The following is a 60,948-nucleotide window of genomic DNA, read 5'->3' as shown; positions in this document are numbered from 1 at the left end:
GAAAAGTGCATTTTATATACAGCTATATAGATCAGACCTAAATGAGGGACAAATGAGGAGGAAAGAGGGACGGAGGGACATTGCTCCGAATCAGGGACAGTTGGAAGCGTTGGTGCCATACAACATCCATAGACATATCTAATTTAACCACTTGCCGACCAGTCACTGGGACTGTACTGCAGCAAAGTGGCTCGTTCCCGTCCAGCGACGTAGACCTACGACGCTGGACTCCTCCCCTTGTGGGCGGCGCACGCGTGCCGCCGGAGGCTCGCTCCCACTGTATTCAGTCACAGCGGGAGTGGGGCCAGGGGAGGAGCAGCGGCGATCACCGCCGCTCTTCCCCGATCGTCGGGGAATCGAGTTTGGAGATCCGCCCATCTGTGTAAACAAAGCGGGGGGATCTCCTAAGTGACAAACAGTGACAGATTGCAGGGTTCAGCATAGCTGAACTTGCGATCTGTCCCTGTGTCACTCAGTCACCTCCCCCCCCCCCACATGTTAGTAAGCACCAGGCATACATTAACCCCTCCCTCTCCAATAAAATTAACCCCTTCCCTGCCAGTGTCATTTTTACAGTAACAAAGCATATATATAGCACTGATTACTGCAGTAATGTCACTGGTACCCCCAAAAGTGTAAAAAATGTCAGTCAAGGGTCCGATCTGTCCGCCACAATGTCGCAGTCCCGCAAAAAAAATCGCAGATCGCCGCCATTACTCGTTAAAAAAAAAACACCAAAAATGACAAAAATCTTTCCCTTAGTTAGTAAACGCAATAACTTTTGCGCAAACCAATCAAAATACGCTTATTGTGATTTTTTTTACCAAACATAGGTAGCAGAAAACAAATTGGCCAAAAATTTTACAAAGATTTGATTTTTACATTTTTTTTGGGGGGGGGGGAATTTCATATAAAAAAATGTGAAAAATATTGTTATTTTTGCAAAATTTACGCTCTTTTTTTGTTTATAGCGCAAAAAGTAAAAATCGCACAGGTGATCAAATACCACCAAAAGAAAGCTCTGTTTGTGGGAAAAAAAGGACGTCAATTTTGTTTGGGTACAGCGTCGCAGGACCGCGCAATTGTCAGTTAAAGTCGCACAGTGCCGAATCGCAAAAAGTGGCCTGGACGTAAGACAGCAAAATCCTCCGGTGGTAAAGTGGTTAATCCCACAATGTCCCCCCCCATATTTCCATGATACTATCCGAGCTCCTATTCCTCTCAGCCAATCACAGTGGGGGTGAATTCATCAGAACAGGAGCAGATTTCTCTCTTCCACTGTTTTTTTAATCATCGAACATGAACGAAAGAATTTGGTTGGTTGCCATGCACGGATGTTCCAGGTTTGATAACATTCTATCACACAATCCGGGCACTTCTGATAGGACAGGTCTGCCTGGGGGGATGACAACAACCAACCGGGAGAGAAGAGGCGGGGTCCAGGAATGACACACTGACCGGCTCCTCCCACTCTCCTCCTCCCTGGGTGACATCCCGGAAGTCCGAACAGCCAGCTGAGGCCTACCGAGGGCGGGAGGTTGTGAGAAGAGGACATGGAGCGGAGGAAGGCCGGAGACCAGCGGGGGGAGAGCGCCATCCCCCGGCCGGCCACCCCCTTCATAGACTTCCCGGTGAGTCCTCATCTCCCTCCTCCCTGTGTGTAATATCACCGAGCCCGGACACCGCCCGTATATACCTCACCCTCCTCCTATACACATACACCCCTTCCCTGTATACATACACCCCACTATACTATATACCTCACCCTCCTCCTATATACATATACCTCACTATACTATATACCTCACCCTCCTCCTATACACATACACCCCTTCCCTGTATACATACACCCCACTATACTATATACCTCACCCTCCTCCTATATACATATACCTCACTATACTATATACCTCACCCTCCTCCTATATACATATACCTCACTATACTATATACCTCACCCTCCTCCTATATACATATACCTCACTATACTATATACCTCACCCTCCTCCTATATACATATACCTCACTATACTATATACCTCACCCTCCTCCTGTATACATACACCTCACTATACTATATACCTCACCCTCCTCCTATATACATACACCTCACTATACTATATACCTCACCCTCCTCCTATATACATACACCCCACTATACTATATACCTCACCCTCCTCCTATATACATATACCTCACTATACTATATACCTCACCCTCCTCCTATATACATATACCTCACTATACTATATACCTCACCCTCCTCCTATATACATATACCTCACTATACTATATACCTCACCCTCCTCCTATATACATATACCTCACTATACTATATACCTCACCCTCCTCCTATATACATATACCTCACTATACTATATACCTCTCCCTCCTCCTATATACATACACCTCACTATACTATATACCTCACCCTCCTCCTATATACCTCACCCTCCTCATGTATACATACACCTCACTATACTATATACCTCACCCTCCTCCTATATACATATACCTCACTATACTATATACCTCACCCTCCTCCTATATACATATACCTCACTATACTATATACCTCACCCTCCTCTTATATACATATACCTCACTATACTATATACCTCACCCTCCTCCTGTATACATACACCTCACTATACTATATACCTCACCCTCCTCCTATATACATACACCTCACTATACTATATACCTCACCCTCCTCCTATATACATACACCTCACTATACTATATACCTCACCCTCCTCCTATATACATACACCCCACTATACTATATACCTCACCCTCCTCCTATATACATATACCTCACTATACTATATACCTCTCCCTCCTATATCTCACCCTCCTCCTCCATACCTCACACTGATCCTATATATACATACACCGCACACATTGATCATACATATATATATATATATATATATATATATATATATATATACACACTGATCCTTTGTATACACCTCCCCCTGTATACGGAGTCTGTACACTGCCTGTGTATACCCTCTAGCTGTCCATTGATATTCCCCGCTGCCTGTGTATAGTCCCCTCACCTGTCTGTATATACTCTAGTGTATATACCACTCCGCTTCCCCACTGCCCTTATTGTCTTTATATACCACCCCCCTTTTACTGCCAGTATGCAGTATTTCACAAAAGTAAGTACACCTCTCAAATTTTTCTAAAAATGTTATTTATTTTCATGTGACAACACTGAAGAAATGACACTTTGCTACAATGTAAAGTAGTGAGTGTACAGCTTGTATAACAGTGTACATTTGCTGTCCCCTCAAAATAACTCAACACACAGCCATTAATGTCTAAACCGCTGGCAACAAAAGTGAGTACACCCCTATGAGCTCTTTCACACGGAGCGGAGCGGACCGCATTGCGATCCGCTCCGGCACTTTTTATTTTTATTTTTTCACGGAGTGGATGACACTTGTGTCATCCAGTCCGTATGTCCGCATATCATCCCATCCGTTTGCGGATGATATACGGACATAATGTAAGTCTATGGGGATTGCGGATGACACCGCTGACATCCGATTTTGCATTCTTTCCATTTTTTGAACAGAGGAAAAATAGGGTTCTGTTCAGTTCCAAAACAGATGTCAGTGGATGGTATTCCGCTGACATCCGCAATGCCATTGACTTACATTATGTCCGCAAATCATCCGCAAAAAAATAGGATGATTTGCGGACATACAGAGCGCCCGTGTGAAAGGGCCCAAAGTCAAAATGTCCAAATTGCGCCCAATTAGCCGTTTTCCCTCCCCGGTGTCATGTGACTCGTTAGTGTTACAAGGTCTCAGGTGTGAATGGGGAGCAGGTGTGTTAAATTTGGTGTTATCGCTCTCACTCTCTCATACTGGTCACTGGAAGTTCAACATGGTACCTCATGGCAAAGAACTGAAAGGATCTGAAAAAAAATTGTTGCTCTACATAGAGATGGCCTAGGCTATAAGAAGATTGCCAAGACCCTGAAACTGAGCTGCAGCACGGTGGCCAAGACCATACAGCGGTATAACAGGACAGGTTCCACTCAGAACAGGCCTCACCATGGTCGACCAAAGAAGTTGAGTGCACGTGCTCAGCATCATATCCAGGGGTTGTCTTTGGGAAATAGAAGTATGAGTGCTGCCAGCATTGCTGCAGAGGTTGAAGGGGTGCGGGGTCGGCCTGTCAGTGCTCAGACCATACGCTACACACTGCATCAAATTGGTCTGCATGGCTGTCGTCCCAGAAGGAAGCCTCTTCTAAAGATGATGCACAAGAAAGCCTGCAAACAGTTTGCTGAAGACAAGCAGACTAAGGACATGGAGTACTGGAACCATGTCCTGTGGTCTGATGAGACCAAGATAAACTTATTTGGTTCAGATGGTGTCAAGCGTGTGTGGCAGCAACCAGGTGAGGAGTACAAAGACAAGTGTGTCTTGCCTACAGTCAAGCATGGTGGTGGGAGTGTCATGGTCTGGGGCTCCATGAGTGCTGCCATCATTGGGGAGCTACAGTTCATTGAGGGAACCATGAATGCCAACATGTACTGTGACATACTGAAGCAGAACATGATCCCCTTCCTTCAGAGACTGGGCCGCAGGGCAGTATTCCAACATAATGACTCCAAACAGACTTGCTAAAGAAGCTGAGGGTAAAGGTGATGGACTGGCCAAGCATGTCTCCATACCTAAACCCTATTAAGCATCTGTGGGGCATCCTCAAACAGAAGGTGGAGGAGCGCAAGGTCTCTAACATCCACCAGCTCTGTGATGTTGTCATGGAGGAGTGGAAGAGGACTCCAGTGGCAACCTGTGAAGCTCTGGTGAACTCCATGCCCAAGAGGGTTACGGCAGTGCTTGAAAATAATGGTGGCCACACAAAATATTGATACTTTGGGCCCAATTTGGACATTTTCACTTAGGGGTGTACTCACTTTTGTTGCCAGCAGTTTAGACATTAATGGCTGTGTGTTGAGCTATTTTGACGGGACAGCAAATTTACACTGTTATACAAGCTTGTGACAAAATTACTTACTTGGGTTGTTTGTTTATCCTGCATTCGGTGGATCTTGGTACCGAATACCAGTTTCCCCTTCAGCCAGGAGAGCGATATATGGCGTGGCTTTCCCAAAGACCCAGATGATCCAATGCTTCTCCTGAAACCGGTCGACCGTTCACCTTTTTGGGTCGGTTTGGAGACATTCAGAACTCACTGACCGTGACCACTGAACTTAAGGAACTATTGTGGGCATCTGCCTTGTGGTCAATCGAATATTTACCTCGGCAGCGTTTCTGCTGAATACATGGGATTGGAGCGCTGGTTGGAAGGATTGAACGCTCCATAACCAGCTATTTGGGCATATAACATGTATGGGGGTTCTGAAATACTTAGGATGTGTTATTACATATTTTCATGCTCTCTGTATTTTCTGCCGAGTGGTGGTGACTCTTATGTGGGCGTGTCATGGGAGTTCCCGTGGGCGTATCTCATGTACCTTCACTTGCATAAAAGTCGGCAACATTCTTGTTGTACCCTTTTAGTTTTGACTGATGTTTGGGTATGCGATTGCTGCGTTGCTTTATTCTTCTATGCTCGCTAGGATTTCGGGAACGATCGACTCAGGGCTCCAGTCGAAAAGGACTATAGTCGCAGAGTCCCTAGCTGGTTCAGAAGTGTCTGAAACAACAGGTATTTGGGATGCCAGCGTTCTTTACAAAGCTGTACACTCACTACATTGTTGTAAGTGTCATTTCCTCAGTGTTGTCACATAAGATATAATAAAATATTTTAAAATGTGAGGGGTGTACTCACTCTTGTGAGATACTGTGTATTAGGGCTGCACGATATTGGGGAAAAAAGAACATTGCGATATTTCGTTTTCAACGATAAATATCACAATATTTCTCTTTGTTTAATGCAGAAGATGGATTAGGCAGAGTTGGGACTCACAGTTGTGGTAGGAGGTAGAAAAACACAGCCCGACGTGACATCTGTCCCACACGTTGCCTCTGCCACCCTGGAGCTAGTTCTCTTGACGGAGCGGTGAGCGCGGCACAGCGAACCAATCACGTGGTAGCGGCACAGGGAACCAATCATGTGGTAGCGGCACAGGGAACCAATCATGTGGTAGCGGCACATGGAACCAATCAGATGTGCAGGCTGCTTACGGCGCGCTGCTCACCGCTGAATGCGTGGGACGGCTGCCAGCACTGTGAGTCCTCCTCCGAGTCCCGACTTCTCCCTGCCTAATGGTAAATATCGCGTCTTCGGCGATATGAATATCGCCCGCAGAACGATAGTCGATATCATATCTACTATCTACTTACTCACTGGCCACTTAGGTACACCTTGCTAGTAGCGGGTTGGACCACCTTTTGCCGCCTTTCTTTGTGGCATAGATTCTACAAGGTGTTAAACATTCCTCAGAGATTTTGGTCTGTAGTGACATGATAGCTGATTTGTCGGCTGCACATCCATGATGGGAATCTCCCGTTCCACCACATCCCAAAGGTGCTCTATTGGATGAGATGTGGTGAGTGTGGAGGCCATTGGAGGACAGTGACCTCATCGTCATGGTGAAGAAACCAGTGGTGAGATGATTGGAGCTTTGTGATATGGTGCATTATCCTGCTGGAAGGAGCCATCAGAAGATGGGGACACTGTAGTCATAAAGGGATGGACATGGTCAGCAACAATACTCAGGTAGGCCGTGTGGTTTAAACGATGCTCAGTTGGTACTAAGGGGCCCAAAATGTGCCAAGAAAATATCCCCCACACCATTACACCCCCACCACCAGCCTGAACCGGTGATACAAGGCAGGATGGATCCATGCTTTCATGTTGTTTTACACCAAATTCTGACCCTCCCATCTGAATGTTGCAGCTGAAATCCAGACTCCTCAGATCAGGCAACGTTTTCCAATCTTCTATTTTCCAATTTTGGTGATCCTGTGCGAATTGTAGCCTCAGTTTCCTTTTCTTAGCTGACAGGAGTGGAACCCAGTGTGATCTGCTGCTGCTGTAGCCCATCTGCTTCAAGGTTTGAGGTGTTGTGCCTTCAGAGCTGGTATCCTGCATACCTTGGATGTAACGAATGCTTATTTAAGATTTGCATATTAATACAGAGGAGTCGGCAGTACAAAAAACGGAGGAGTCGGAACATTTATCTACTGACTCCACATCCCTGATTTGAGTTACTATTGCCTTTCCTCTGGAACCAGTCTGCCCATTCTCCTCTGATGTCACCAAGGCATTTTCCTCCATACAACTGCCGCTCATTGGATATTTTCTCTTTTTCCCACCATTCTCTGTAAACCCGAGAGATGGTTGTGCGTGAAAATCCCAGTAGGTCAGCAGTTTTTGATATAGACCAGCCCGTCTGGCACCAACAACCATGCCACGTTTAGTGTCACTTAGATTCCCTTTCTTCCTCCATTCTGATGCTCAGGTTGAACTTAGTCTTCACCATGTCTAGATGTCTAAATGCATGGAGTTGCTGCCATGTGATTGGCTGATTAGCAATTTGTTACCACTTCCTGTATATAACCCCCACATATCTAAATGCATAGAATTCCCTCAGCAGTCTTTGTTGCTTGGGTGGTCGGTGTTTGTCTCACATTTTGATCTGTGTCTATAGCCGTGACCTTTCCTGATTTTTCCTGCAGTTTTTACCTGGACACCCCCAGCTGACCGAGAGAGTAAGAAAGCGGCTGTACTATGGCTGGGAAGCCGAGTGCCCCATGGAGAACCTGTCCAGCCCTGTGGCCGGTGAGTACCATCTGTATACCTGTACTTAGTGTCAGCAAAGATTGAAAGGACAACTCCTCCCAGCTGAATTAGACATGTATGGGGGAGACAGATATTTGAAACTTCTAGAAGGGTCCAGCAGAGGCTGCAGCAATATAATGGAGAGGAGGTTAGGAGAGATGGGGGGCCAACTCCAGGCAGATAAGACAAAAAAAGGACTACAGCTCTGTAATTATACATCAAGTGGCTTTTTTAATACAAGCCGTGTACCTGACCTGCTATCAGCCTATAACAGGGGTGTCAAACTCAATTTCATCGTGGGCCGCATCAGCATTATGGTTGCCCTCAAAGGGCCGGTTATTATTATTACTATTATTATACAGGATTTATATAGCGCCAACAGTATGTGCAGCACTTTACAATATGATTATATCTGTAAGATTGGATGTCCAGAGCACCCTATGCCCCCTTACACCCTTACATGAGATGTCAAGAGGCCCCCCCCCATCATCAAAAGTAGAGTCACCCACCCTTCCTTACATAAAGATGCACCTCTTACCTTGTGCTGCTGCCAGGAAGAAGATGCGGATGGATCTGGGAAGAAGAGAGTGCAGGGTCTGGAGGAGAACCAGAGTCTGCTGAATGCTGAGACTAGTGGAGGCAGAGGCAAGGTGGTGGTGTGGCTACACACAGAGGTGCAGGATCTGTAGAAGGATTTCTGCCTACCTCTCTGCTGCGGACTGCTGGGAAGGGGGGGGGGGGGGCAAAGACGAGCCTTTCTGAAGCTGCACAGAGGAGTGCAGGACCTGGCAAAGGAGTTCTGTCCTCTCTGCTTCTGCCTACTTAGACAAGGTGGGGGCAGAGACAAGGGGGGTGCTGCAGGAGAGGTGCAAGGGCCACATGAAATGGCCTGGGGGGCCGCATTCGTGTTTGACGCCTGTGGCCTATAACATTCCTTGTACAGCAGGGCCAGAGTGTAATAGGAAGAAGCAGCACAAGAAGCCAATCAGATCATGTGCTGATAGAAGTATAAAGCAGAGTGACAGAGATGAGCTCATCGGTCAGCTGCTTCTCGCATAGGCTCAGAGGAAAGGGCCAGGATGACCTAGGATCGGAGGGAGTGGGTTGAATGATGCTGGTCATAAGACTATCTACATCAACTGGGAGAAATAAAGTACGGTGAGGAAATTCTGTGGATTGAAGGAGAATAGTCTAGTCTAGTCTAGCACAGGGATTCCCAAACTATATGGCCCTGCAGTTGTTCAGGAACTACAATTCCCATCATGCCTAGTCATGTCTGTGAATGTCAGTTTCACAATGCCTCATGGGATGTGTAGTTCTGCAACAGCTGCAGGGCCGTAGTTTGGGAATCCCTGGCTTGCAAAAACTGCTTTTGTGATTTTATCTTATAATGGGCTATTCTTATTTTTGGCTGGAGTTCTGCTTTAATATATTGAGACTGATGAAAAGGAAAAATGCAAATCGTGACCCTTTGCAGGTGAAAGGATGCAGCTGAGATCTCACTGGCTGCAACTGCAGAGGAGGAAATGAAAACTTTCCTTATTTTCTATTGGGGACATCACCGCTTTGTCCTTGTTGTAGTGACTCATACATGAAGCAATTTCCCGGGGTTTTGTTCTTCTTTTTAAAGCAGTAAATGTCTCATTCATCTAGGAAATAAATTCAATCAACTTGAGGGATTTAAAAGTTAAATGGCTTACTTCTCCAGTGAGGCTCTACTTTTAATCATTAACCGGTTGCCGACCGCCGCACGACTATATACTGCGGCGGTCAGCCCCGGCCAGGCAGAGTGACGTACCGGTACGTCACTCGCCTGTCACTGACTTGTGAGCCAATTGCGGGCGGGCGCGCGCCCGCCCCGGCTCGTTCACTGACAAGTCAGTGCGTGTGACCGGCGGACCCGATCGCTCCGGTGAAGGGAGAAAGGCGGACGGCTTATGTAAACAAGCCGCCTGTCATTCTCCCCTGTGTAAAAATGAAGATCAGACGGTTCTACTATGTAGAACCGTTGATCTCTGTTTTTACACCAATAGCCATGTCCCTTTACAGTTAGAAACACGCCCCTAGGACACACTTAACCCCTCCCTCTCCAATACAGTTAGCCCCTTCCCTGCCAGTGTCATTTTTGCAGTAACAGTGCATATGTATATAGTAATGTCACTGGTAACCCCAAAAGTGTCAAAAATGTCAGTCAAGGGTCCGATTTGTCCGCCGCAATGTCGCAGTACCGCAAAAAAAATCGCAGATCGCCGCCATTACGCGTTAAAAAAAAAAACACCAAAAATGACAATCTTTCCCTTTGTTAGTAAACGTGATAACTTTTGTGCAAACCAATAAAAATACGCTTTTTTTTTTTTTTTTTTTTTTTTTTACCAAACATATGTAGCATAAAACAAATTTGGCCGAAAATGTTAAAAAATTTAGATTTTTAATTTTTTTTTTTGGGGAATTTCATATAAAAAAATGTGAAAAATATTGTTATTTTTGCAAAATTGTCGCTCTTTTTTTGTTTATAGCGCATGATCAAAAAATCGCACAGGTGATCAAATACCACCAAAAGAAAGCTCTGTTTGTGGGAAAAAAAGGATGGCAAATTCGTTTAGATACAGCGTCGCACGACCGCGCAATTGTCCGTTAAAGTCACGCAGTAAAAAATCGCAAAAAACCCCCTGGTCTTTTAGCATCCAAATCCTCCGGGGCTTAAGTGGTTAAGTAGTTCTGTAGCCGTGTAGTTAAAGTACAACTAAAGAAAAAGATTTATTTTCCCCATTTTAGATAGAGCAAGTGAGGGATATAACCTGTTAGAGTTTTTTGCCATCTGTGTACTATTGGGGAGATTTCCCTTCACTTCCTATTTCATCATAGCCAAAACAAGAAGTGAGAGGGAATCTCTGGTTGTCACCGCAACTAGTGTCCCTTCTGGAAGATTTCCCTTTGATTACCTGTCAGGTTTTTCCTCTAATCTTCTTCCAGGAAAGCACCTGGAGAAAAGGGTAGCTCCACCCACTTTCCTGGGAAACACTACAGCTAAGATCTTTAAAAGCAGGATGACTTAGTTTGTTTCCTCCGCCATGATGGGAGCAGTGCGTGGGAACCGTGGTATGGCGCTAGGCTCTCTAGGTGGAGGGGAACTGTTGTGCCTGGTTTTTGCCTATTTTTCATGGCCCATCCCTGCAGCCTTCCCCCCCCCCCCCACCCAACTGTTCTTCCCCTTTCCGGGTTTGGCAAGAGTAATGACGGGCTGCAGGATCTTGAGCTTTCCAAAGGTGAAGGGGCCTGCTGATTCTGGTGGTGTTCCCAGAGCTCTCCACTTGCTCAAGTACCTTTTTTTTTTTTTTGCCACCTGTGTGCGGGAGATTTCACTTCCTGTCCCATACCCAAAACAGGAAGTGAGAGGAAATCCCTCCAAAGTGAGAGAATCCCTTGTTTTCACCAGAACTAGTGTCCCCATTGGAAGATTTCCTTTATTCCTGTTCTGGAGACTACCTTTAATCTGGGATTTTTTTACTTTCACCTTCAATGATGATGGTAAACAGGACAAATGGAGAGGGTGAATCTCCTTAAGGGCACAGACAGCAATAAAAACTGACCGGTTCTAATACCTCTGCACCCTATTCAAAACTAAAAAAAAAAAAAAAAAAGTTTGCCTTTAGTAATACTTTAAAATGGACTCTCCCACCCGACCCTCTTTAAGTGGTTGTAAAGACTGAAGGTTTATTATTACCTTCATGCATTGTATGCATGAAGATAAAAAAACTTTTCAGTGTGCAACTCCCCTTAATATTTACCTGAGCCAGATCCCGTGATGTGCATGAGAGCAGCTGCTTTCCCAGGTATTTTCCTCCTCATTGGCTAAGATGCATCCGCAGGAGCCATTGGCTCTTGATGCTGTCAATCACAGCCTGGAAGGACAGTTGGGGGTGGGGCTGCGCCATTCTCTTTGTGTCTTATGGAGAGCAGGGCTTGGGAGTGAGCACACACAAGTGCCCCCATAGCTAGCGATTTGCTGTGGGGGCATTTAGCAAAGGGGATGGGCTAGGATCGCCATTGCGGAACCCACGAAGAGGAGGATCGGGGCTGCTCTGTGTAAACCCATTACACATAGTAGGTAGGACATGTTTGTTTAAAAAAAAAAAAAGTTTGCTTTTACAATTACTTTATTTACCTGAAAACAGCCATGCGATCTTTAGGGGAAATGCAAGAACTTTAGTATATCTACTGGGCTCTCTACTATGCATTGCAGACACTGTGGTCAGTCCCCCCCCACCCCTTGCAGATGGGAAACCATGCCAAAAAATATTCTCCTTAGGCTGTATTGTGCATGCATAGTATGAGCTGTGGATCAGTTAATGAACAATCACAACCTGTTCAACAGCTTGTAGAGTGCAAGTGTGAGATTTTCCTGGAGGCACTGGTGACGTGGCCATGTGAGGGGACACGAGTAAGAGCTGGGACACCATCACCACAAAACGTATCAAAGTCTTTGTGCACTGGGAGGTTTTAGGTTTGTGAGGGAAAATTCACTTTAGCAAGATTAAAAAAAATCAATGAGCTAGAACTAGACAAAAAAGGAATGCTTTTTAGAGCAGACTTGAAGTAATTTCACCCAGAACTACAAGCCAGCACTATGCAACCTGCATGCGACTATATAGTTAGCTGAAAGCTACATAGCCGAGGAACGAATGAAGTGGCGTAATGTGCCACGGCACAACATGGGGATAATGGCCATGCTAAATAACATTTAAAGAGTTTAATATGGTGCACCATGCCAACTTCTGCAAGATAGCAATGTGCTTTTGGTAGTGATAAGGAGGGTACAGGGCGCTAACATTTATAGCAATAATGATCCTATGAACAGCACTGACATAATGCACAAATGGCTACCCTGACAATGTATGGGTGACAATGGTCAGTTATGTAATATAGAAGGCAGCAATCATCCAGCGGTTACAATATGCAGGCAGCAGATCGGCAACTTTTGCACCACACAGCTAGGAAATAGCTGCTTGTGGTGATATCTGGGCAATAATATTCAGATAACAAATGGACAGTTGTGACACTATGGGGTTGTTTTACTAAAACTGGAGTGCAACATCTGGTGCAGCTCTGTATAGAAACCAATCGGCTTCAGATTTTTTTTTTTTTTTTTTTTTGTCAAAAGCTTAATTGAACAAGCTGAAGTTAGAAGCTGATTGGCTACCATGCACAGCTGCACCAGATTTTGCACTCTCCAGATTTAGTAAATCAGCCCTTAGCCCTCTTTCACATCGGTGTGATTTGACATGCCAAATCGCAGCCTATTGCTGGCAGCGGGCGGCACTGTCCCAATCGGTGCGATGCAGACTTTGCTGTGCAGCACTGATTTCCAAAAGTAGTTCTTGCACTACTTTTGGCAACTTTGGGGGTGACTTCAATAGACCTCCGTGCATGATCCCGCACAGATGTCATTCAAATCGCCCCCAAACTTGCACTGAAACCCGGGTTTGAAATCTAATCATGTCTTAATTTTTTTTTTACAAGGTTGTCTCAGAATATCTGTCAGTATATCTGACATGGTTTTTCTTCCTGCTTTCTCTGCTTTGCCTGGGGCCTAGTTTTAAAATGAAAATATTAAAAATAAACTAGTACACTATAGCCTTTTTTTTTTTTTTTTTTTCTTCTACTTTCTGATGCTGCTTTATTATTCCTTAGGGCAGGAATGTCAAACTCCCATTTCATCACGGGCTACATCCTCAGCCCCCCCCCCCCCCCCCCCCCCCCCCCCCCCCAGCACTCACATCTCTCCTCACTGAGCTCTGCAGTGTCTTCACCTCTCCACCCATTTTTTATTCTGACAGCTCAGACACGCTTTGTAAATTCACCACTTTGGATGTAGAGAAGACTGCATATAAAGAGATACACCTTATGTAGGAGGATTTATTTTATCTGTGTATCACCTGAGGCCAGTCACTTCACTGGATATATATATAAAGGTTTACAACCACTTGAAAGATATGTTGAGCTTTATTTTACAAATCATTCTATTGACTGTGACGTGAAGGAATTAATACTGGAAAATGATACATTGGTATGACAATTTATTTATGACTGTTGGAGGATGTCATGCAATTTCCTGTTATACCAAACAGATTGTATAAGAGATGGTGTCATGAGATTACTACAAACATCAAGGACTTTGCAGCAAAATAATTCATGCCAGACTCTTATACTATAGATTATATTATATTTTATATTCTAATATATCATTATATATATGATGACGACGACGACATGCTCACTGGAGTCATTCTGGGACAGTTGCAATGTGCCAGAAATGCACGCCTAGCTGCGCACAGGCAGGTGTTTGTTATTGCAGAAGAGACTTTGCATGTCTCTTCTCGACTAAATAGTTGTCTGCTTGTCATAGGTTTTAAGTGGAACTAATCTGTTAGGTTTCTATCTCTTTCCCCATAGGGGGGGATTTTTCTCTCCCATCCAAGAAATGTTAGATATGGTCATTACTGTCGGAGAACACAATAAATAAAACATATAAATGGTTCTAACCCTTCCCCACTGTACTAAAAATGTTCAGGGAGTGTGGAAAATCTCTCCAATAGAAACACAAATAGTAAGCCTTATCTGTTGAGTGTATGTGTTTTTACCTGTTTCTTTCTAGGGTTGAGTTTCACCCTTTGTAGTTACTTATTTTTTTTTTTCTTCTTATTTTTGTTCTCTCGCTATGCAAGACATCGCCGTGGAGTTGCTACAGAAAGCTGCTCCCAGCCCCATTCGTCGCCTGCAGAAGAAGTATGCCGTTCATGTATCTAGGTAAGAATTGCATATGCTTAACCGCCTCCATACCGGGCCCTTCCTGCCCAGGCCAATTTTTCCGCTTTCAGCGCTGTCACACTTTGAATGACAATTGCACATTCATGCAACACTGTGTCCATATGACCTTTATGATTTTATTTTTCACGCAAATTGAGTATTCTTTTGGCGGTATTTAATCACCACTGGGTGTTTTTGCTAAATGAAAAAGACAAACTTTAAAACAAAAAACATGTTTTTCTTCCTTTCTTATAATATTTTTGCAATTCTTTCTTCATAAATTTAGGCCAAAATCCTATTCTACATTTCTTGGGTGATAACCCAAATCGGTGTATATTATTTAGTCTTTAGGAAAGTTGGAGTCCACAAACTATGGTATTTATATCTGAAAATCAATAAGCCCTGATATGCCGACGGCCTATCATTTCTTGAGGCCCAAAAACACCAGGACAGTACAAATGCCCCCCGAATGATCCCTTTTTGAAAAGTAGACAGTCCCAAGGTATTTAGTAAAAGGCATGGCAAGTTTTTTTTTTTTTCCACTTTTTTGGAAAATGAAGAAATATAATTAATTTTTTCTTTTTTTGCATATTGTTACCAGTGCAGTACAGCATTATACAACAGGTGTGGCAGTGTAATGACGGACACTGGTGACGGCGTGTGAAAAAAAAAAAAACATTGTACTATGCGAAAGCAACCAGGATTTTTTTTTTTTACACATTATGATTGTTTATGCCAGTGAATTTCACTGGTATAAGCAACCAGTTTTACTAAATGAAACGGTTTTGTTGTAATTGGCTGTGATTGGTCACAGCCAGTCACATGGTACAGATATGCTGTGATTCGACCTGTCTGTACCATGTGATCACTGTGACCAATCACAGCTAGCAACACAATTGAACACAATGGATGGCATGAAAGGAAGCCATCCATTGTTTACAATTGGCGTGATCTGTGGTCACAGCGATCACATGGTACTGGCATCGGGCTGGTAGACTGATCAGTCATTGACTATTAGTTGGACACAGCCGATGACAGCGCCTCAGTGAGGCCCAACTTGGGATGAACAAGTATAGTGTCCACGCGGAACGATGAAAGTCCCACCTGGCTGTCATTTTGCTATTGGCCGGATGGGAACTGGTAAATATTGCCAATGCTTTACTGGGGTGTAATCTACCCTTCAAGCTACCATGCACAGATGATATTTTCTCTTGACAGGTTTTCTCCTAAAGGCTTAGTGCACTTTAAGGGCCTGTTCACACTTGTCCACACACACTAAAGCAGGGCTCGACAATCCCCGGGCGCCAGGTCGCATTTGCGACTAGAATTAGCGACCTGGCGCCTGGGGGTGCCCTGCAGAAGGTGTCCTGTCATTTTTGCCCGGACTTCCGCGCACGGAGTGCACGGACTTCCGGGCCGTCCGAAAATTGAGGCCCCGGCTTTTCGGCCTACTTGAGATGACAGGCTTCCAATGGGGAACTGGCGCCCTCTTGTGGAGGCCGGGAGTAATGACTGTTGTAATGACTGTTTCCACTGCCTTTTTGTTCTCCATTCATTCATTACCATCTCCCTGTCTCCTAACTTTTTTAGCTGGCTCCTAGATTTCAGGAAAATTTGTCAAGCCCTGCACTAAAGCACACAAAGCATTTTGCAAGCAGTAGTTTGATTTGGACTGCAGAGAGGTGTGGCAGGGGAGGTATGATTAACGTTTTATCGCATCAAACAGCTCCCTTTTTTACTTAATTTTTTTTGTGTGTGACCGTGAACTTCACAAAGTTACACTTCATTCGTGTCAGCCACTTGCGCTTGCAGTGCAGTGACATGCAGGGCCAAGTGTGATATTAGGTGAACACCATCTGAAGTGACAACTCTGAGTCTGCTGGGGCTACTGACTCCAACAACAGTCTTAGGACTTTTAGAGGTCTACTCAAAGGAAGGCTTTTACAGGTAAATAACATGCATAAAATATTGTAAATGCACATGTACACTTTTGTGATGAATGTTGCTGAAATGAATATCTGGTGACAGGTCCCTTTAAATCCTTGACAGACATTATTGACCATGCTCCTGATAGCTGACTCTGTGTGTTGTAGGGAAGCTTGTATCTCCCCCTGCTCCATGATGCTGGCTTTGGTTTACATAGAAAGACTTCGCCACAGGAACCCGGAGTATTTGCAGCAAATTTCGTCATCTGATCTGTTTCTCATATCCATGGTGAGTAGTGAGGCCCAGTCATGTGATCTTTGTCCTCCAGCTTTTCTCTTCACTGAAGATTGAAAAGCTAACCTGCTTTTCCTGTTTGCTTGCCGCAGCTGGAAATGCCTTGCAGGTGATACACGTGACCAAGTGTGTGATGGCAGCTGTTAAAAAGAATAAAAACAATATTCATCTGGAATTGAGCAGATTGCTATGTGCTGAGTAGGAGGCTTTTTGTTTAGTTTCCCCCCCCCCCCCCCCTCTTCAGCCTAGTATATTGTGGCTGGGGGGGGGGGGGGAAGTGTTCCTGGCTAAATACGCGTTGATGGATGGAAACATTTTTGATTTACCCTTCAGCCAGTAGACGTCCCCCATAATGTAATGCAAGCGGTGGCCACACTATTTTTTTTTTTTTATTTATATTTTAATGAATGTGGAACTTTAATTAATTAATTTGCATTTTAATTAGGCCCATGGTGCAAATGCATTGTAGATATTTTTGTTCTTAGCATTTTCAATAATCCAGGCAAAGCTGTATTACCTCATATGACTATTATATGACCTGGTAAATATGATTGAATACGCCTTAGGGCTCTTTCACGCGGCCGCTCCGATTTTGTTTATTTTTTTTCCACTGCGGCACTTTTTTTTTTTTTTTTTTCACGGACACGGATGACACTTGCGTCATCCGCTCCGTATGTTCGCATATCATCCCATCCGTTTGCGAATGATATACGGACATAATGTATGTCTATGGGCATTGCGGATGATACCGCTGACATCCGATTTTGCTTCCTTTCCGTTTTTTAAATGGAAGAAAAATAGGGTTCTGTTCCGTTCCAAAAAAAACGGAACAGAACTGAAAGGACAAATCGGATGTCAGCGGATGGTCATCCGCTGACATCCACAATCCCATTGACATGCATTATGTCCATATTTCATCCGCAAAAAAATGGGATGAAATACAGACATGCGGGGAGCGCCCGTGTGAAAGAGCCCTTAGCCCTTTACATATTGTAAAAAATAGTGAGGTAACATCACAACAAAACTTTGCATTAAAGCGTAACTACACGGCATCTGAGCACCCCAAACCAAAGATGCTATTTAATTAATTTTTAATATTCAAAGCAAACTCCTCCATGCTTTATTTTGCTAACGTTTCACTTTGAAAAAGTCCCCTCTAGCATTTCTGGCTGCAGCCATCTTGAGAAAGGGCAGATGATTCATGTAGCATTTACTTCCTGGAATCCATCTGTCCTTGGCACAGGCATGTGGGCGGGAGGGTGTGCTTAGCTGAGCAAGCCCCTCCTGCAGACTCCTGAGATGCCTAGGCCAGTAACTGGAGAATTTTGAAAAGATTAAAACAAGTAAATGATATACTTTCCTATCTATTTAGTAATGCTAGCAGCATAAGGATTAAAAATAAATCGATGCGGATTGAGAGTGTGAGGTTCCATTTTAAATAACCTACATAATTCTGATAGATATATGTGTGTATGTATGTGTGTGTGTATATATATATATATATATATATATATATATATATATATATATATATATAATATTGTACTCTACCGATGGTGATCTCCTAGTTGCGCTACCCCAGGATGTGCATTATGGGTATCATAGGAAGCACGTTCGAGACTTTATATTTTTTTATTGCATTCCTTATTCAGGGGGGGACAGGCTGCTATATGAAGGGTAAGAAATAGGACTGTGACATAATAGTAGGAGGGGAGAAAACGGGATTATGGGTTGGATGCTGGGGTGGTGAATGGGTGAGGATGGGGAGGAAAGAGGCAATGGTTAGGTTTTAGGGTAAACGGTCAGAGGAGAGCGAGTTGAGGGTAGTCCTTGTGCTTAGGCGACTGTCTTTTGAGAATGTTTTCATGGTGCGGTTGTCTATTGCAGTGGTCCTCAACCCTGGTCCTCAGGGCCCACTAACAGGCCAGGTTTGCAAGATGACTGAAATACATCCCAGGTGATATCATTTGCTGCTCAGTGATTGCAGTGCTCTGGTCTGCATCTCCCCAAGGTAATACTTAAAATCTGGCCTGTTAGTGGGCCCTGAGGACCAGAGTTGAGGACCACTGGTCTATTGGATAAAATGAACAACAAAGTTAAATAGCCAAGCTCCGCTATGTAAGTAGTGAGTGATACTTGCTTGAGAGTGTGAACTGGTGCGAGGAGAACCAGCTTTTCCTGTGGCATTCCTTGTGGTGCTGCAGTGAAGAGGTCAGTGCTGTATGCGTGACAGCTCATCGTTCAGTGAATACGGCTCACGGTTATCATATGACATGTCTGGTTACAGATGGTTGCCAGTAAGTATCTGTACGATGAAGGCGAAGAGGAAGAGGTTTTTAACGACGAGTGGGCAGCAGCTGGGAAACTGGATGTCCAGGTGGTGAACACTTTGGAGATGAACTTTCTCCGGGCTATCGTAAGTTGCTTCTTGTACTCCTGATATTCTTCATCTTGCTTTGTTACAGTAGAGTTGAAAGATGATGTCTGTGAAGGATCTCATTTATCCAGGTCATCAATGTAGTTGGTAGTAGCTATTGAGCTCTGTAACCAGGTTTTTGTTCAATAGAGAAGCTATGGAAAGGCAGGAAAGAGCAAAAAGGACACAAGTGCTGCCTAATGGTAGCATGCAAAAATAGAAGATAATGCTTTTTAATAGTTTGTGTTTACCTGAATGAAAGAGAATTTTATTTTTATGCAGTACATATTGGGTACAAAGCAAGCCTGTCAACATAAAAAAACACATTAACAATCGTATTTGCATCTAGTACTTTAAAGCAGGTCTCCCCTCCTTTAAAGTGGTTCTAAAGGCAGAAGTTTTTTTATCTTCATGCATTCTGTGTGCAGCAGCCCCCATAATTACCTAAGCCCCATCTCAATCCAGTGATAATACACGAGAGCCACGAAGTCCAGGGACTCTCTCTCATTGGCTGAGACAGTCAGTGAGCCAATGAGAGAGAGCAGCGGCTCGGGTGCCCCCATAGCAGCTTCTTGGCTTTGGGGACACTTGGCAGGGGGGAGGCGCCAGGAGCGCCGGCGGGGGACCCAAGAAGAGGCGGTTCTGTGCTCAAAGTCGCCCCGACTTCGGGCGACTAATGAAGTCGCCCGTGCACCGTGACTTCGGCGCGGCTTGCAACGACTTCACATAATGGAAGTCAATGCAAGTCGCTCCGACTTTGCAAAAAAAGGTGCAGGACCCTTTTTCTAAGTCGGAGCGACTTGAGTCGCTCCGATTAGAACGGTTCCATTGCACAGCATGGAGCGCTACTTGTCAGGCGACCAAGTCGCCTGACAAGTCGGATCAGTGTGAACCGGCACTAAAGGAGGGATATAACCCGTCAGACTTTTTTTTCGCCATCCTATCTCCCTTCACTTCCTGTCCCGTAGCCAAAAGAGAAATGAGAGGAAATCCCTGCAAATTTAGGAGAATTCATTGGGGGGGGCCCCCAGGTCACCAACACTAGTGCATTTGTGTTTGTTTTTTTTTTTTTTTTTTTTAGCTTTCAAGGCTAATGTTAAACAAAACAAATGCCCGTTCACACTGGGGCGATCCGACTTGCCGGGGCGACCTCACAGGTCGCGGCGAGCAGCTCGCACCGTGACCTCGGAGCGGCCGGCATGGACTTCATAAAATTGAAGTCAATGCAGGTCGCTCCAGGTCGCCCCAAAGTATTACAGGACCCTTTTTCTAAGTCGGAGCGACTTGTGTCGCTCCTATTAGAACGGGTCCACAGCTTCTCTATGGCAGGCGACCTGTCAGGCGACCAGGTCGCCTGACAGGTTGCCCCAGTGTGAATGGGGTCTGAATCTCCTTAATGGGAACACAGCAATAAAAATATGATAGGGGTCCCAGTCCCTCTTCACTCTATGCAACACTGAAGGCAAAACTTTTATTTATTTTTTTTTTTTTAATTCTTTGGTTTTCTATGTGCGCAGTGGGAGAATGTATCCCACAATGTGGTGTGTGATCTGCATCGCCTACTGCATGGCTGTGGCTTTGCCACATTAAGTTTGGAGGGGGATGCTTAACACTGCTGCCTTTAAAATTTACCTTGGATATTATAAAATTTCATATTTTAATTCCTAAACCAATAATGGCTGGTTCTTTAATGGTTACATTTGTAACCCTTTTCAGCGTTAAATGCTTTCGTCACTTAGTATTTTCAGCCATTTGTGTGATGGTAGGAAACTGCCTAATGTTTTGTATTAAACAATAAATTAGAAAATGTATAACATTGTTTTAGCATGAGTGTATGTAAAAACTTTCTTTGTATGGAAATACAGGACTGGGGACTCTACACCCATCCAGGGGAATTCTTTGAAGTGCTGCGGTGGCTGGAGGGAAGGTGGGTATCTTATTCTCTTATCAATGCGGAACTCTAGACAAAGTTTTTATTGCTGTGCTGTTTGTATTGCCCAGGCTGTTCCCTGCTTTCTGTGTCTTGGTTTTCCCTCGTGTTTGTGTTAAAGGACTAATGGCCGTACACGCGATCTGAAAATCAGACGAAAAATACTGCTTTAGAAGCGATCGTACGATAATCGGATCGTTGGTACAGGGCTTTCGAGAGCCGATCACGACAGTTCATCCGATATTATCTGATCAGACAAGCATGAAAAGGTTTCTCATATACCAGATCGTGCGATTTTCGTTTTAATCAGCACAGCTGTTGTCCGAAAATAAATTACAAATATACTACAACACATTACTTCTGAATTTTTATCCTGTCGTACAAGAATTTTCGTAGTTTTAGTAACTTCTCCATTTTTTTCGATATGACATTAGCATGCAAAAACAAACGATCTGTCATCCGATTTTCAGATCGTGTGTACGGGCCATAAAGCTAGGAATATTTACCTCTGCTCCCAACAGTCTATCGTCCTTAGCCAGGATTTTCTCCCCGGCTTCTTTTGGGTGCTAGTCTTAAGACATCTTGATTGGCTGGTATGGGATGATATCACGCCCGTGCATGTGTGGGAGTCATTCATCCCAGCACATCCACATATATCGGCGCCGTGCTGGAACGTGTACATTCTGCAGTAGATTGCAAACAGGAAGGTGAGTTTATTTTAATGCCGAAGAGACCTTGTATGTCTCTCCTGCAATAAAGAGCCTTCCGTTTTTTTTTTTTACACTTCCCTTTTTTACATTTTTTATTTTTTTTTTGTTTTATTGCTTTTTATCGCTTTTTTTATTTTTGCTGTCACAAGGAATGTAAACATCCCTTGTCACAGCCATAGGCAGTGACACAGGTACTCTTTATGGAGAAATCCCTCCTCTGCACTTAAAAGCATTCAAAACGCCAAGTTTGGCTGTTTTTTGCATACACTTTTTTATTATTTTTATGGCTTGATCAGTTTAAGTGATCTGGGCGGCTCTGCAACCACCTAATCGCTTTTATTGGCAGGTCCCTGTGCTTGATTATTGCTTTGGAGGGTAGGGGAGACATTGGGATCTAATAAAGCCCCTTGATGTCTCCATAAGGAGTACCTGTTAAAATGCCCATGCTGTCACAAATGAAATCTACAGAAATGCAAATTTACACACGTCCTGCAGGCATATATGAAAACTGTGATGGCACTACACGTGTGAAGTATTGCCAAAAAACATGAGCATACAAGAGCGATCATTCACAATTAAAGCGTTTGTTACCCTAAAAAAAAAAAAAAAAAAAAAAAAAGATCCTGTTCCCTTAAAGCATTTTTAACAACACCGTGCTTGTGCTGTGTTATTTGGCCCCATGTAACACCTAAAAAACAAACCTGGCTGATCCTGCCAGTTTCTATCCTCCCCCCCCCCCCCCCCCCCCCCCTCCCTGTACACTGACCACGGTGTATCATGGCCACTGAGCCCTGACTTAGGCTAAGTTCACATGTAGGCGTTTTGGGGCGTTTTTCTCCTCTAGGATCAGCTCAAAAAACGCCCAACAAGACAAATCCTATTCATTTCCATGGCCCCTGTTCACATCTGAGCGTCTTGACGTTTTAAGCAAAACGCCCAGCGCTCAAAAGTACATAAGCTTCTTTTCGGGCAGATTACAGGCGTTTATTTTTTTCCATTGGTCACTTGTTAACATAAAAACGCCTGTAAATGGCAACGCCAAGATGTGAAAGTAGTCTTAGTCAGCGTACGTGTCTGTCATCTGCAGCCCTGCATTGTCCTAAGCCCTCCTCCCTCCCTGCCTGTCTGTCTGTTGGCTCACTGGCGCCGCTCTGCTCCCCCCTCCCTGCTGCTAAAAAAAAAAAACTGATCCTTACATCATCCCCTCTGTTAGATTACAATCTGTATCCTAGTGCCTGTGCTTTATTAAAGCCGATTTCTACTTGTTTTCACATCGCTGCTCAGCCGTCACGTGACTCCCGGCTCTCTCCTCCTTCCCCCAGCTGACGTCAGGTTTCGGCTCCACCCGCTGGAGATGTCAGACGGGGAGAGAAGAGAGCCGGGAGTCATGTGAGCGCCAATAGGCGCTGTGAAACCGGGTAGAAATCTGCTTTTTTTTTTTTTTAATGCACAGGCACTAGGATACAGTTTGTAATCTAACATAGGGGATGGTGTAAACATAACATAGTGGCTTAACAACCACTTTAACTCTACACTGATGACCTGTAAAGGCATTTAAAGTGTCACCTATAAGTTTAGGTTTTGTAGTTTGTCGCCTTTTCACGGGGTGTGCAGTTTTGAGTCTTAACATGTTGGGTATCTATGTACTCAACACAACCCCATTTATAGTCTATCAAAAAGTGTGTTGTATCGTGTTTGTGTGCACCAATAATTATTTCAGTGTATTTTTTCTTAAAATGTGTGTTTAAATGGCTGCGCAACTATCATGTGGCACAAAAAATGGAAAAAAAGCGGCCACCATTTTATTTTCTAGGGCCTCTGCTTTTACAAACTTTATAATGTGCGGGTATTCTAAGTAATTTTCTTGCAAAAGCTGATTTTTGTGTGCCCAGGACAGGAAGTGGTTAAAGAAACAATGCACCTTCATAAGAATAGTGCTAAATATTATGCAACAAGTAAAATTTTGTTTAATTTGGGCTGTAAGTAAAAGCCTGTTTGCTTATCTTGTAATTCTTTTACCTTGTAAGCATTTATGAAAGCCATAATGCTGTCCGGTTACACAACTTCTGAGCACTTTATACTATGGGAAGTGTAATCTGGTTTCTTTGTCTCACCCTTCCAGGGTTGCAGAGCAGCAAGGTATGAAGCGGGGCTGGTTCACTTACACAGACCTCTCAGTTCTCCTGGAACAGGACCTGTGGCAGAAAGTCTTCAATGATCTCTGCCAGCAAGTCACCAAGGTGAGGAATGTTTCAAACATACTAGTGCCGTGTTCTACAATGCATATCACACAACGCAAATTATCGTATACACAAAAAAAACATGGGACTTTTGTATAGAGTCTATAAGTCAATATTTAACTAAAAAACACATAAGGCAGCGCTAACAGGTAAAACAACTATATATGCAGTGCTAAAAAGAGATATATAAAAATTCATATAACTGTGATCAAAATATTAAAATACTAAAATACATATAAAAGTGCATTTGTGATCACTAAAAATCAAAGTGCAGAAATAGGTTACATCACGTGTCCATAATACAACCATATACAAAGTGCAAAATATATAATAAGGTGCAGTCCAAAGAAGGTTTCTTCCAAAAAAACTAAAGTGCTGGAAAGGTGCTCAAATCCATATCCATAAAGTGCATGCATGCACTTTTATATGTATTTTAGGATTTTAATATTTTGATCAGTTATATGAATTTTTATATATCTCTTTTTAGCACTGCATATATAGTTGTTTTACCTGTTAGCGCTGCCTTATGTTTTTTAGTTTTTTTTCTGGTATTTTACCTAGTGAGCAGCAGCTTCAGGATTTAATATACATTTTTTTATTTTTTCACTTATTTATACATCACAGCGAGGGTATTAATTTATTGATTTTACATATAAGTCAATATTTGCTTGTGATATGAAGTGAACCACTTTTCAAAATAAGTCTCCAGTGCTGAACGTGCTTCTTGTTCCACTAATATTCCATCACTCAGTGCAGAAACCTCCTGCATGCAATATGTGGAGCTTTCACCGGATGTGCTCACATGAGGTATATGACTGGACAATCAAGTATGGTCAAAACCTGCTTCTGTCCCACCACTGAGGACTCAAATTGGTCTTTCTAGATCCTAGGATAACTCAGATTCCCCAGGCTGACTTCATACTGTGATGTTACTCCTTGTTATGCCTCCATTCAGCCGTATATACATTTAAAAAGAAAATCGCCTTACATACTGCTTTATCGTTTTTAAAATTGGTTTGCCATTAAAAAAAAAAAAAAAAAAGCCAAATAAAACACATTATCTAGGTGCTTACAGTGCACCAAACTTTAACAGCAGGTGTGATGAATCCAATAGCCAATTTCAAAACCGTACTCCGGGATATTAGTTACCACATTGCCTCAATCTCCTAACATTGTGATGTCATCAAGCCCCCCCCCCCACTGAATTATTATTATTATTATTATTATATAGCGCCGACAGTTTACGCAGCGCTTTACAACTTGAGGGCAGACAGTACAAATACAATACACTTCAATACAGTAGGAATCAGAGGACCCTGCTCGTTAGAGTTTACAATCTAAGAGAATTATTACACGCATGCATTTATATGAGGGTGTAGGAGGTAAAACACAGTAGTTTGAGTATACACATAGCAGCTCGTAAGATTACATCCATTTTAAGTGAGTAATGTGTTGGATTATTGTTTGTTCATAGTGTTGAGAGGACAGGTTTTCAGTTTGTAAGAGACCTGAAACTGGGATTAGAGGTTAACTTTACAGTGGGGCAATGAACCTAAATAGCTATAGCCATAGCTACTCTGTAATGGTATCACATCTTTGCCAAACTCCAACAGTCCCCAGGCTTGCCGGCCTCTCCTGGGAGTCTGAGACCACCAAAATCTGCCTGAAGATGGAGAGCGGAGGTAAATTGAGGAACTATTCTGCAGTCTGCCTTCGTGTACAGGTAACCTGGTAATGATCATCCAGGAACAGTTCAGTTAGGAATTGAAATTCAGAACGCAGGGATCCCAGCTGACTGGGACAAAGCAAATGACCAGTCTGGCTCAGTCAAGGGATACATTAAGGATCTAATAGAACTCTGTGTCCCTAAAGGGAACCGACCATCTGTAGTATGCTATCGCATCTCCATCCTATTGCCCTCTTGCAATAGTAAGTTAAAATAATGAGTGGTGCGCTATATCAATATATTGGGTGTATATTCCAAACAATTAATACATAAATACAACCTCAAATCTAAACAAAATATATATCAGTGCAGAAATGTATATGGTGTGAGAAGTCCCAAGACACAACTGTGTCAATAGTAGGACCACCGACAGTGGTGTATTGGTGACAGGTGATAGTTAATTCAATTGGTGAGTTGAAATTCCCTCCACCTGCTGGAATTCCTCCTTACCAGACGGAATAGAATAAGTGCTTTTCTATGGTGAAAATAAACGATCCTGGTGCTCAAACCAAACGAAGTGCTCCCCACCGTGCATTCACTAGAGCCCGTCAGGCCTCTTACCAGATAAATAGGGTTATCATGCACTGCTCACTGCTCTCAGATCCAACCGATGTTGGCAGCCACAATGGATGTAGAAGTCATATACCACTCCACTGTTCACAGTCGGGTAGATTTCTATGTCCAGACAGTGCTCATGGCCACTTGTTATAGGTGATTAAGAGGATCGTTTCGCTCCTGTCACGCAGGGTGTCCTCCGGGCACGGGTCCGGGCCGTCCGTGTGCGGGGATGAGGTGAAGGTGGGAGGGCTCCGGGTGACAGAGGAGGAGGGTCTCCAGGCCTTTCCTGTCTACTCCTAGACAGGAGAGCCCGGGAACACCATGGGTTGTGTTTGTAGGTGGGGCAACCCTTCTTAGCACTAAACATTTTCACTTTTATTAAATTTTTCAGTAGCTAAAAAAAATTACATCAAGCTCATGACTGCAGCTATGGATGTGAGCTTGTTATAAGCACTTGCTGACAGCGTGTATAAAAAAAAGTATGGGGTCAGCAAGTGGTTAAGAAAACATCATTTTAAACTGAGAATCAAATCCTGTAATTGTATTTTCAAATTTAAATGCATTATAATTTTTATTTATTTTATATTCTATCCACTTCTCTCCGTACAGGCCACTTACTCTTTATTAACGCTTTACTCATGGTAACTTTTTCTGTAAAAGGAGTCTTCACAATTTCTGCCTATTTAGAGCATTTATCCAATGTAGTGCAGTTCTGCCACTCTGATAAATTTCCCTTTAATCGGGGTTCTTCTGGGGGCAAATAATAAGGGTCTCCTAGTTTATTTTTGCACGTTGGACAAGTTCATAACCGAGACCCTATTGGTACTAAATTTTGTGTAATTGATCGGGTCATGCAAAATTGGAGAGATCTCGCTAAGAATAGCCCTAGTAATGAGACCTGTTGGAATTGGAGGAGTTGTAAAGTCAGGTTTTTTATCTTAATGCATACTATGCATTAGGATAAAATGCTTTCTGGGTGTAGTAGCCTCCTCAGCACCCCTGATACTTACCTGAGGTCCTTCTCTGTCCATGAGTCCCTGGGCTCATGTGTTGAGACTCGAGGACACATGAGTCCAGGGACCTCGGCTGTCCGGGACTCTCCCTCCTGATTGGCTGGGACACAGCCCCAGAGCTGTTGGCTCCCGTGGCTGTCAAAGTTGATTAGCCAATCCGGAGAGGGGGGTCAGATCCGAACGGCAGCTCAGCTTGGGTGCCCCCATAGCAAGCTGCTTGCTGTGGGGGTACTCAACAGGAGGGAGGGGCCAGGAGTAGCAACAAGGGACCAGAGAAGAGGAGGATTTGGGCTGCTCTGTGCAAAACTAACTGCACAGAGGAGGTAAGTATAACATGTTTTTTTTTTTTATTTTTTTTATTTAACGAGTCTTAATCACTTTAAAAATTAGAAGCTCCTCACCCCAACAGTCTCAATATGGGAATAGATTTAAATGGTTTTCTCACTAATTTATAAACTTCCACTTTTTATTAGGGATACACTTAATAGTTGCTTATATTTTGAATGTAGTTTTTTTTTTTTTTTTTTTTTCTTCTCCATAATCCTTGTAATTTATTGCATCTATGTAGATTTGCCATAGAAGTATATTTAGTGGAGGATTTGGTAATTGACCACCAGATGCCGCTATTGTTATATTAATACCGAAGACTCCAACTTGTCTCACAACTTGTCGAACTCCAATGACGTCACTTCGGAGACTGTACATCATAAATAATTGGAGATTTTGACAACTTGGTGTTTTCAAAGAACAGGCAGCAGCGTATACTCTCCTGTACATGCTATGAGTGGACATTGATAGTCCGGCTGCTAGTTGTCACCGCCTTGGAAGGCGGCCTTGTTTTTGGTTACTAGCAGGCGGACTAACAATGTCCACTCATAGCATTTATCTGAGTATAAAGGCTGCCGGTGTTCTGTGAAAATACCACGTGTTTGAAATCTGCAATTATTCCTGCTGTACACTCACTGGAAGTAATCTTAGTTTTTTGGCAGAACACCGGCAGTGAATAGGGTTAACTTTTATAGTGTTTGGAGCAGTCTGTGGGCTTGAACTCCCCTCTCACTAGCTTTAGTGCCAATAATTAACTAATTACCATTGTGGGTTGTACTCTGCATGATATCATTGACAGGAGCCATCATCACACAGATCACATACCACAAGGAAGGAATAGGTAATGTTGCGTAGGACTTTGGCCAACAAGAGGACAGTTCCTATCTAAGAAAAGCAATGCAGTCCCACCCTTTTGCAGCTTCACCGAACACTGCACAGATCAAGCTACAGATCACCCACTTGCAGAGGTATTGTCAGTGGCAGCCAGCGTTGGGCGCCTCCCCGACAGCTCCCAAGTCCTGTCGGAGTCTCTGTTATTTCACATGCAGCTTGCTGTACTCCAGACCTAATTCCAGGCTACATGCTGAGTGCTGTCGAGCATCATATTGGCCCTGTGTTAGGCACCAGAGGTTTAGAGAATGGTGGGTTCTCTTTACCTTTGATCCCATTAGAGCAGGGGGCTCTAAAAATGTAAAAACTAAGGGCCAAATTGCTGCCCTTCAAACTTTAGGGGGTTGGTCTGTAGCCATTGGTAGAAAATGCCCTGACATTGGTGGGCATAAATCATACCATAGGTTTGGTGGTCAATGGGAGTAAAAAAAAAAAATATTTTGTCATTGGAAGGAATAATGCCCCATCATTGGTGTCAGTGGAAGGAATAGTCTAAAAGTGCTGCTGTGCAGGTGAGTAATGGCGCTGCCTAGTTTGAGGTAATAAATATATTGGTAGAAAAAATATATATTTGCTATATTGTAAACGTATGAACACTATAAATGTGGCTGCTGATCCCACTCAAATTGATCCCTAATAGTGGCATCTACTCATAGGGTGTTGAATAGGTAATAATGCTATGAGTGTTGAAAAACCTTAGTACAGGTGAGAAAACAAAATAATGAATAAATATAGAATGTGACAAAAAGCTAAAGTGCTGGTGTAAAATGAGTGTCAGCTTATTCCATGAATTCAATAAGTACTCCCCCGTGCTAAAAATTAATATAAAACATCTAAGTGCACTGTGCTTCAGAAATAAGGTGCAAAATTCACAAATCGCAAAAGTTCTCTGTAGAAACCCCCATACATGGGGAGTTATTTTTCCTTTAAAGTGTGTGTTCTTATTATAGCACTGTGTTAGTCCATAAAATGGTGCTTAGTGACATAAAAATCATCAAGGTGCTTCAAAATAAACATGGTTGTAAATAAAATCCAAGAAGAAATCACTTGTGCTGTGACAGGCTCCCCGTGAACTCACTTGTGTCCCCCTTGGGGATAAACTCACCAGATTGCAGACTCCTTACAGGGGAAAACAGCCTCTTAAGTGTGCCTCTCAGGGATGAATTCTCTGTCTCCAGTGGAAGATGGTAAGCCTCTTTGCAGTATTAATCAGATCCGTAAGAAACCCCACTCTAGTGGTTTCACTCCCCTCACTTCCTTATGGTAGTGTTAGCCCCCAGTGCAGTAATATCACACAGTATTTATTAAAGAACAGTACTATGTCATCTTAAAAATGTAAGAATGAAGGTTTACACTTTAAGAATGTGTAGGTGGTTTTGACCACTTGGGCAATGACCATGCATGATCTAATGTACATGGGGAGCCTGTGGCTGGAAACCTTGATGGAATTGACACTTTGCTTCATACTTGGTCAGGTTGGTCCCAGTTTTGAACCTCTGACAACAGATGCCACTACCTAAACCACCCCACAGCTAAACGTACTCTTGTTTAAGCCCAATGGTTAACTGCACCATCATATCCAGATCCCTGTCAAGGTGAACATATAAATTCACTTTAAGATATTAAAGTAAAAAGGCAAAACTTTTCAGTGTGAAGGGGGATTAGAACGGTCTGTGTCCCTGTTGGGGAGATTCACCTCTATTTGTTGTGTTTACCATTTGCCAGAACAGGAAACCCAGGGGAAATCTTCCATTGGAAATACTGGTTTTGGTGACGACCAGGGATTCCCTCACTTTGGAAGAATATTTCACTCCCTGTTGTGGCGAGGGGACAGGAAGTGAGGGGATATCTCCCCAATGGGGTGGGAAAGGCACACCAAAAAAAACCTAACTAAGACTATAACCCTTTCTTCCTCTGTCCAAAGTTGAGCATTTTTGCCTTTAGTCCTACTTTAACCACTTGCTGACTGCCCACAGTATGTGTGTGTGTGTGTGTGTGTGTGTGTGTGTGTGTGTGTGTGTGTGTGTGTGTGTGTGTGTGTATATATATATATATATATATGTATATATATATATGTGTATATGTATGTGTGTGTGTGTATATATATAATATATGTATGTGTGTGTGTGTGTATATATATAATGTGTATGTGTGTATGTGTGTATGTGTGTATGTATGTATGTATGTATGTATGTATGTATGTATGTATGTATGTATGTATGTATATATATATATATATATATATATATATATATATATATATATATATATATATATATATATATATATATATATATATATATAATCATTAATCAACGTTTAATACCGGGGTTATGGCAGCAGTCTGCTAAAAGTGATCCCGTTCGCAGATATTAGAGGTGGTGAGAGAGGTGCGCGAGGTAAACCCGGAAGCAATGGCTACGCAGGAAGTCAAGTGGTGGCAAGATGGCCCTCACTCAAGTTTATACCCTTGCAGGACTGGAGCGACATCTGTCAGTTCTCAGGCATAAAGAGATTTTTGTGTGTGTTTTTTTTTTTTTTTTTTTTTTGTTGCTTTTAAAGGTAAATGAGAGATCTGCTGTCTTTTGCCCCCCCCCCCCCCCCGATCTCTCAATAAAGAGGACCTGTCATGCTTATTTCTATTACAAGTGATGTTCACATTCCTTCTAATAGGAAAAAAGTGATTGTACAAAATTTTGATAATTTTTTTTTTTATTCACATCAGTCCCTGCTCTCAAGGAGGTTATAATCTAAGCTCCCTAATGCCCCATACACACGTGCAGATTATCTGCAGACTTACCAAATCCATATAATATGAGGTCAAACCTAAACACTTTCAATTTGTATGCAATCCGGCAGGCCCTTGCACTACATAGAAAAGGTAAATCTGCAGACAAAAGTCTTCAGATAATCTGCAGGTGTGTATGGGGCATAACTCGCATTCATACATACTAGGGTCAACTTAGACAGGAGCCAAATATTATTAGCATCTTCAAAACCGTTTCCAGAGGTTAAGGTCACCAAGATCTCATTATGTATAGTAATAGATTTAAAATCTGTACTTCCAAGTTTTTAAATTTGGATCTTTTGCTAGAAAATTACTTGGAACCCCAAACATTATAAAAAAAAAAAAAAACACACACATAATATATGTATGTGTATAATGTATGTTTGTGTTTTTTTTTTTTTTTCTTTTTTTTTTTAAACCAAAACCCTAGAGAACAAAATGGTGATTGTTGTAATATTTTGTCACACTGTTTGAGAAGCGGTCTTCCAGTCTTTTGGAAACCATACGCTTTAAGGAATTAAAAACAAAACCATAAAGTTAGCCCAATTTTTTTTTTCTATAATGTGTTTATAAGTACCTGTAATAAATAAAATTTAAAAAAAGGAAATTTTAGATACTTTTATAGAATTGCACTATTGAGTATAAACTTCTTCTTTTTTTTTTTTTTTTCTTTCCCTTTCCCCTTTCCAGGTGGCTTGTATACTTGGCCTGGTCTACTTAACCGGAGTTGCCACTTTATTTGCTTCAGTTGCTGTCCTGCACAAGGCTACCTGGGAGATAAATGGGACAAGGCTGCTTCCTTCCATCACAGAACCAACCCCAGATTTGTCGGTGCCTCTGTTTTTTCCAGCTGAAGAAATCGCTGCTCCTCCTACCACTGTTCTTCCATGTTCCATAGAGGAGGAGTGCACAGAGAGAAAGTCCAGTGTTACAGCTACTGCGCTGTATCTGTGGGGGTCTGTGCTGACTGCACTTACCTACAAGGACTCCGGCGGCACGGACGGTGAGGAATTACAACCCCCTGACCGGTACTGCCCACACTGCTCCAAACCAAAACCACCCAGCACTCAAAAAAACGCCACACGCTGCACCTCAAACCAGCCACTCATTCGTGCCTTTCCTGGACTGGATCTCTACCGCTTTCCTGACCCGCTAGTCTGTTCCAACTACCCAAATTCTTGCACTATAAAATATCCTGAACAACGCCACTCGCCAGGCCACGACTCTGAGACTCCTCTGTCTGATTCCTTGAAGATAAAAACCTCTATTGGTGCCGACACAAGCCTGGGCAGGCTGAAAACCTTACTAGTTCCAGGTTAGCCAATATGGAGAGTCCCGCCCCCTCTTGATGACACTTGCAGTAGTCCGGATGGAGGGTTGTTGTACGATGCCGCAAAGTAAACTGCAATAGATTGTATTTTATGCTAGTTATTTTACCAATTTCTGTATTCACACACTTTTCTCTATTCTTATATGATGTAGCTGAAATAGGAAATTTATTTCAGGATGAAGCATATGGTGTTTAGTATTTTGCTAAATAGCAGCAGTGCACATTGGAGGTCAGTGCACTTTGTTTGCATGTTAAAATTTTCATTTACAGGGTTTATTTTTAAAAAGATAGGCACACGTATATGGGTGATTATTAATGAGAACAAAAACCCCACCTACACAAGTTAAAAAAAAAAGGCTTTTATAGTTTATTATTGATGTTTCTTTATGTTAAAGTGTTACTAAACCCACAAAAGTAAAATCAGTCTGTATATGCAGTAAAGCATGCTTGTTATATTCACTGTGGGACCTAAAGGGTTAATCCTCTGCATTGTGTGAAAAGGCTGTTTGGTCCTCACTTTCTTTTACTGTCTCCATTCCATCGCCTGATAGAATAGAGGAGGTACTCTGCACATGCTCACTTTGGTGTGTATTGCTATAGAGTTTTTTTTTTTTGGGAGGGTGCAAGTGAGAAGCACCGGCCCAGTCAGCACTGTCCAGACAGAAAGGCATGCAGCCTCATAGGACAGTCAGAGGAGAATGAAAAGGCCTCCTACAAGCTTAAACCAGTGCTTGGCTGGACACTGAGAAAAGTCACAAGGCTGCTACACTGTTCTCAAAAGTATTGGGACACCTTCCTTTACACGCACATGGATTTTAATGGCATCCCAGTCTTGAGCCCCGTACACACGAGTAGAAATTCGGCCGGGAAATTTCGTCCGACGACCGATCTGCCGATTTTCGGCTTGTTAGTATGATGCTTCCGACAACTGACTCCGACTTTTTGGCCGAAAAAATCCTGGTGTGCAGGCTATATAATTTTTGTCGACCGTCAAAACACGACCGATTTTCGTCTTATTAGTACAGATTTCGATGGGGGGAAAAAAAATCTTATGAGCAAGACTAGGCATGCTCAGAGATGAAAGAAGGCAATCCAACACATGACATCACTTCTGAAGTAGAATTCTATCGTGCGGGAAAATTCGTGTGCAGTCTAGAGCACATTCCAACCAACAGACACCACTCTGGACAAAAGACGGACGAGCGGTCGGCGGAAATTCGTTGCATGTGTACGAGGCTTTAGGCTGGCCATACACTATACAATTTTCTTAATCAATTTCCTTTAGATTTACCTTAAACTATGTAGTGCAAGGGCCTGCCTGACTGCATACAAATTGAAAGTGTTTAGGTTTGACCCTATATTACATGGTTTTGGTAAATCTAAAGGAAAGTTGAACAAGAAAATTGTATAGTGTATTGCCAGCCTTAGTCTGTAGGGTTCAATATTGAGTTGGCCCACCCTTTGCAGCTATAACAGCTTCAACTCTTCTGGGAAGGCTGTCCACAAGGTTTAGGAGTGTCTATGGGAATGTTTGACCATTCTTCCAGAAGGGCATTTCCTAGGTCAGGCACTGATGTTTGATGAGAAGGCCTGGCTCACAGTCCCTGCTCTAATTCATCCCAAAGGTGTTCTATTGGGTTGAGGTCAGAATTCTGTGCAGGCCAGTCAAGTTCCTCCACCCCAAATTCGCTCATCCATGTCTTTATGGACCTTGCTTTGGGCACTGGTGAGCAGTCATGTTGGAATAGGAAGGGGCCATCCCCAAACTGGGATGCCATTAAAGCTCATGTGAGTGTAAAGGCAGGCGTCCAAATACTTTTTGACAATATAGAGTATATATTGCTGATGAGATATTTAGCAGTTTTATATTTGCTAAAATAATTGCACCTCCATGTTCTGTGTACTGTGGGAAATAAGATATAGTGACTGCAGGCTCCTGGGTTTAGTAACACTTTACTCTGTTTAAATGTGCTCAGTACATTTCAGGTGCATCAAAAGTAAATGTGCAAAATGAATAGCGATGCCTATCCCTTAGCAGCATCCTGCAGAGAAGGACCCTTGCTGTCTGGTTGGAAGCAGTGGCCTGGCAACTCCCTGCGGAGTCGGAGCTAGTGTTTTCCAATCTGCAAAGTTCATGTTTGCCTGCAGTGTGGAGAGCTCTAGCTCTGATTTAGGAGGGGGGTGTTGAACCTCTGTAGAGAGATCACTGCTTCCACACAAGGCAAGGGTCTTTCAATACAGCATTCTGGCAGGGGACAGGCTTCTCTACTCAGGCTTGGGCCTGCTTTTTATGCAAACAAACTTGAAAGCCTTTGCACACTATTTGTTTTGATGCACCCTAAAATGTATTTGGCTATTTTACTCTGAAAGATTAGTTGGGACCTTAGTGATTTTCTTTTTTTTTTTTTTTTTTTTAATGGACATGTTAAACATATTTTACAGCTTGGGTTATGTAAAAGAACAAGTTGACATTCACAAAAAATATGTAAAAATGCTTATTGAAAGGTATGATGAAGTGCCTGTCCTAAGAGGTGTTTATCTGTGGCTCATGGACTTCCTGCTCATTCATGTGTTTTTTTTTTTTTTTTTTTTTTATAGTTTATCATATTAGTGATGCATTGAAAATTATCAGCTGAAAATAGGGTTTTCAGTGTTGTGCCAAAAGCAAACAAAATGCTGATAATTGCTACCAAAAATACTGTGCTTATCCTGTGTTTTTATAGGTCATGTGACTCAAAAAAATGCATCAAAAGCACAACATGGCTACTTTTTTGATGCATTCTTGCTACGTTTTCAATGGGGAGGTGCTGACCAAATATGCACCAAAAATTCAGCAAGCAGGATTTTTAACACTGCTTTAAAAAGGTGGTGATAGCTGACAAATTCATGATAAAATAAAAAGTCAAATATAATGCACTTATTAAAAAAAAAAAAAAAAAAAACAACAAAAGAAAAAAAAATTATATATATAATTTCTGGTTTTGGTTAAGTGCATCCTGAATTTCCTGTTTTTGGCACCAGAATTTTCTTTACGGCACATCCCTACCTAATATCCCCCCTGGCAGACACTGGTAAAAGTCAGTGGAGGTGGTCCACCTGCCTGAGCTGCTGTATGTCTATAAAGATAATATACATGCTCTACGCCAGTGTTTCTCAACTCCGGTCATCAGGGCACACTTAGGCTCCGTTCACATGTCAGTGTATGGATCGCAGCGCGATTCCGCCCGCGATCCGGAGATTATTGCAAATCGCGGGACACCTGTCCGTTGCCCGTGATTTGCAATAGCCCCCCCAAACGCTGAGCGATGTTGCCACGATTTCTGCCTGCCGAATCGCGGTAACATCATGCAAAAAAAAATCGCAGGATGCAATACGCTCCAAAGAAGCTCTTGTACTATAAAATATCCTGAACAACGCCACTCACTAGGCCAGTGTTACTCAACTCCGGTCCTCAGGGCACACCAACGGGCCAGGTTTGCAAGAAAACTGAAATACATCACAGGTGACATTATTTGCTGCTTATTGATTGCAGTATTCTAGTCTGCATCTCCCCAAGGTACTACCTAATACCTAAAATCTGGCCTGTTAGTGTTTCCTGAGGACCGGAGTTGAGAAACACTGCACTAGGCCAGGAATCTGAGACTCCTTTGTCCAGTTCCTTGAAGATTAAAACCTTGATCTGTGCAGCTACAAGCCTGGGCAGGCTGAAAACTATACTGGTACCAGGCTAGCCAACATGAGCGCGCAACGTCTCCTTACCACCTGTTTTAATCCCATTTTTGCTGACAAACACCTCACAACTGCATGCATAGCATACGGTTGTGAGCCGCTTGCAGGACTACCCCATTTACTTAAATGTGTAGCGTGTTGCTACATGTCTGGTGAACATTGCCATTGTAAAGTGCTGCGGCATATAAACATCTCTGTCCACTGACTATTGCAGCTTAATGGGGGGGGGGGTGTTTGGCAGGCAGCAAAAACAAGGCCCAACTGCATTTTTGGTGCCCGTCAACTGTAAGTCTAAAAAAAGCCTTTTATGTTTTACCTCCATCTGTTAATAGATTGAACCTGTTGGGAAGAGGAAAATTTGGAAAAATCCCAAGTTAGAGCCCATTCACACCTTTTTACGGTATCTAAAGCCCATGTTGGACATTGCTGCACTCCTCCAACAATACAACATTCACAAGCTCACTCACCAGTGCCGAAATCTACACCCAGTCCTCTTCCAGGTTCAGAATCTTAAGCCCCGTACACACGTACCGATCGTCGGCCGAACGATCGGCCGTCTTTTGTCCAGGGCTGTCGTGTCTGTTGAAAACTGCAAAAGACTGCACACGAATTTTGTCGGCCAACAACAGCAGACTGCAGAAGTGATGTCATGTGATGGTTAACTTTCCGTGTGTTTTTTCTTTTCTGAGCATGCCCAGTCTTGCTAATCGGCTGTCTGTCGGCCGAATTCTGTACTGACTGGCGAACAATCGGCCTTTCTGGTGTTGGCCAACAAAAATTTTAATGCCTGCACGACAGATTCTGTTTGGCCGAAAATGCGCTGTCGGCTGTCGGAAGCATCATACTAACAAGCCTACAATTGGCCGATCGGTCGTCGGCCGAATATTTACGCCCGACAATCGGTACGTGTGTACGGGGCTTTAGGCTATCTTGTTTGGCTGTGCTTGGATGACACAACTCCTGACCATGCACTAAAGTTCATTCATCCCACCAGAGGCTGAAATTGTCCACTGAGCCGGGCATTGAAATAAGATTGTGACCAGGCAAGGAAGATTTCTTTACCGCAGAAGATAAACAATATGTCTCTGCAGAAATAAAATTGCAAATTTTGAAATGTCACCTCAAGTTCCTCTTTAACATTTTTGTTTCAGCATAATTTATGCAATTCTGGACTTTGATATTTAACCTCAGTTTGTAAATGGTATTTTATTTCATAAACTCAAGTTGTATGTCAGGTTTACTGGTCCACTATTATTTTCCGATTTGCATCCCAGAAATTCAGCTCCTTTGTTTAAAAATAATAAATTGCAGGCATACCATAAAGTAGGCGTAACGATATGCTTGCTGCCTTGTAGACTTCTCTTTTCACATTTAACAGGTTTATTGTGCTCCAGGAAGGTAACTTCTGGCACTTGGAGGTAGAGAGCTGCATTGGGTGCGGGACCTGCCGCAAATCTCGCGGTGCGGGTGGTTTTCCCATTGCTGCGGGCGGTCAGGAACTTTTGCGGGAGACCCGCGGGGAACTCTATAACGTAAGGACTCACTGTACATGGGCATGCTCTGCCCGCAGCTATGGTTCCTTCCTCCCCCAGCGCAGCCAATAACCAACGCTCATACCGTGCCAGACTGAACCATTACACAGGAAAAGGAGTGTGGCAAAGAAGAAAAGTCTTCCCTGACCTCGCTCCACCAGCTCTCGCTACTCTTCTCGGGGTATGGTACATGACTGTCAGCAGTGGTGTATTTAGGTTTTGTGCTGCCCTAGACCTGACTAAACTTGTGCACCCCCTAATTTACATATGACCCACCCCTTCCTGTAAAGGCCACGCCCTTTACTGTTTACAACCCTGTCATCTGTGAACCACAGACCACAAGTCTATCAGTGCCCATCAGCGTAGCCTCATCAGTTCCCATACGTTCAGCCTCATCAGTGCCCATCTCTGCAGCCTCATCACTGACCGCTTTATGGGGTTGTCAAACTGATTTGCCTCCTGGACTCTGCCCTCTGGCCCAATTCACCCCATAAGACTGGCACTATATTAAAAGTGTAGCGCAAGCCGACGAAGACCCTTTTCGTGCGGGACCCGGGAGGAGGCTGTTTTTTATTCGTGCAGGGTGCAGCTTTTTTGCTGCCCCCCTGCAAAGTGCCGCCCTAGGCCTGGGCCTTGTTGGCCTAGGCCAAGATACAGCACTGACTGTCAGAAGAAGAAGAGTAACGTGAGCTGGCGGAGCGAGGTCAGGGAAGACTTTTCTTCTTTGCCCCCTCCTTTTTCTGTGTAATGGTTTGGTCTGGCACTGTATCAGGCGTTGTATGAGGTTATTGGCTGGGGAATGAAGGAACCATAGCTGCGGGGAGAGCATGTGTGTAATGGTTTGGTCTGGCAGTGTATCAGGCAACGTTGTATGATGTGGTTATTGGCTGGGGAAGAAGGAGGAGGAACCATAGCTGCAGGGAGAGCATGATGAGCCTCTAACTCGAAGACCTCTTTTCAGCATCATTATACAGCATTATAAGATAAGGGCTTTGACTGCAGATAAGGGCCAGCGCTGAGATAAAATTTGCGGGAGTGGACACAAACATTGCGGGTGTGGGCGGGTGCGGAACACATAGGTTGCGGGTGCGGGCGGTCCTGGTCATACATTCAGCGGGTGCAGGTTTTAGAAAACAGGCCCGCATAGGACTCTACTTGGAGGCTACTCACTGTGATCTCAGTTATTTAAAGATCTGAGTTGCTGGAGCTGCTATGGCCGCCCTTCCCCTACTTCTGCCCATTCACAGAAACCTTTGTATTATCTGAACGTATTCGCAAAATACAAAAGCTTCTGTGAAGGGGCAGAAGAGGGGAAGGGTGAACTTCTCTGTGTGCTTGTCTTCTCTCACAGCCAGACGAGAGTGCAGTAGAGGTAAGTCCTGGAGGTGACATACACCTCACTGGACTCATGGGGTGCCTGCACTTTTTGCAAAGTTATGCCCCATACACACGTGCAGATTATTTGCAGACTTTTGTCTGCAGACTTACCTTTTCTATGTAGTGCAAGGGCCTGCCGGATTGCATACAAATTGAAAGTGTTTAGGTTTGACCTCATATTATATGGTTTTGGTAAGTCTGCATACAAAAGTCTGCAGATAATCTGCACGTGTGTATGGGGCATTACTGAATTCCTGGAATTGAGCTGTAATGGATTTGTAGGGACATGGCTGCCTCAAGTCTGTCTAGTTTGGAATGACTATTCTATTTTTATATATGTTGGAGTAATAAAGAATTACCCCCATAGTATTCATTAAATCCCCACTAGAAGGTCACAAGTTATATTCATCATTATATATACATTTCATGTTACAATTTTACTTTTTTTTTTTTTCCTGAGTGAAAGGGTGATGGGTGCATATTATCTACTAGAATAAAGATATATGAAAATTAAAGATATAAAGTAGCAATGGTCAGCAATGTAGGAAATGGTAACCAACAGCAACCAATAAAAACAATCCACCTCCATTAAAGTGAAATCTGATTGGTTGGTGTGAGGTACTGCAGTTTTTATGGCATTGCTGGGTGACTTTATTGAAAAACCTTTGCAAGTTTTCTGTATTGCAAATCTGACATTTTTCTTGTTTGTAGTGTCAAAATCTTCTAATCCCCTTTAGGCCCCTTTCACACTTGTGCGACTTGAAAGTCGTGTGATTTTACTGCCGATATTTTGATACTTTCACACGGGCGGTGCACCCAGCGGATTCCATTTTGCTTAGCCGGGATCGATTCGCGCTGAGCAGGCGGACGAAAGCTCCGTCTCCCCTTACTTTGCAGAGACAGAGCTGTCAGATCCCCGCTGTCCTCTATGGGAGATTGGATGAGAACAGACCGCCTGTCTGTTTTCATCCGATCCTCCAGACCAGGGGTAGGGAACCTTGGCTCTCCAGCTGTGCTGAAACTACAAATCTCATCATGCTTCTGCCTTAGGAAGGCATTCCTGTGGCTGTCAGAGTTTTGCAGTGCCTCATGGCAGTGCCACATTGTTTCAGCACAGCTAGAGAGCCAAGGTTCCCTACCCCTGCTCCAGATGGATGGAAAATAGGGTTTCCATCCATCTGCTGCTCCATAGGGGTGCATGAAGCATCCAATCAGGTCCGCCTGAAAGACTAACAGGCGGACTTGATCGGAAAGCCCGTGTGAAAGGGGCCTTAGGCTAGTTTGTTAAAGGAACTAAATGCAGTTTAGTGTTCTGATCGCAGGTCCCTGCTTTGTGACCACGGAGTCTGCATACATTTTACAAATCTTTACCATACTTAAAAGCTGAGCTCCATGGAAGAAATTGTAATTTTACTGCGTCTCCACTCATTTGATAATCTAATAATATGTATACTGTTTATGGATGCCTCCTGCATAGTATAAAAAAAAAATCATACTTTTTGCAACAGTGTGAACCCAGCCTCAGGCACTGGCTTGTAGCTTTGGATGTTGGTTTCCCTACATCCAATTCGCATTACAGGAGATTGCTCAGGCTCTCAATGAAGCCGGTTCACACGGCTCAATGTCGGCTGTGAAGGGGCTTGCAGAAAAGTCCTGTGTGTCCTTTGGTCCATTTCAGGTCTGAATTCAGTCAAAAACCCGACCTAATTTGGACCTCAAATTGTGCATGGGGACGCACCGGACCCCCTGCTGTGAGCCGCTCTGAATTCATTGTGAACTCAGCCATACACTGTCTGAATTTCAAGGTGTTATGAAGATGAGAGCTGTGGCTATGACACTGCAGAGCTTCCAGTTGCATCCCCGCCTGGGCAACATCTCAGGCTCCATTCAGTGCCCAGGGTTGTCAGGGTGCCAGTGGCTTGGCCCGCACAGTGCCCAGGGTTGTCAGGGTGCCAGTGGCTTGGCCCGCACAGTGCCCAGGGTTGTCAGGGTGCCAGTGGCTTGACCCGCACAGTGCCCAGGGTTGTCAGGAGGCCAGTGGCTTGGCCCGCACAGTGCCCAGGGTTGTCAGGGTGCCAGTGGCTTGACCCGCACAGTGCCCAGGGTTGTCAGGAGGCCAGTGGCTTGGCCCGCACCGTGCCCAGGGTTGTCAGGGTGCCAGTGGCTTGGCCAGCACAGTGCCCAGGGTTGTCGAGGGGGGCCAGTGGCTTGGCCCGCACAGTGCCCTGGGTTGTCAAGGTGCCAGTGCCTTGGCCCGTACAGTGCCCAGGGTGCCAGTGGCTTGGCCCGCAAAGTGCCCAGAGTTGTAATTCTACAAAGTAAAAACCTGTGGCAATTTGTTGCCGTTTTGCCAAGGCACCCCTGAAGAACCCAGGATGCACCCCGGTTGAAAAAGGCTGACTCGGAGCGGCTTGCATTGACTTCTATTTAAGAAGTCGTTTGCAAGTCGCGCTGTACGGGGCGGCTTTAGAGTTGGGCGACTTTGAAGCCACCCCAGTGTGAACTGAGCCTTAAACTGGAACATAGGAAAGGCTAAAGAAGTTGCATACTCAGCATGTGATTAAATAAATCTTAGGCACTTTCAGCAGCTGATCTAAAGTGAAACGCCAATTTTGTTAAAATAGTCTCCTCCATGTCAACTGTATGTGGTACAAGGATTTAAAAAAGAAAAAAAAAACTTTGTTGCTAGTTCTGCCATTTTAGTGCACTTGCAGAAATCTTTCAAAATGGGTGCTAAGTTGAGGCAGTTTGTGCCTCCGTTATACACACAATTAGCCAAAAACTTTTTTAAGTTTTGGATAGAGTGGTGAGAGATTAGAACCCCTGTCTGGTTGTTCCCCGCTGTCTGTGTCTCAGTTAGGGAGATTCATCCTCTCCCTGTGTCCTGTTTTCCATTATCATTGAAAGAAAAAGAAAGTAAAAGAAAAGCATTAGGGGGGAAATGTTACAATGGGAACTCTAGTTCTAGTTGCCAATGGGGGACACTAGGTCTGGCGACCAATGGGGGACACTAGTTCTGGCGACCGATGGGGACACTAGTTCTCGTGACCGATGGGAACACTAGTTCTCGTGACCTGGGGGACCCCAAGGGATTCCCTTAAAGAAAATCCTAGAAAAGTATTAGGGGGGAAATGTTCCAATGGGAACACTAGTTCTGGTGACCAATGGGGACTCTAGTTCTGGTGACCAATGGGGACACTAGTTCTGGTGGCCAATGGGGACGCTAGTTCTGGTGGCCAATGGGGACGCTAGTTCTGGTGGCCAATGGGAGGAAAGCTAGTTCTGGTGGCCAATGGGAACGCTAGTTCTGGTGACCAATGGGAACACTAGTTGTGGTGACCAATGGGAACACTAGTTGTGGTGAGCAATGGGGACACTAGCTCTGGTAACCAGTTGGAACTCTAGTTCGGGGGACCCCAAGGGATTCCTGTAATTAGCAGGGATTTCCTCTCACTTCCTGTTTTAGCTATGGGACAGGAAGTGAAGGAAGATTACATTTCTAAGAGATTTTACTAAATGCTATTAAAAGGTTTTGGTCTGAAACTGCACCACGTTTGTAAGGGCAGCAGCAGTTTTTTTATCAAATATAAGCAGTGTAAGCAAGCAGGACAAGGAGGGGTACAATATGGGGCCCTATGGTTTGATTAAAGTAGAGAACATCTTTAAAGTAGAACTCCAGCTGGAAGGGAAATATGCTCATAGGGGCACAATATTGAAAATTCCAACTGAAAATATAACCCTGGCTTATTGAAGTCTGTGCCCTATTTTCTGAGAATTCACTCACTTCCTGACCTGGTGGCAATTAAAAAATGAGGGGAATTTCCCCCAGTGGGGCTGTAGATGAGGGGGATCTTTCCCCATTGGGGCTGTAGATGAGGGGGATCTTTCCCCAGTGGGGCAGTAGATGAGGGGATCTTTCCCCATTGGGGCTGTAGATGAGGGGGATCTTTCCCCATTGGGGCTGTAGATGAGGGGGATCTTTCCCCAGTGGGGCTGTAGATGAGGGGATCTTTCCCCAGTGGGGCAGTAGATGAGGGGATCTTTCCCCAGTGGGGCAGTAGATGAGGGAATCTTTCCCCAGTGGGGCTGTAGATAAGGGTCATTTTCCCCAGTGGATCTGTATATGACCATAAACTTTTCAAGTCGAAAGTTAAAAGTGGTTGTAAGCATTTACATATATCCAGTGATCACTGGTGAACCCCCCCCATTCACATCGGAACCGAGCTGAGGTTGTCAACTAGCTGGAGAGATCCCTCCCCTGTCACCATTTTTCTCTTGGTGTCAGGAAAACTTGTCAGCAGTGATTCATGCTGATAGCAGAGGAAGGAGGCAGCAGACAGAAATGACACTTAGTGCTCTGGACTGAGACAAGCACACACTATAGATGGATATGCTTTGTTCATATCTGAGGTTTACAACTACTTTAAGCCAAGTTCAAGTTAAATTAAGATCCCTCCTTATTATCCGCGGCTAAAAAAAGAAAAATTTGTCTGGAGTTCTACTTTAAATGTTCACAGAACCATGAGCCAATATGTAATGATGCAATGCAACGGTGATCTTGATATATATCTACCGATAAGTCAACATCTATATTCAATGTTAGTGTTAAAAAAAAAAAAAAAGATGTGGAAAGTGAAGAAATATGGATATATGGTAAGTCGAAAAGTTGTATCTGTCTAGATAGATGTTCTATATCAGTCTCCGTTGTGTCGGCTGTACAGCTCCCAATTGTGGACAATACTTCAACTAGGGCCATCTTTAATATTGACTGGACCCTGGGCAAACATTTTCTTGGGCCCTCCCGAATCCACTTATCAATTATTTGCAGGCAGTGCGGTCTCAAGGGGAAGCTGCCTTGGGCCCCACAACAATGACTGGGCCCGGGGCAGCTGTCCCTTTTGCCCTGTGTTAAAGATGGCCCTTACTTCAACCAAGAAAATGCCCAGCTTCAGTTCCAATCAGTAGTCTCTCTGTAGATGTCCTACACACCCCTTGCTGAGTAGAATGTAGAGTTCTCCATTGAGCAGCAAGTGTGAGATCTGTTGATTGCAGAGCTGTAGATCTGATTCAGCAGGGCTGTGTCAGACCTCTGCAGAGAGACCACTGCTTCCCCCCACAGAAAGTAAGGGTCCTTCTCTACAGCATGTTGGCAAGAGACAGGCTTTTCTACTCAGGTTGTGGCTGCTTTCAAAGAAAACCAACTGTAAACTATTTTTATTCTCCTGGAATGTATTTAGCTAATTTAAACAGAATATTTACATGAAATTAAAGGTGGTCCTCATTCACTTGGTTCTAAGCTTGTAATTTGACTTCCTTTCAAACTCATGTTTGATCTCTTAAGCGTTGCTAAACTGTGATTGTAAAAAAAAATTAGTTGCAGGTTAAATAACATTTGCGATGAACACTGTAACACCCACTTTGATCTCTTTGTAATAATAACTAGTTTTCATAGTTTTTTGTAAAAGAAAAACACTTATATTCACTATTACAATAAAAGTACTTGCAACACTTTGTTCTGGTGTGTTTTTGCTTTCTAATGCAGTGTCCTCCAATGTGGCCCAGGGGTCAGATGAGGCTTTTTGCTTGCCTTTATTTGGTCCTTGGGACACTATTCCTCCCACTGACACCAATGATGGGGCACCGTTCCTCCCACTGACACCAATGATGGGGCACCGTTCCTCCCACTGACACCAATGGTGGGGCACCGTTCCTCCCACTGACACCAATGGTGGGGCACCGTTCCTCCCACTGACCCCAATGGTGGGGCACCGTTCCTCCCACTAACACCAATGACGGGGCACCGTTCCTCCTACTAACACCAATGACGGGGCACCGTTCCTCCTACTAACACCAATGACGGGGCACCGTTCCTCCTACTAACACCAATGATGGGGCACCGTTCCTCCCACTGACCCCAATGGCGGGGCACCGTTCCTCCCACTGACCCCAATGGCGGGGCACCGTTCCTCCCACTGACCCCAATGGCGGGGCACCGTTCCTCCCACTGACACCAATGGCGGGGCACCGTTCCTCCCACTGACACCAATGATGGGGCACCGTTCCTCCCACTGACCCCAATGATGAGGCACCGTTCCTCCCACTGAACCCAATGACGGGGCACCGTTCCTCCTACTAACACCAATGATGGGGCACTGTTCCTCCCACTGACACCAATGATGGGGCACCATTCCTCCCACTGACACCAATGATGGGGCACCATTGCTCCAATGGGCACCATTCTTCCCACTGACACCAATGATGGGGCACCATTCCTCCCACTCACACCAATGATGGGGCACCATTCCTCCCACTCACACCAATGGTGGGACACCATTCCTCCCACTGACCCCAATGGTTGGGCACCATTCTTCCCACTCACACCAATGATGGGGCACCATTTCATCCATGGGCACCATTCCTCCCACTGGCACCAATGGTGGGACACCATTCCTCCCACTGACACCAATGATGAGACACCATTCCTCCCACTGACACCAATGATGGGGCACTATTCCTCCCACTGACATCATCAATGAGGCCCTATTCCTCTCATTAACCACTTTACCACCGGAGGATTTTGCTGTCTTCCGTCCAGGCCACTTTTTGCGATTCGGCGCTGTGCGACTTTAACTGACAATTGCGCGGTCGTACGACGCGGTACCCAAACGAAATTTACGTCCTTTTTTCCCACAAACAGAGTTTTCTTTTGGTGGTATTTGATCACCTGTGCGATTTTTACTTTTTGCGCTATAAACAAAAAAATAGCGTTTATTTTGAAAAAATAACAATATTTTTCACATTTTTTTATATGAAATTCCCCCCCAAAAAAAATGTAAAAATCAAATTTTTTTTAAATTTTTGGCCAATTTGTTTTCTGCTACCTATGTTTGGTAAAAAAAAATCACAATAAGCGTATTTTAATAGGTTTGCGCAAAAGTTATTGCGTTTACTAACTACGGGAAAGATTTCTGTAATTTTTGGTGTTTTTTTTTTTAACGTGTAATGGCGGCGATCTGCGATTTTTTTTGCGGGACTGCGACATTGCGGCGGACAGATCGGACCCTTGACTGACATTGACACTTTTGGGGGTACCAGTGACATTACTGCAGTGCTATATATACACTGTTACTGTAAAAATGACACTGGCAGTGAAGGGGTTAATTTTATTGGAGAGGGAGGGGTTAATGTATGCCTGGTGCTTACTGACGTGTGGGGGAGGAGGTGACTTTGTGAGACAGGGACAGATCGGATGTCCAGCTATGCTGAACACTCCGATCTGTCACTCTGTTTACACACAGCGGGCGGATCTCCAGAGATCATAGAGACCATAGAGTCGAGTGGGGCCATCTTGCCCTCACTCAACTTACTGTCTGTGTGGAGCGGGGACCGGATCATTTTCCCCGCTGCTGGTGGGTCCGCTAAGCGGGGAAAATGAGCGGGACGCAGCCGGAGAGGTACCGTTTTCTTATTTTTTAATTTTAAAAAAGTGTATTTTTTCCCTAAAAAAATTGCGTTTGTAAGACCGTTGTGCAAATATGGTGTGATAAAAAATACTGCAACGATCTCCATTTTATTCTCTAGCGCCTCTGCAAACTTTAAAAATTGGGCTAACTTTACTGTTTTCTTATTTTTTAATTCAAAAAGTGAATTTTTTCCCAAAAAATTGCGTTTGGAAGACCGCTGCGCAAATACAGTGTGATAAAAAATATTGCAACAATCTCCATTTTATTCTCTAGGGCCTCTGCTAACTTTAAAAATTGGGCTAACTTTACTGTTTTCTTATTTTTAAATTCAAAAAGGGATTTTTTCCCAAAAAAATTGCGTTTGGAAGACCGCTGCGCAAATACGGTGTGATAAAAAATACTGCAATGATCTCTATTTTATTCTCTAGGGCCTCTGCTAACTTAAAAATTGGGCTAACTTTACTGTTTTCTTATTTTTTAATTCAAAAAGTGATTTTTTTCAAGAAATATTGTGTTTGGAAGACCGCTGCGCTAATACGATGTGATAAAAAATACTGCAACGATCTCTATTTTATTCTCTAGGGCCTCTGCTAACTTAAAAATTGGGCTAACTTTACTGTTTTCTTATTTTTTAATTCAAAAAGTGATTTTTTCCCAAAAAAATTGCGTTTGGAATACCGCTGCGCAAATACGTTGTGATAAAAAATATTGCAACAATCTACATTTTATTCTCTAGGGCCACTGCTAACTTTAAAAATTGGGCTAACTTTACTGTTTTCTTATTTTTTAATTCAAAAAGTGAATTTTTTTTTAAAAAATTGCGTTTGGAAGACCGTTGCGCAAATACGGTGTGATAAAAAATATTGCAACAATCTACATTTTATTCTCTAGGGCCTCTGATAACTTTAAAAATGGGCTAACTTTACTGTTTTCTTATTTTTTAATTCAAAAAGTGAATTTTTTTTTAAAAAATTGCGTTTGGAAGACCGTTGCGCAAATACGGTGTGATAAAAAATATTGCAACAATCTACATTTTATTCTCTAGGGCCTCTGATAACTTTAAAAATTGGGCTAACTTTACTGTTTTCTTATGTTTTTAATTTAAAAAATGAATTTTTTCCAAAAAAAAATGCGTTTGGAAGACCACTGTGCAAATACGGTGTGATAAAAAATATTGCAACAATCTCCATTTTTTTCTCTAGGGCCTCTGCTATAAAAAAAAATATATAATGTTTGGGGGTTCTAATTAATTTTCTATAAAAAAAAAAAAATGATTTTAGCTTGTAAACAAGTGTCAAAAATAGGCCCGGGCCTTAAGTGGTTAAAACAAGTAAATTATTTTAGGTAATAATTATGAAATAAAAGATAAGTGGGAAGAAATTAAGAGATTTGATCTGCTGCAAGGTTTTCTATGAAGTGATAAGCCTCCGATTTCACAGTGTTATCCAAGGAATACAGATCTTTATTGAAGCCATGGGACTGTAAGGGTTAAATCTCCATCAAAATAACTGTCACTTCAATAAAAACATTTTTTCCTAAAGGAGCCGTATCTTTGTTTATTACATCTGTATTCTGAGCCTACAGGCTGAATTCACAAAGATAACACACAAGCAGCGGTTTTAAAAAATAAATAAATAAATAAATAAATAAGAAAAAAAATGTAAAGTGTCCCATTCCTCTGTGCTCACGCGCGAACACATACGCAAGTCCCGCCCACTTGTGTAAATGTATTCTGAGCCTACAGGCTGAATTCACAAAGATAACACACAAGCAGCGGTTTAAAAAAAAAAAAAAAACAGGTCACATGATCATCCCCAGCCCCTATATAAGGCCGCTCAGCCAAGGCACTGCAGCAGTAACCGAGTATTCACTGACCAGTGAGGACGTTGCTACTGTTTCTGGAGAGTTTCTCTTGCAATTTTATCCGATTCGATTTCATTCGATTACGATTTTATTGCTGTTTTTTATTCTCCCGAGCTTAAAGCGTTGTTTCATTATTCTTCATAATGAGACGATTTAATCGTAAAAACGTTGTTTCTCCAAATAACACCGAGGAGAAACCCACCATTGGAAGACCAGACATGGAAGGAGGGATCAATGTCCAGCCTGCAGATCCCCCAACCAAGAAGCCCCCCAGAATGAAGAGGGTTCGGGCTTTTGTGCGCGGCTGCTTCAGAGCCGTTGTTGGATGTTTTGGTGTCGGCTGTAAAGTCAATGGCCGGCACCGAGAGACAGAGGAATGGGATGGTAAGTATTGTAGATACTGATAGATACAAGATAAATAAAACACTTTCATTGGATTCTTTATTTCCCCATTGATGACGGGTCCCATTCCTATATGTATAGGGGTGTCCATGTACAGGGGGGCAATGACTGGAAGGGGGGGGGGAGCCAATAGTACAACCCTGCAGTCTGATCTCTCACACATCCCTTTTCATTAGGACAGTTTTAGAATTGTTAGCAGCTCTTCCACAGATCTATGGCAGTTGGTGTCAGTTGGGGGAGGGGTTGTGGAGTGTCAGTTAGGCAGCTCAGGCTGGACAGGTGACCAGTAATTGGAGTCCCATTGGAGATTTGTGTCTTCCATGATTTCTATATCCTCACCAATGACAGTCCATGTAAATGTGAACAGAGAGCGCAATATGGGGCTCTTCTAGTAGTAATGCTGGAGGGAGAGAGAGGAGCCAGCAATGTGCAGCCGGGGAAATCTGCAGATCAGGCAGTATATGCTGACAGGCAGCAGAGCTCTCTCATCATGTGTCTGCTCAGCAACAGTCAGTGGAGGGCCCCCTACTGGCCCCGATCCCTCGGGCAGTGCCCGATATGCCCGAATAGGCCAGTCTGCCCCTGTTCTGGGTGCCTATTGAAAATCCCATTCAATGTTTTTGTATTAATATTACACCAGGGATGTGGTACCCAGACATATAGTATGGCGAGGTGAGAACAATATATATATATATTTAACCACTTTACCACTAGAGGATTTTGCTGTCTTACATCCGGGCCACTTTTTGCGATTCGGCACTGTGCGACTTTAACTGACAATTGCGCGGTCGTGCAACACCATACCCAAACGAAATTTACGTACTTTTTTTCCCACAAACAGAGCTTTCTTTTGGTGGTATTTGATCACCTGTGCGATTTTTACTTTTTGCGCTATAAAAAAAAAAACAGCGTAAATTTTGAAAAAACAACAATATTTTTCACATTTTTTTATATGAAATTCCCCCCCAAAAAAAATGTAAAAATCATTTTTTTTTATTTTTTGGCCAATTTGTTTTCTGCTACCTATGTTCGGTAAAAATAAATCACAATAAGCGTATTTTGATTGGTTTGCGCAAAAGTTATTGCGTTTGCTAACTAAGGGAAAGATTTCTGTCATTTTTGGTGTTTTTTTTTTTTAATGAGTAATGGCGGGGATCTGCGATTTTTTTTGCGGGACTGCGACATTGCGGCGGACAGATCGGACCCTTGACTGACATTTTTGACACTTTTGGGGGTACCAGTGACATTACTGCAGTAATCAGTGCTATATATATGCACTGTTACTGTAAAAATGACACTGGCAGTGAAGGGGTTAATTTTATTGGAGAGGGAGGGGTTAATGTATGCCTGGTGCTTACTGACGTGTGGGGGGGGGGGAGGTGACTTTGTGAGACAGGGACAGATCGGATGTCCAGCTATGCTGAACACTCCGATCTGTCACTCTGTTTACACAAGCGGGAGGATCTCCAGACTCGATCCCCGACGATCGGGTAAGAGCAGCGGCAATCGCCGCTGCTCCTCCCCTGGCCCGACTCCCGCTGTGAATGAAAACAGCGGGAGCACGCCTCCGGCGGCGCGCGAGCGCCGCCTACAGGGGGAGGAGTCCAGCGACGTAGGTCTACGTCGCTGGACGGGATCGTGGCAAAGTGCCGCAGTAGCCTCCATGTGAGCGGAGGTAAAGTGGTTAAAACTATGATGGGCACTGTTTACTCTCACCAACCACAGTCTGGTCCCCCTAAACCATGAAGGACAGTAAACTGGCCCTTTGTTTAGAAAGTGTGGAGGCCCCTTATCTAATATAAAGAAAACATTTTATTCAAACAATACCAGGAAAAATCTAGTTTTAAAAAAATCGCTCACTGGAGCATTGGGCTGTGGAGGGGGCGAGTGCGGCTGGCTCTCAGCAGCTCGTTGAGAGTCTAAGTCCGGTGCCAGTCCAGGCATGTGGGTCGCAATCTTTCCCGAGCCTGGATCGGCGTTGTGACATCTGCAAACTGCAGGCTTCAGCCCGCTGTCTGCTTAAAACGGGTCACAGGAGTGCAGAACGAACTGCACTCCTGCGATCCACAGGAGAAATACAGCCGAATGAGCTTTGGCTGTACTTCTTTAATATTTGCCTGGAGATAATAATAAAAGAGAAGCGTGGGAATAAAAAAAAAAAAAAAAACATACACTGCTCAAAAAAATTAAAGGAACACTTTTTAATCAGACTATAACATCAAGTCAATTATTTCAAAAAAAAAGTCAAAAAATCTATTTACAGTTCTACTGCCCCCTACAGGAGTAGGACACTAGGCAAAAAAAAATCTGGCTATGCCTATGGGCAGTCCCAGGGGGTATACTCCCTCTCTCTGCTATATGTACTCAGTTTTGTTACAAGCAGTGTCAGAAGAATTACAACTCCACAGTGGGGTGGGTGCTGTGCCTGTCAATGAACATCAGAGAAATGGATTTTACTGTAAGTCAAAATTTCAATTTTCTCTTTCGTTCATTGCCGGACACAGCTCCTGATCTTAACCACTGGGACGTCCCAAAGCAGCGTAAAACATGAGGGGTGGGAACAGCAAAAAAATTCCTAAGGCTAAACAGTAGCCAACCAGTCAACAGGAGCTCAACTGCAGCCCACCTGAAAAAAAAACAATACACCCTCAAAGAGTCCTCTAAACAGCAGCCTGCAAAACCTTGCGGCCAAAAGAAGCATCCACAGATGCCAACATCCACTTTATAGAACTTTGTGAAAGTGTGCACCGACGACCAGGTTCATGATGACCGGTCTTCTCTGTACCCCAAACTCCGCCTTCTGGATATCCCTCTTCTCCTTCCTATGATCTCCATCAGGCCCCTTTCACACTTGCGGACCGTTCAGATCCGCCTGTCAGTTTTTCAGGCGGATCTGAACAGATGCCCCATGCATCCCTATGGGGCATCGAATGTCAGCGGAGACATGTCCACTGACATCCGCTCGGTCCGTCAAATCTGGACAGATGCCCCATGCAACCCTATGGGGCATCGAATGTCAGCGGAGACATGTCCACTGACATCCGCTCGGTCCGTCAAATCTGGACAGATGCCCCATGCAACCCTATGGGGCATCGAATGTCAGCGGAGACATGTCCACTGACATCCGCTCGGTCTGTCAAATCTGGACGGATGGAAACCCAATTTTCCATCTGTCCAGTGAATGGGATCGAATGAGAACGGACAGGCGGTCTGTTGTCATCCGATTCCCCCATAGAGAAGAGCAGGGATCTGATAGCTCTGTCTCCGCACACAGTGCAGAGACACAGCTGCCATCCGCCTGCTCAGCGGGGGATCGGCAGATCGATCCCCAGCTGAGAAAAACGGAGTCCGCCGACAGACTCCCCTGTGTGAAAGGAGCCTTACTCTTACTTCACCTTCACTGGCTGTGCCTTTTTCTTACATATTTGATCAGTTGCCCCCTAAGAGTACGTTAGAGATCAGTTGCCCCTCAGAGTACATTATAAATCAGTTGCCCCTCAGAGTACATTATAGATTAGTTGTCCCTATCAGGGAACAGTATAAATAATTTGCCCCCTCAGAGTACATTATTTAACAGTTGCTCCCTCAGAATACATTATAGATCAGTTACCCTCTCAGAGTACATTATAAATCAGTTGCCCCTATCAGGGAACAGTATAGATAATTTGCCCCCTCAGAGTACATTATAGACCAGTTGCCCCCTCTGAGTACATTATAGATTAGTTGCCCCTATCAGGGCACAGTATAAATAATTTGCCCCCTCAGAGTACATTATAGACCAGTTGCCCCTCAGAGTACATTATAGATCAGTTACCCCCTCAGAATACATTATTTAACAGTTGCCCCCTCAGAATATATTATAGATCAGTTGCCCCTCAGATTAAATTATAGATCAGTTGACCCCCCCAAAATACATTATAGATCAGTTGCCCCTCAGAGTACATTATAGATTAGTTGTCCCCCTTAGAGTACATTATAGATCAGCTTCCCCCCTCAGAGTACATTATAGATCAGTTGCCCCCCCTCAGAGTACATTATAGATCAGTTGCCCCCCCTCAGAGTACATTATAGATCAGTTGCCCCCCAGAGTACATTATAGATTAGTTCTCCCCCTCAGAGTACATTATTTAACAGTTGCTCCCTCAGAATACATTATAGATCAGTTGCCCCTCAGATTAAATTATAGATCAGTTGCCCCCCCCCCCCCCAAATACATTACAGATCAGTTGCCCCCTCAGAGTACATTATAGATTAGTTGTCCCCCTCAGTTGCCCCCTCAGAGTACATTATAAATCAGTTGTCCCTATCAGGGAACAGTACAGATAATTTGCCCCTCAGAGTACATTATTGATCAGTTGCCCCCATCAGAGTACATTAAAGATCAGTTTCCCCTATCAGAGCACATTATAGATCAGTTGCCCCTATAAGAGTACATTATAAATTAGTTGCCCCCTCAGAGTACATTATAGATCAATTGATCCCTCAGAGTACATTATAGATCAATTGCCCCCTCAGAATGCATTATAGATCAGTTGCCCCTCAGATTAAATTATAGATCAGTTGCCCCTCAGATTAAATAATAGATCAGTTGTCCCTCAGAATACATTATAGATCAGTAGACCCCCCCCCCCCCAGAGTACATTATAGATTAGTTGTCCCCCTCAGAGTACATTATTTAACAGTTGCCCCCTCAGAATGCATTATAGACCAGTTGCCCCTCAGATTAAATTGTAGGTCAGTTTCCCCCTGAGAGTACATTATAAATTAGTTGCCCCCTCAGAGTACATTACAGATCAGTTGCCCCCCTTAGAGTACATTATAGATCAGTAGCCTGCGGAAGAAGAGTACTTTCCCCCCTGTGAGACCCTTAATGATGTCATCCAATGAAGCTCCAAACTAAAGATCCCCTACAAGGGAGAGATCAGATAAAGGCCTTCTTAGTGGTCTGGCCCGCAGACCGGCATTTCAGCCAGATAATACCCCGAAGGACCATTGCTGATACAGACAGCCTAGAAATCAAAAGAGCCGCATCCAAAGAGGCATCACAGATAAACTGTAGCCCTGGACCAACTGATCCACCAGCTCTGCAAAGGCAGGGGGAAGATCTGGGGTCAAAAAGACCTCACAACTACACTTAAAAAGAAAAAAAAAAAAATTGCTAAAAAAAATTGGCTCTTTAAACCAGTCGCTAGGCAACGACGTTTGACGTCGCTCTGGTCCTCCAAGACCATAGAGTCGAGTGGGGCCATCTTGCCCTCACTCAACTTACTGTCTGTGTGGAGCGGGGACCGGATCATTTTCCCCGCTGCTGGCGGGTCCGCTAAGCGGGGAAAATGAGCGGGACGCAGCCGGAGAGGTACTGTTTTCTTATTTTTTAATTTTAAAAAAGTGTATTTTTTCCCTAAAAAAATTGCGTTTGTAAGACCGTTGTGCAAATATGGTGTGATAAAAAATACTGCAACAATCTCCATTTTATTCTCTAGCGCCTCTGCAAACTTTAAAAATTGGGCTAACTTTACTGTTTTCTTATTTTTTAATTCAAAAAGTGAATTTTTTCCCAAAAAATTGCGTTTGGAAGACCGCTGCGCAAATACAGTGTGATAAAAAATATTGCAACAATCTCCATTTTATTCTCTAGGGCCTCTGCTAACTTTAAAAATGGGCTAACTTTACTGTTTTCTTATTTTTTAATTCAAAAAGGGATTTTTTCCCCAAAAAATTGCGTTTGGAAGACCGCTGCGCAAATACGGTGTGATAAAAAATACTGCAACGATCTCTATTTTATTCTCTAGGGCCTCTGCTAACTTTAAAAATTGGGCTAACTTTACTGTTTTCTTATTTTTTAATTCAAAAAGTGAATTTTTTCCCAAAAAATTGCGTTTGGAATACCGCTGCGCAAATACATTGTGATAAAAAATATTGCAACGATCTCCATTTTATTCTCTAGGGCCTCTGCTAACTTTAAAAATTGGGCTAACTTTACTGTTTTCTTATTTTTTCATTCAAAAAGTGAATTTTTTCCCAAAAAATTGCGTTTGGAAGACCGCTGCGCAAATACGATGTGATAAAAAATATTGCAACAATCTCCATTTTATTCTCTAGGGCCTCTGCTAACTTTAAAAATTGGGCTAACTTTGCTGTTTTCTTATTTTTTAATTCAAAAACTGAATTTTTTCCCAAAAAATTGCGTTTGGAATACCGCTGCGCAAATACGTTGTGATAAAAAATTTTGCAACGATCTCCATTTTATTCTCTAGGGCCTCTACTAACTTTAAAAATTGGGCTAACTTTACTGTTTTCTTATTTTTTAATTCAAAAAGTGAATTTTTTCCAAAAAAATTGCGTTTGGAAGACCGTTGCGCAAATACAGTGTGATAAAAAATATTGCAACAATCTCCATTTTATTCTCTAGGGCCTCTGCTAACTTTAAAAATGGGCTAACTTTACTGTTTTCTTATTTTTTAATTCAAAAACGGAATGTTTTTTAAAAAAAATTGCGTTTATAAGACCACTGCGCAAATATGGTGTGATAAGAAATATTGCAACAATCTCCATTTTATTCTCTAGGGCCTCTGCTAACTTTAAAAATTTGGATAACTTTACTGTTTTCTTATGTTTTTAATTCAAAAAGTGAATTTTTTCCAAAAAAATTGCGTTTGGAAGACCAAACGCAATGGACGCTGCACAAATACAGTGTGATAAAAAATATTGCAACGATCTCCATTTTATTCTCTAGGGCCTCTGCTAACTTTAAAAATTGGGCTAACTTTGCTGTTTTCTTATTTTTTAATTCAAAAAGTGAATTTTTTCCCAAAAAATTGCGTTTGGAATACCGCTGCGCAAATACGTTGTGATAAAAAATATTGCAACGATCTCCATTTTATTCTCTAGGGCCTCTGCTAACTTTAAAAATTGGGCTAACTTTACTGTTTTCTTATTTTTTAATTCAAAAAGTGAATTTTTTCCAAAAAATTGTGTTTGGAAAACCGCTGCGCAAATACAGTGTGATAAAAAATATTGCAACGGTCTCCATTTTATTCTCTAGGGCCTCTGCTAACTTTAAAAATGGGCTAACTTTACTGTTTTCTTATTTTTTAATTCAAAAAGTGAATTTTTTCCAAAAAAAATTGCATTTGGAAGACCGCTACGCAAATGCGGTGTGATAAAAAATACTGCAACGATCTTCATTTTATTCTTGAGGGTCTCTGCTTTAAAAAAATATATATAATGTTTGGGGGTTCTAAGTAATTTTCTAGCAAAAAAAAACAGATTTTAGCTTGTAAACAGCAAGTGTCAGAAATAGGCCCGGTCCTTAAGTGGTTAAAACAAGTAAATTATTTTGGGTAATAATTATGAAATAAAAGAGGAAAGAAATGAAGAGATTTGATCTGCTGGAAGGTTTTCTATGAAGTGATAAGCCTCCAATTCACAGTGTTATCCCAGGAATGAAGATCTTTGAAGCAATGGGGCTGTAAGGGTTAAATCTCCATCAAAATAACTGTCACTTCAATACAAACATTTTTTCCTAAAGGAGCCGTATCTTTGTTTATTATATCTGTATTCTCAGCCTACAGGCTGAATTCACAAAGATAACACACAAGCAGCGGTTTTAAAAAAAATAAAAATAAAAAAATAAATAAGAAAAAAAATGTAAAGTGTCCCATTCCTCTGTGCTCACGCGCGAACACATACGCAAGTCCCGCCCACTTATGTAAATGTATTCTGAGCCTACAGGCTGAATTCACAAAGATAACACACAAGCAGCGGTTTAAAAAAAAAAAAAAAACAGGTCACATGTCATTGTCAGGTCACATGATCATCCCCAGCCCCTATATAAGGCCGCACAGCCAAGGCACTGCAGCAGTAACCGAGTATTCACTGACCAGTGAGGACGTTGCTACTGTTTCTGGAGAGTTTCTCTTGCAATTTTATCCAATTCGATTTCATTCGATTACGATTTTATTGCCGTTTTTTATTCTCCCGAGCTTAAAGCGTTGTTTCATTATTCTTCATAATGAGACGATTTAATCGTAAAAACGTTGTTTCTCCAAATAACACCGAGGAGAAACCAACCATGCGAAGACCAGACATGGAAGGAGGGATCAATGTCCAGCCTGCAGATCCCCCAACCAAGAAGCCCCCCAGAATGAAGAGGGTTCGGGCTTTTGTGCGCGGCTGCTTCAGAGCCGTTGTTGGATGTTTTGGTGTCGGCTGTAAAGTCAATGGCCGGCACCAAAAGACAGAGGAATGGGATGGTAAGTATTGTAGATACTGATAGATACAAGATAAATCAAACACTTTCATTGGATTCTTTATTTCCCCATTGATGACGGGTCCCATTCCCATATGTATAGGGTTGTCCATGTACAGGGGGGCAATAACTGGAAGGGGGGGGGAGCCAATAGTACAACCCTGCAGTCTGATCTCTCACACATCCCTTTTCATTAGGACAGTTTTAGAATTGTTAGCAGCTCTTCCACAGATCTATGGCAGTTGGTGTCAGTTGGGGGAGGGGTTGTGGAGTGTCAGTTAGGCAGCTCAGGCTGGACAGGTGACCAGTAATTGGAGTCCCATTGGTGGAGATTTGAGTCTTCCATGATTTCTATATCCTCACCAATGACAGTCCATGTAAATGTGAGCAGAGAGAGCAATATGGGGCTCTTCTAATAGTAATGCTGGAGGGAGAGAGAGGAGCCAGCAATGTGCAGCCGGGGAAATCTGCAGATCAGGCGGTATATGCTGACAGGCAGCAGAGCTCTCTCATCATGTGTCTGCTCAGCAACAGTCAGTGGAGGGCCCCCTGCTGGCCCCGATCCCTCGGGCAGTGCCCGATATGCCCGAATAGGCCAGTCTGCCCCTGTTCTGGGTGCCTATAGAAAATCCCATTCAATGTTTTTGTATTTAATATTACACCAGGGATGTGGTACCCAGACATATAGTATGGTGAGGTGAGAACAATATATATATATATTTAACCACTTTACCACTAGAGGATTTTGCTGTCTTACGTCCGGGCCACTTTTTGCGATTCGGCACTGTGCGACTTTAACTGACAATTGTGCGGTTGTGCGACGCCATACCCAAACGAAATTTACGTACTTTTTTTCCCACAAACAGAGCTTTCTTTTGGTGGTATTTGATCACCTGTGCGATTTTTACTAAAAAAAAAACAGCGTAAATTTTGAAAAAACAACAATATTTTTCACATTTTTTTATATGAAATTCCCCCCAAAAAAAATGTAAAAATCATTTTTTTTTAATTTTTTGGCCAATTTGTTTTCTGCTACCTATGTTCGGTAAAAATAAATCACGATAAGCGTATTTTGATTGGTTTGCGCAAAAGTTATTGCGTTTGCTAACTAAGGGAAAGATTTCTGTCATTTTTGGTGTTTTTTTTTTTTAATGAGTAATGGCGGGGATCTGCGATTTTTTTTGCGGGACTGCGACATTGCGGCGGACAGATCGGACCCTTGACTGACATTTTTGACACTTTTGGGGGTACCAGTGACATTACTGCAGTAATCAGTGCTATATATATGCACTGTTACTGTAAAAATGACACTGGCAGTGAAGGGGTTAATTTTATTGGAGAGGGAGGGGTTAATGTATGCCTGGTGCTTACTGACGTGTGGGGGGGGGGGAGGTGACTTTGTGAGACAGGGACAGATCGGATGTCCAGCTATGCTGAACACTCCGATCTGTCACTCTGTTTACACAAGCGGGAGGATCTCCAGACTCGATCCCCGACGATCGGGTAAGAGCAGCGGCAATCGCCGCTGCTCCTCCCCTGGCCCGACTCCCGCTGTGAATGAAAACAGCGGGAGCACGCCTCCGGCGGCGCGCGAGCGCCGCCTACAGGGGGAGGAGTCCAGCGACGTAGGTCTACGTCGCTGGACGGGATCGTGGCAAAGTGCCGCAGTAGCCTCCATGTGAGCGGAGGTAAAGTGGTTAAAACTATGATGGGCACTGTTTACTCTCACCAACCACAGTCTGGTCCCCCTAAACCATGAAGGACAGTAAACTGGCCCTTTGTTTAGAAAGTGTGGAGACCCCTTATCTAATATAAAGAAAACATTTTATTCAAACAATACCAGGAAAAATCTAGTTTTAAAAAAATCGCTCACTGGAGCATTGGGCTGTGGAGGGGGCGAGTGCGGCTGGCTCTCAGCAGCTCGTTGAGAGTCTAAGTCCGGTGCCAGTCCAGGCATGTGGGTCGCAATCTTTCCCGAGCCTGGATCGGCGTTGTGACATCTGCAAACTGCAGGCTTCAGCCCGCTGTCTGCTTAAAACGGGTCACAGGAGTGCAGAACGAACTGCACTCCTGTGATCCACAGGAGAAATACAGCCGAATGAGCTTTGGCTGTACTTCTTTAATATTTGCCTGGAGATGATAATAAAAGAGAAGCGTGGGAATAAAAAAAAAAAAAAAAAAACATACACTGCTCAAAAAAAATTAAAGGAACACTTTTTAATCAGACTATAACATCAAGTCAATTAAACTCCTGGGACATTGATCTAGTCAGTTCCACCCAAAAATGGAACTTATGCTTTAAGGCCTCCTGACCCCCTGGCATGCCACATTTGGCATCTCATTTTTTTTTTTTTGGGGGGGGGGGGGGGGGTGCGCGCGGGTACCTAGATTTGACAGGTTCCCACTTCCGATCGGCCCTTTGCCACGTGATCGCTCCATCTATTTACAGTTCTACTGCCCCCTACAGGAGTAGGACACTAGGCAGAAAAAGAATCTGGCTATGCCTATGGGCAGTCCCAGGGGGTATACTCCCTCTCTCTGCTATATGTACTCAGTTTAGTTACAAGCAGTGTCAGAAGAATTACAACTCCACAGTGGGGTGGGTGCTGTGCCTGTCAATGAACATCAGAGAAATGGATTTTACTGTAAGTCAAAATTTCAATTTTCTCTTTCGTTCATTGCCGGACACAGCTCCTGATCTTAACCACTGGGACGTCCCAAAGCAGCGTAAAACATGAGGGGTGGGAAAAGCAAAAAAATTCCTAAGGCTAAACAGTAGTCAACCAGTCAACAGGAGCTCAACTGCAGCCCACCTGAAAAAAAAACAATACACCCTCAAAGAGTCCTCTAAACAGCAGCCTGCAAAACCTTGCGGCCAAAAGAAGCATCCACAGATGCCAACATCCACTTTATAGAACTTTGTGAAAGTGTGCACCGACGACCAGGTTCATGATGACCGGTCTTCTCTGTACCCCAAACTTCGCCTTCTGGATATCCCTCTTCTCCTTCCTATGATCTCCATCAGGCCCCTTTCACACTTGCGGACCGTTCAGATCCGCCTGTCAGTTTTTCAGGCGGATCTGAACAGATGCCCCATGCATCCCTATGGGGCATCGAATGTCAGCGGAGACATGTCCACTGACATCCGCTCGGTCTGTCAAATCTGGACGGATGGAAACCCTATTTTCCATCTGTCCAGTGAATGGGATCGAATGAGAACGGACAGGCGGTCTGTTGTCATCCGATTCCCCCATAGAGAAGAGCGGGGATCTGATAGCTCTGTCTCCGCACACAGTGCAGAGACACAGCTGCCATCCGCCTGCTCAGCGGGGGATCGGCAGATCGATCCCCAGCTGAGAAAAACGGAGTCCGCCGACAGACTCCCCTGTGTGAAAGGAGCCTTACTCTTACTTCACCTTCACTGGCTGTGCCTTTTTCTTACATATTTGATCAGTTGCCCCCTAAGAGTACGTTAGAGATCAGTTGCCCCTCAGAGTACATTATAAATCAGTTGCCCCTCAGAGTACATTATAGATTAGTTGTCCCTATCAGGGAACAGTATAAATAATTTGCCCCCTCAGAGTACATTATTTAAC

At 43.4% G+C, this 60,948-nt stretch overlaps 1 protein-coding gene across 1 annotated transcript; it reads left to right on the top strand.

Annotated features, from left to right (window-relative positions):
- The first annotated feature begins 1,496 nt into the window (after window positions 1-1,496).
- On the top strand, window positions 1,497-33,039 carry CNPPD1 (cyclin Pas1/PHO80 domain containing 1). Its single transcript, XM_082260106.1, has 8 exons — window positions 1,497-1,631; window positions 7,677-7,779; window positions 14,505-14,586; window positions 16,680-16,800; window positions 19,094-19,222; window positions 21,088-21,149; window positions 23,985-24,102; window positions 32,096-33,039. Exons 1-8 carry the CDS (start codon window positions 1,554-1,556, stop codon window positions 32,723-32,725), a joined length of 1,323 nt encoding a protein of 440 aa, XP_082116232.1. The 5' UTR covers window positions 1,497-1,553; the 3' UTR covers window positions 32,726-33,039.
- The last annotated feature ends 27,909 nt before the right edge of the window (window positions 33,040-60,948 follow it).

The sequence above is a fragment of the Pelophylax lessonae genome, assembly GCF_965119305.1.
Source record: "Pelophylax lessonae genome assembly, chromosome: 6".
Classification (NCBI taxonomy): Eukaryota; Metazoa; Chordata; class Amphibia; order Anura; family Ranidae; genus Pelophylax; species Pelophylax lessonae.
Note: the sequence above shows the minus strand (reverse complement) of the source record. Positions and strands in the feature narration are given on the sequence as shown.

What these genes read in the sequence shown, in the direction of transcription:
- CNPPD1 (XM_082260106.1), top strand. Translation starts at nt 1,554, where the DNA reads ATGGAGCGGAGGAAGGCCGGAGACCAGCGGGGGGAGAGCGCCATCCCC. An exon ending in CCTGTCCAGCCCTGTGGCCG is followed by an intron (nt 7,780 to 14,504) that starts GTGAGTACCATC and finishes TCGCTATGCAAG; the next exon opens with ACATCGCCGTGGAGTTGCTA. An exon ending in TGAACTTTCTCCGGGCTATC is followed by an intron (nt 19,223 to 21,087) that starts GTAAGTTGCTTC and finishes ATGGAAATACAG; the next exon opens with GACTGGGGACTCTACACCCA.